General features: G+C 37.5%; 4 protein-coding genes and 2 long non-coding RNA genes across 6 annotated transcripts; 5 read left to right on the forward strand and 1 right to left on the reverse strand.

The window, feature by feature from the left end:
* The first annotated feature begins 16,118 nt into the window (after positions 1 to 16,118).
* LOC141629479 (uncharacterized) lies at positions 16,119 to 16,472 on the forward strand. Its single transcript, XM_074442471.1, has one exon. The coding sequence runs from the start codon at positions 16,119 to 16,121 to the stop codon at positions 16,470 to 16,472; it is 354 nt and encodes a 117-aa protein (XP_074298572.1).
* Positions 16,473 to 17,080: 608 nt separating this feature from the next.
* LOC141629480 (uncharacterized) lies at positions 17,081 to 21,463 on the reverse strand. Its single transcript, XM_074442472.1, has 4 exons — positions 21,301 to 21,463; positions 19,188 to 21,148; positions 18,959 to 19,101; positions 17,081 to 18,710 (listed from the first exon to the last, which is right to left on the reverse strand). The coding sequence occupies exons 1-4, from the start codon at positions 21,461 to 21,463 to the stop codon at positions 17,081 to 17,083; spliced, it is 3,897 nt and encodes a 1,298-aa protein (XP_074298573.1).
* Positions 21,464 to 23,480: 2,017 nt separating this feature from the next.
* Positions 23,481 to 24,064, forward strand: LOC141626217 (uncharacterized). The gene is made up of 3 exons (XR_012535840.1): positions 23,481 to 23,595; positions 23,823 to 23,887; positions 23,980 to 24,064. It is a non-coding gene; the product is annotated as an uncharacterized LOC141626217 (long non-coding RNA).
* Positions 24,065 to 39,170: 15,106 nt separating this feature from the next.
* LOC141634498 (uncharacterized) lies at positions 39,171 to 42,874 on the forward strand. The gene is made up of 4 exons (XM_074446647.1): positions 39,171 to 39,370; positions 39,601 to 39,665; positions 39,751 to 39,828; positions 40,647 to 42,874. Exon 4 carries the CDS (start codon positions 40,706 to 40,708, stop codon positions 41,792 to 41,794), a length of 1,089 nt encoding a protein of 362 aa, XP_074302748.1. The 5' UTR covers positions 39,171 to 39,370; positions 39,601 to 39,665; positions 39,751 to 39,828; positions 40,647 to 40,705; the 3' UTR covers positions 41,795 to 42,874.
* Positions 42,875 to 43,813: 939 nt separating this feature from the next.
* On the forward strand, positions 43,814 to 45,455 carry LOC141633590 (uncharacterized). The gene is made up of 2 exons (XR_012538384.1): positions 43,814 to 44,209; positions 45,260 to 45,455. It is a non-coding gene; the product is annotated as an uncharacterized LOC141633590 (long non-coding RNA).
* Positions 45,456 to 55,896: 10,441 nt separating this feature from the next.
* Positions 55,897 to 58,344, forward strand: LOC141629481 (protein FAR1-RELATED SEQUENCE 5-like). The gene is made up of 4 exons (XM_074442473.1): positions 55,897 to 56,634; positions 57,350 to 57,571; positions 57,680 to 57,702; positions 58,098 to 58,344. Exons 1-4 carry the CDS (start codon positions 55,897 to 55,899, stop codon positions 58,342 to 58,344), a joined length of 1,230 nt encoding a protein of 409 aa, XP_074298574.1.
* Positions 58,345 to 72,089: the final 13,745 nt, after the last annotated feature.

A 72,089-nucleotide genomic window follows, 5' to 3' on the forward strand; every position in this document is an offset into this window, starting at 1 on the left:
ATATATAATATAATATAAAATTTAATAATTAAATAAATGTCCCCTCAGATCTGGATAAAGAGTCAATCATCATAGAGGAACTACTTGGAGCAAAAAATACGGCAACTACTATCAACTGACAACCCGATATCGGGTTGTAACAATGACAGGCTACCCGGTATTTTCTACTACTACAAATACAACTTTATGGCCAGGTATCGTCATACAAAAAATTAGACCCAAATTCAATTACGCAAATTAATTGAAGTCCAATTTAGAATCAGACTGGATCCAAATCCAACTATGGGTAACAGATCCATCCCATAAAATATCTGGCATCACATGTGCATTACCAATAAACCCTAAATCAATCCTCACGTTTGTACAGTTGAACATAGGAAAACCACTCTCCTAAAACTGCCTCCAACTCTTCACCACTTTTTTTTTCAACCAACTTTTATATATTATTTTATATATTATAGATATTATTGTTATCATCGTTTCTTCTATCATCTGCCAAAACAACAAAACGTGAAAATTGTCAAAATAATAGGTAAAACCATGGAAACAATTATGGTAACAACAGTGAAAGCAATGGAAGCCATATGAAAAGACATATGAAGTCACAGTTCGTGTCCTCAGAAAATGGATTCGTGATTCGGATGAAAAAGATGTTACAAAAAGAAATTGTACGGAATGGAGTTCATTTGTATAGACGGTGAGGTAAATTTCTTTTGCAATTCCAATATTTTCGTTTCCACAATATAATATGACTATATTCTTTAAAGTTAACAAATTTATATCGTGTAGGGTGAGTTAATTCAAGCAACTGTAGCAAACACACTTGTGCAGATTTTCAAACCACTTATGCACGAAGGAATCATTTCGAAGTTTCTGACGGAAAAAAATCTAGCAAAAGATATAGCAACATTTCACAAATGCAGGATTGCAATGCAATTTACAACAAGAGTGAAAGAAGTTGATGGCCACGAAATACCATCTCAAGCATTTACATTCGTAAGCATCGAAGATATTATTCATGGGAATGTCGAAAATGAATACTACATAGGTGAACAAACTCACTACTTTTTTATTTATGCCATCAAAAAAATTAATCTAACAAGAATAACAAATGTTTATTTTCATGTGAAGATGTTATCGGAGTTTTAACTCAATTTCACGAGTTTGAAGAAATTAAGGGATACAAGAAAATGTGCATTGACCTAATGAACGAACAGTGAGTTTTTATACCATAATTCACCTTTTTAATCTTATAATCTTTAATTATTTAATCATTTCTCATTATTTAAATTACAAACAATTGAAAGGAAAATGAGACTAAAGCCAGCGGTTTGGGAACGATACTTTCCCGAGATAGCTAAGCTACAAGAACAATGCAAGTACTTAGAAGAGAAACCAGTTTTGGTCCTCAAATGTGTCCAAAGGAAGAAATGGCATGGTAACTATCAATTCACCCAATTTCCAAACAAAGAATCAGCATATATTTACATTTAAATTTATTTCCTTATGCCTTATAAATTTCTTATTTACAACAGGAAACGTGACGCTTTCAACAACAAGAGGGGCGACAAAATTTGAACTCAATCCAAACATTCCACAAGTAGAGGAGTTCAAAAACAGGTTTACTATTCTGTTTACAAAAAGCTTTACTTTTAAGTTTATTTCCATCCCGATATGTAATAGTTAGTCGTTACGGATCTAAGGTAGCAAATAAGGACCACTTAACAAAATAAATAAGCTATGTTTTATGCATGAAGGTACCAACGGGTATGCATTTGCAATTTTACTTGCCCATATTTGATTCCCAATCTTTCTTTCTCTGATTTTATGAGAGTTTTTAAATCCCTACAATTTAACTTACCCATTTTGACATAAAATTACTTTTCATATTTGTTTTGCGTTTTTATGTTAAATGTGTACTAGACTACGTTTTGAACAAGTTTTACTCCGTTATTATAATATTGTTTGTATGCTTGTTTTTATAAGTAGTGTGTGGTTTACGTTGAATTCAGAAAATATTAACATATAAAGAAGTTTATACTTATCTTAACAATCTTCAACCGAAGATATGAACTTTTTTTGGTTTAACAATTACGAATAATCTGTAAGAAAAAAACAAAGGACAATATTAAATTAAAAGAAGATCAATATTAAAATCTAAACAACAAAAAATGTGAGTTTCACGGATCGATTTAAGACCTGAATTTGCTGTCAGTTTCACGGGTGTAAGACCATATTTAATAACCACTTCAGATTTGGAAGCTAAACAACAAAAAAAATGACATAAAATTATTCAAACGACAAAAAATGACATAAAAAATGGTAGATTTATCGGTATCCTGAATTTCAGTTTATGACAAATCAATTTATGAACTGAATTTGCTGTTAGTTACACGAGTTTAAAACCATATTTAATGACCAGATCCGACTTGGCAAGGAGAACACTAATTAAGAGTACCACTGATTGGTTTCTGACTCGAGTTTGCACGAGTTGCATGGTTTTAAGACCAGATTTAATGACCAGTTCACATATGACAAGGAGACCACGAATTACAAGCAGTTTATATTTTTTCCAAGAGTTCAGAAACTGACAGTAGTCAACGTTACAGCAGTTAACATGATTTTTAAGATTAAAACTGACCACTACTAACAAAACTGACAGCAGTTAACAACATAAATATAAAACAGTCTGCCTATTTAAGTTTTGACTGAAAATGTTAAGTGGACAAAACTGATTGCAATTACAAAACAGCTACGGAGTATATAAATTGTAGCATTACAGCTAAACATAATTTATAGATGCTAAAACTTGAACTACAAAATTTTTATTTACCCAATTTTAATGTTCATTTTATATTCATGTTACTCACTGCCTAAAACAGAAATCATCACCAAACAAAATTAAGATAGAACAAGGTTTAATAGGATGGAAAACCATGCAAGTTCGAGTTCAATCAACAAATGTGCAAGGCAGACAAGAAGAAGCAGTAGTACAGGTAAGTTATTCTAGATTGTCGTTTAACATTGTCAATATTAATGAAAGACGAGATAAGGTAGTCATCTGTATTGAGAAGAACATACCAGCTTTGAAGAATGGATCCAATTCATTTGGTTTATATAAAAACCTGCACAACAACAATGTTTATTGTTAGAAAATACCAGCTTTAAAGAATTAATGAAATACTCTCGCTAAATGAGTATTTTTCTCAAAAAATTAATAAAATACTTGAATTAATAAGAACAATTTGGAAACTCACATGTTTAGAGATGAATACATATCCAATACATATCTGCTCAACTGTCGGACTCTCCACTCTATGATCCCTCATATAGCACAAGATCAACGGGCACCCCTTCCTCAGATAGGACTTCAAGGTCACTGCTGCAATCAAGTTAACTTTGGGTTTGACAACAAACCCACGATAAGTCATATTTGATTAAATCTTCTTATTTGATAACTTACTTGGGATACTTTGATGTGATGAGTTTGATCTACTCATCAAATAGGTAAGAATATGCGTGTGGTCTTTGTGAATTTATAAGATTTGTTGTGTTTCATAAATAATTTAAATGTAATATTTTTCTCTCTCTCTCTCTAAAAAAAACCCTCTCTAAAAACCTAGCCTCCATTATTATTCGGGGGCTTCCATCGATCATCCATCGATGGTAAGCCCCACAAAAGCTTTCTTAAACAACTAATATTATGCAGATCTATCTTATTTTCAATAATAGTCTCCCTTTTGGTGAGATCTGTTGTTCCGTCCCTTCTTTCGGGGTTTTTCCATTTTTTCGTGGGATTGTTATCAATATAATAAGTTTTAATCAACGGGGAGATTATCAGATTTGTTTCGTGGATGAATACATCAAGACGGCTACACTGTTTCCCTCCATCAAGAAGGATGCAAAGACATCGATTATTCATAGATTCAAGAAATTTATGATTTTGGAGCGGCAGCGCCATTACCAGTATTTAGATAGTTATTTTGAATGTATTTTTTACGTTAGCAATCTTGATTTTCCTTTGTCTATTTGTTATCTTCATTGTAACCTACGCCCAGTTGATTATTAATGACATGACAATTTCAAAAAAAAAAAAAAAATAATTTAAATGTTTTTTGAGATTTTTTTATCTCTCGTCAATTAAAAAAACATGCAGTATGATTTGGATGAAGATTTAGTTCGTTTTAATGGATTTATTTTTGCATGTTGATTATGATATACTTCAGTTCTGAAATATTGGATTATAACTTAAAAATTTAATTTATGAATAAGTTATTTTCTTATGATATTTCACAGCAAGCATAATAGTATACGAAAATTCTCCAAACATGTAATACCATTATAATTTACATAATTAATTATTATGTTCATGTTTGTTTTAAATTTTTTATTTTTTATTTTATTAACTTTGAAAGACTTCATAAATAACATGTAAATACACAAATTCGTGGCTATTAGATTACAAATTCGTTTTTTAATGTTCCTTGTATTATTTTACCATTCTAAAAATATTTGTACTCATTCCTTTTATATTTGTATGATTTTTTTATATTTTAATTATTTCTAAAATATTTATATACTTTTTTTTTCGAATTTTGGGTCAAACTGGTAAATATTTTTGAGTTTTTTTGTTTTTGTTTTCATATTGGGTACAATCATTATATATTGAAATTGATTTTCTCCATCTTCTAATTGTCCAAGACGCTGTTTGGTAAATGGCATATTGGCCAATTTTTAGCATATTCAAGGGTTTTAGAATGTTTGACCAATCAATATGCTACTAATTTTAGTGTTTGGTAAACAGCATATTGAAACAACATATTTGGGGTCAATATGTTGTTTTACAATGGTCCTGTTTGGTAAACAGCGGATTAATTTCAGCATAAGCAGATTGCAAAAGCAGATTATAAATAGCAGATTCTATCAGAAGGTTTGACTAGCATATTATAACTAGCTGAATTAATTTGAGTGTTTGGTAATTGACAGATTACGATTAGTAGATTGTTAGTTTTCTTTGTAAAATGGAGAAAAATTTCCTATTTTACAATATGCTAACCAATATGCTAGGGTAAGCAGCATATTGTAAAATAGCATATTGACCCCAAATATGCTGTTTCAATATGTTGTTTACCAAACACTAAAATTAACATATTTATTAGTCAAACATGCTAAAACCCTTAAATATGCTAAAAATTGGCCAATGTGCCGTTTACCAAACAACGCCAATATGCTGCTTACCCCAGCATATCGGTTAGCATATAGTAAAATAGGAAATTTTTCTCCATTTACAAAGAAAATTAACAATCTACGTACTAATCGTAATCTGCTAATTACCAAACACTCAAATTAATTCTGCTAATTATAATATGCTAGTCAAACCTTCTGATAAAATCTGCCATTTATAATCTGTTTATGCTGAAATTAATCCGTTGTTTACCAAACAGGACCCAAGTTTAAGAATCAGGTTAACTAAATAAATTTGAGGGAAGTTTGTGGTAGGGCCAACTTTAGAAATAATTATTTTCCCTAAAATCAGGGAACCAATCAGAAGCATTTAAATGCTTTGACTTTTATAGTAAAGGGATGTAAGAGGTTTCATATTAATCCGATAACATTATTATTAGACCATGTTTTTATGAGAATTAGAGAACTTTAAATAGTCGATTATCCTAAATTCTCTAGGATAAGTTCATGATAAAAGTATTTCTCTATTGATTTCATTTTTTTTACAATTTAGGACTTATTTGGAATGAGAGTAATAATTAAGGGAGTAATAGAGATAAAATGAACTAAAAGATGAAGGGAAGTGATGGGGTTGGAGATAAAAATGGATAGAAATGGGGAAATGTGTGATATTCCCTCCATTAAGGGAGTAATTGTTACCCACCTCGCTTTCCAAGTAATAATTACCTCCATATAGAGGTAATAATTCTTCTCTCACCTCCTCTTTCCACCATCCACAACCACCACAAAGCACCAATCTCCTCCAATTTCTTCTTATTTTAGCTCTTATTACCCTCTTAATGATTACTCCCATTTCAAGCAAGCCCTTATAGTAAATACTCCCTCCGTCACGGTCAATAGTTATCTACGGAGTATTTTATTTTGGTGTATCAGTAAATAGTTATCTATTTTCATTTTTGGCTTATTTTTGTGGGTCTCTCCAGGTATAAGTGGGAGATTAGTGATTAGTGTGTTGGTCTTGGAGTCAAAAGCAATAGATAATTATTATTGATTAGGAAGAAGTGAGTATTAAGTATTGGAAAATGAGATAGCGCCACCGGTTGGCACCAATCTCGGTACCACCGATGGCATTATTGTTAATTAGATGATGTTTTTGACATTTTGAAGATTTAGTCAAATCACTTCATAAACAGTAAAACACGAAGACTAGATAAATATTTAAATGACATAGATGAGTTCAAAGAAGTCTCGCTCGACAATACCAGCTGCCATGTTCGTTGTCTAAAACACGTTTTGCTTCCATATTTTAGCCACACTGATATAAATTCCAAAATACTCTTAGTTTCAACTGACATGCATATTTACAATTGAACATATCGTCGCAATCAGACCACTATACGAATTGAAATGGGTATTCTAAAGTTATTTAATACACATGATGGTGGTCGGCGAAATTGATTCACAGAAATTTATGTCTGAAGAATTGTTTACATAATGGTGGTAGGCGAACTCGATTTACAGAAATTCATAACAGAAGAATTGTTTACTTTTGGTTAGCAAGCAAAATTGAACCTCATTTGGCATCATGACCTTTGTATAAATTTTCCAAAGCACCTAATCTTTCTATTTAGTTGAAAAGGCTTCAATGGTTCATGACGGAAGGAAAACCCAAAACATACACAGATATACTCCATATCAGTTTCGTAGATGCTCGCTAATTTTGCAGTGGAGGTTAGAAATTTGACTTTTATGCCCTTCCCTATTTGCGGGCAAAATCTAAACAGACATTATTTATTTTAAGTAGGGTGGTACTGAGATTGTGTATCATCCGGTGGCGCCCTATCGATATCTCATTGTATTTATTTATTGATTTCATTTTTTTGATGCTAATTTTTGTTTAATTTGTTTTGATTCGTCAATATAATTAAATAAATATTTATCATGAATCAAATTGTATAGCTTTGGATCTTCAAGTTTTTAGCTATGTGAATGTTGCGATAAAAGGATATTCTTTTCAATAATGGGCTTATATTCTCCTTTGAAAACAAAACATGGTGTTTATGCCGCAGCACGTACAAGATCGAATCACTTGACTATGTATTGCTCTATATTTTGACTAATAATAAAAGCATCTCACTCGGATGCCAACATAATAGGTTTAGATGGTTGCACACTTGCACTGCACCGTATATTAGTTGGATTTGTTAAATGTAGGGTGGTCTAATTTAAAGTGTACTCATTATTTTAATAACATTTACGGAGTATTATTCTAAAGGTCAAATGGCTGTTAAAATTATTGAATAATGTTAGTAGTATGGTTTTAAAACTAGATAATCAATTTGGGACGAGATAAAATAATTTTACATGAATAAATTATTGGACATTGGATTAAAGGAGTCGTTGGTAAATGACCGAGTAGAGCTTTAAGCCTCAATCCATTGTCTCTTATACGTGAAATTAAATCGCCATTTCTTTGAGGAAGTGAAGTTTAATATTGCTTTCGGGAAGCCAACACTATTTCCGACGGTAAGTAGTAAGATCAAGGGCTAAAGAAACTTGCAAAAATCGATTCTCTCTAGGGTTTCCTATGAGGGCTCCTACTGGACGGAGTTCTTGAATCTTCCTTATTTTCGAGGCTTCTCCCTCACTTTCGTGTAGGGTTTTCGCTTCTTTTTCCGTTATTTAAGTCTCTATTTCGATATCTCTGCTAGGGTTTGTGTGATTGACAGTTATGGAGAATAGGGCACAAAAAAACAAAGTAATCGTTTGTGACAATGAGTATGTTTGGGACGTGGGTGAACAACAAGGGCAGGAGAAGGAGTTTTTCATTCTAATTGGGCGAATCTGGACAACGAAGGCCATTAATGTCAAAGCCGCCATCGACACAATGACACGACTATGGCAAACGAAAGGTACGATTGTTGCAAATGTTCTCGATGCTAAAGATAGGATTTTTATATTCAAATTTGAAAATGAGAAGGATAGAACCAAGATTATTGATGGACAGCCATGGCATTTCGAAAAATTTATCTGGTGTTTTAACGAACCAAATGGGGAAGGAAAGCTCTCAGAAACACCGCTTTACCATGTTCCTTTGTGGATAAGGGTGTATGACCTTCCTATTAAGGGCAGAACCAATGAGGCGAATCTTCGACACTTAGGGCAGCAGTTAGGGCAATATGTGGGTAGTGAGGAATCGTCTTTATCTGAAATTGATAGAGCGGTTAGATTGAGGATTGTGCATGATGTCCGGAAGCCCCTTAAGAAGCATGTGGGGGTACGAATGGCTAAGGGCAATATGGTGGAATTCAAGGTAAAATATGAGCGCCTCCCTATCTTTTGTTATGGGTGTGGGCAATTAGGGCATGGAGAAAAGGACTGCGAGGAGGGCCCGTATGAGAATGGAGAATTGCAGTTTGGTGAGGACGTTAGAGCTTCCCCGTGGAAGCCTGTGAAGACAGTGGCAGAAACTTCAAAGGGGAAAGGTAGATCTTTGGGCAAGGAGATGGAAGATGAATATCAAAAGAGGGAAGAGGAGGCAGTGCAAAATCTGATTGACAAGCTCCAAAAAATTGTTGTGAAAGGGAAGGAAAGGGGTAGGGATCTAAACCATATGTAGATACCCGTAACCGTCGATATTGGAATTTATAGAGAACCCGACAAACACCCGATGATGATAGGACACATGTATTCTTTAGTTGTCATTGTCATTATTTGGGCTCGTTTTACGATGTAGAATGAGCGTTGTCGATTTATATTTTATTAATTTAAATGATATTTAAATTAAATGTTTTTTTTAAAGTGAATTCATTTTATTGTTTTAATTTGAATTTATTTTCTTAAATTTATTTTATTGAAAATAAAATATATTTTTTGATTTGAAAAATCATTCTTTAGTTAATTGATTTGAAAAATCAATTTAAATCGTTTTATAAATCGTATTTGAAGAACTCGTTTTTTACGACGATTTTATACGCGATTTTGAGCTCGTTTTCAACTTGATTTGGGCACGATTTTCGAAGCAAACTCGAACCAATTCCTGACCCATAACCCAACCCATCACTGACCCTCATAACCAGGCCCTAATACCATGCAAACCCACGTCCATACCTCCTTATTTTCGAGCCCCAAACAGCAGCACAAACCAGTCCGTCACCCTTCAACCCGAGTCCACTAACAGCCCCAAACCCGCTCCAAACACCACTTAAACACGTGCTCATTAACCCTAATCCATACCCTAGTATCCTACCCATATTACCCTAGCTTAACCACCAAGAAACAGCCCTCCAAAACCCTACACGAGCTCACAATAGCTGCTGGACAGCAGCAGCGAAACAGAGCAGCCCGACTGCTTGTTGCTCTCTTTTACCCTACTTTAACTCCCTATAAATACCTCCCCTCTGCCATACTTTCATTCCTCTAAGTTCTCCATACATACTACCTTCACTTACAAGCTTTAAACTCCAGAAACAAACCCTAATTGCCTCCCAAAAACCCTCGACAAAACCGACTTACAAACTGAGAATCAGTTTGTGTGTCCTCTTTGAAACCGTTTGTTCAACCATCAAACCTCCATTAAAATTCGAGTTTCTTGTTCCAAATTAACCACACAACATCCATCTACATCTTAGACAAAGATTTATGAGTCAAATTGCACTTGAGAGTACACGAATCCCCTCGAAAAACAAAGTGTTATACACTCTGTTTTCGCGGCTTTTCCTGTCTGTCCAATTCTGTTTGTGCTCGTTTTTCGTGCCCAATAACTCAAAACGAGCAGGGATTTTTTTAAGATCTCTGTTCTCCTCTCTTTCTAGTTTTCAAAACATCTTTTAAATCTAATTTTCACCGTGAAACGAGTGAGAAATTGCAGTTTGAAAGTTGCTGTCCAGATTTGCAAAAAAACGTGTTATTGCTTTGTTCCTTCGTCGACGACGGCCTCTCGAGATAAAATCTATGATCGATTACGACCCAAGACGGTGTCAAAGATACATGTAGATTGAGGGTGCATCAAATCCTCCTCTTCTCCCTTTTATTTCGTTTTTTTATGTTTGTTTTTTTATTGTTTCGTTTTATTTTGTTTATCGTTTGTTATCGTTAACTATGAAACTAGTTTAGTCCGAGTATGAGTTAAAGTACCACCACGAACACCCGCGTTGACTTGATATGGGAAAGAAATCCGCTACATCAGTCGGTCGTATCCCCCGTCTCATTTACATATCCTCGTGTTCAAGGTAGGGCATTAATAAAACGAATTCTAACTTCGCTCTTCGCTTTTGACCCCTCTCTTGTTTCGTTTAATTCGACCTGCCCAAGGACCATTCACATGTTAGTTCGACCTCTGATTGTTAACATATGACTCATTTAGATGACATTAGATCAATTTAATAACCTAATTAGACACGTTAGATGGCTTCGACACAAGCATTAAAATCAACTAACAATTCTGTAACTTAATTGAATGCATCTCTCTCTTTCACATAATTTCTCGCTAGTATAAGAGTGCGTGATTAGCACCTTCTTATTAACACTCGACGAGTTAATTTAATTAGCGAACTTTACCTAATTTGACCCCTTTAGGCCGTGTAGAATACACATTCGCGTGACATCATCTCAATCGATCAACGTCGTTTCTAACTTGTTTTATAAATCGTTTCGCAATCATTTGATCTAACTAATGAACCTAACCTAGGAACTAGGGGGGACATGGCTTGGCCGTGAGGGTGGCCGTGCCTTTTGTCGTTCTTGCTTCGTTTTTTTAATATCATTTGTTCTTTGTTGTTTTTTAGCTTGTAATTTATAGTTTGTTCATCGACTTGTAATTTTCAAGTTTGTTTTACTTTTATCGAGTCAAAACTTCTTCAAAAACCTTAGTCTTATTTGGTTAGATAGTTGTGCTCCAATTCATGTAGGAGCGTAGTAAACCGCATGTTGTTTAAAGCGACATGGCCCGATTTATGCTAATGCATGCTTTGGTGTGTGGCCTAATGTCTAATTCGATGAGATTAAGCGAAAGCACGCATTACGAGGAGTGACCCAAGGCCGTGAGTCATGTAAGCCGTGGGCCACCCCCCTTGTGCACGTTTTCCTAGGCCAAATTGGCCGTGTAATGTGTCGTGTATGGTTTTGTGTATAGCAATTGTATTTAGATCGAGTTGTATCTCTAATTTCTCGTTGTGTCGGCATGAAATGCCCGGGTTATAATAGGGTAGATCCCAACGGCTCCCCCCATTCCCCCTAAGCCTTGTTTGCTTTGTTTATATGTTGTTAGATCAATCAACCCACATGCTAAATTACAACTTTGACAAAGTTAGTTTAGTTGCATCTAAATCGACATAGAAACTTCACATGTTAGGGTTTTAAAAACGATGTTTGCATATCATATATCGTAGTAGCTACGACCTTGTTTGAAATCCGACACTTGACTTAGTAGAGGCCGTTATTGACAGGCGGGGTTAGGTGTCCTTATGGGCTTCCTAACACGTACCCTCACCCCTTACTCAAGATCTATGGTTTGTGGATCCGTCTAAATACCATTGGATTACGAGAGTCATTCAAATCGAGTGATATAGGGTACAAGTCTTTATCTTTAATCACTCGTAGTCGACTGGCTTTATGCTTTTCGATGAAAGGTGTAAAGTTGACTTGAACGGTTCCAAGTTCCCATAAAACTTGGTGGCGACTCTAGTTTGTCTTAATTCGATTCGAAAGAACCTCGAGTCGATTATGCCTAGTGTGGATCCCGCGGACGCAGTTCCCGCGGGCGTTGTCCACACCATAAGGAGGATGATAGAAGGGGAGAGCAGCTGGAGGTGCAAGGGGACAGTGGGTCGGTTATGCGTAAGGATAGTGGGATTGAGGGGCAGGAGTATGAGGTATATCAAAATAAGGAGAGGGGAGAGGACCGTGAAGTGGTGGACATGGAGGCTGATGGGGGAGGAGAACGAGGCTCTATGGCTGGAAGGAGTGGACATGAGGCTACGGGACTGGAGAAGCGTGGAGGATCTTGGGTTCGATTAATGCGTGAGAAAGACAAGGGTGAGAAGGGGGATACCACATGCAAGCTAGGCAAAAGAGAACGTGTGGAGGGGGAAAAGGGAGGAGTTGTGAGTGAAAAGAAGTTAAAATCGATCATGGGTGTCAGCTCACCTGAGGTGGAGGCTGAGACAACTCAGCCCCGCCGGGCATTATGAGTCTTTTGAGCCTAAACTGTGGGGGCTTGGGCAACCCCGATGCAGTAGGCGGATTACGAAACCTCCTAAGGAGGTAAGCCCCTGCTATAGTCTTCCTTTGCGAGACGAGACTTAGCAGTAAGGAGTTTAGGAGAGTTAGGGCGTGTTTTAATGAGTAAGAGGGGATTGAGGTGGATAGTGCGGGAAGATCGGGGGGTCTTGCATTTATGTGGAAAAAATAGGTAGGGTGTACTTTGAGGTCTGCATCGATGCATCATATCGATGTAGAGGTTAGCTGGAATAGTAAGACGTGGAGATTTACTGGTTTTTATGGGTGGCCTGTCGTGAGTGATAGGCACTTATCGTGGCAATTATTGAGAATGTTGAAAGAGGAGTATGATGGACCGTGGATTTGTATGGGGGACTTCAACGAGATCTTATATGCGACGGAGATGAAGGGTGGTGCCCGAGCACAATGACAAATGAATAACTTCCGGGAAGCAGTTAATGATTGTGGGTTACGGGATGTGGTCTTTGAAGGCTATGAGTTTACGTTTGATAATGGGCAAGCTAATGAGGCAAACAGGCAATGTAGACTTGATAGAGCTATGGGGAATGAGGGGTGATTTGAGCTGTTCCCCTATGCACGAGTTGAACATTTGGTTAGGGAATGGTCAGACCATTCCCCTATCAAATAATGGCTGTAAAGAAGAAGGGACGGGAGGGATGGGAAGAAGTTGTTTCGATTTGAGCAAGTATGGATTGAAGAAGAGGAGTGCGAGGATACCATTCGGTTAGCATGGGGGAGGGGTGATGGTGAGATTATGGATAGATTGAGACGGTGTGGGGAGGAGTTGATTGCTTGGAAAGGCGTGAGTATTATTAAGGTGATGCGTGATATTAAAAAGAAAAGACGTAGGCTTGTTATTCTCAATGAAGGTGCGAGGACACCTGCTTTGCTGAAGGAAAGAAATGAGCATGTCAAGGAGATTTCGAAGCTGCTTAAACAAGAAGAAATATTTTGGAAGCAGCGATCGAGGGCTATTTGGTTAGAGGAAGGAGACAAAAACACAAAATATTTTCACCTGAAAGCGACACAACGCAAGCAGAAGAATGCTATTCTGAAATTGATCGATGATGGAGGAGTATGTCGTATGGGGACGGAGAACATTGAAGCAGTGGCGTGTGATTATTTTGAAAATTTATTTCAAACAGATGAGCCAAGTAATTTTGAGGAGGTCCTTGAAGGGGTGGCTGGGAGAGTTACGGAGTCTATGAATAATATTCTACGAGCTGACTACACCGAGGAGGAAGTAATTCGGGCACTGGAACAGATGCACCCGGATAAAGCGCCGGGGCCAAATGGAATGAATGACTTATTTTATCAGACATATTGGCACATTGTTGGACCGGCTGTGCTTAAGAAGGTGCTCGGAATTCTGAGAGGTGGTCAATTCCCGCCAGGTATGAATAAAACTTTTATTGTTCTTATCCCTAAGGTGAAGAGTCCTGATAAGATGAGCGAGTTCCGTCCCATTAGCCTTTGTAATGTTGTGTATAAGCTTGTGTCGAAAGTCCTCGCTAATAGGTTGAAGCTTTTTCTTGGGGAAATAGTGTCGGAGAACCAAAGTGCGTTTACCCCGGGGAGATTAATTACGGATAATACTCTTATAGCCTTTGAAACTTTCCATCATATGAAGGATACACGCCGGGGTGAGGGACACATGGCTCTTAAACTCGACATGGCCAAAGCTTACGATAGGGTTGAATGGGGTTTTTTAGAGCGGGTCTTGCAGCGGATGGGATTTGAGGCTCAGTGGACTAATAGAGTGATGATGTGTGTTCAGACGGTCTCTTTTGCTGTACTTGTTAATGGTAAACCTACGAGGGAATTTCGACCGCGACGAGGCCTACGCCAAGGGGATCCGTTATCACCATACCTATTCATTTTGTGTGCCGAGGTACTTTCGAGTCTAATGAGAAGGGTAGTTGAAAACAGGACTATACACGGCATTAAAATTGCGAATGAAGCACCAATGATCTCTCATCTTCTATTCGCTGATGACAGCTTATTCTTTTTTAAAGCCAATTTGGACGAGGTGCGGGTTGTGAAAGGGATTTTGACGACTTATGAGATGGCAACAGGTGAATTTTGATAAAACGACGGCGTCTTTTAGTCGAGGGACGGGGAGGTTGAGGAAGGAACAGGTGGCTAGTGAATTAGGTGTGCGCGTGGTTGATAATCCGGGTAAGTATTTGGGATTGCCCACGGTGCTAAGTCATTCTAAGCAAGCCCTTATGAGTCTATTACGAGATAAACTTAGCAAGAAATTACAGGGGTGGCGAGGGATGTTACTTTCGAAGGCCGGTAGAGAAGTGTTGATAAAGGCAGTTGCCCAATCAATCTCTACCTACGCAATGAGTGTCTTCAAACTCCCGAGTGCTTTTTGTGAGGAATTGCGATTGTTGGTCTCAAGGTTTTGGTGGGGCTCGGAGGATGGGAAGCGCAAGATTCCATGGGTTGCTTGGCAAAAGCTCTGTAGGTCGAAACACCTTGGTGGCTTGGGATTTAGAGACTTTCATAAATTCAACACGGCAATGCTCGGAAAACAAGCATGGAGACTTTTAACGGAAACTGACTCACTTCTTGCTCGTCTGCTAAGGGCGAAATACTATCGAGGAAAGTCATTCATGAAGGCGGGTTTAGGACATAATCCGAGCTACACTTGGAAAGGAATATGGGAAGCCAAGGAGGTGCTGAAGAAGGGGGCCTTGCGTCGGATAGGAAATGGGATGGGTACTAAAATATGGGGTGATCCTTGGATCCGAAGCTCAAACTCGGGATATGTGCTATCGCCTAGAGTGAATGGGGAAGAGGATTTGATGGTCTCTGACCTTATTGCAGCTGATGGGAAGTCATGGAATATGCATAAGGTACGCTCACTTTTCTTGCCCTTTGAACAAGACGAGATCCTTCATATGAAATTATGCGGAGGAAACAAGGACGATATTTGGTGCTGGAGACTGGAAAAGGACGGTATCTACACCGTAAGGTCTGCATATCGAGCTCTTATGAATGATGGGAATGCTGACCAAGGGCCGTCTGACTATGCCCGGAGTAAATTGTTATGGAAAGGGATTTGGAGTGCGAATGTGCTTCCTCGAATTAAAATTTTCTTTTGGCAACTATGCAATGAAGCAATTCCTACAAATGAAAATGTCGCAAAACGAATCCAAGGCCATAACGCTATTTGTCCGGTCTGTTTGGCTGAGGTGGAGACTTGTCTCCATCTCGTCAAGGGTTGTGGTTGGGTGGGAGGGATTTGGGATGGGCTAGGTTTGGAGCCAAAGAAGGAAGTTGGGCATGAGAGGGTGAGGGAGTGGGTGGAGGATTTGCGGAGGGAGATGGGGGCAGAGGAGCGAGGGAAGTTAATGACGAGATGTTGGGCGATATGGGAAGCTAGAAATAACTTGGTGTTTGAGCAAAGGGCGTTGAATTTGGGTAATACGAGAAGAAGGGTGGAGGAATTGTTAATGGAGTTGGAGATAGGGATGTCGAGGAGGAGTAATGGGCCTGTGGGGAATGGCAGGAAAGGGTGTAATAAGGAGAGTGTGGAGGGTAATATATTAGGAAGGGAGCTGAGTGACGGCAGATTGGAGGAAGAAGGGGTACGCATAATGTGTGATGCAGGGGTAAAGGAGGGATGAGGCGTGGGTTTGGGCGTGGTGTGCTGGAACCAGGAGGACGCAGTACAGTGGGCAGTGATGGTACGGAGACGAGGCATGGCGGAGGCAGACGAGGTAGAAGCAGAAGCAATCCTTGAGGGCGTAAAGGAAGCAGCTATGAGAGGAGTAAGACGAGTTGTTGTGGAAAGTGACTGCAAATCCGTCATTGATATCTTGAAGGATGGAACGAAGGGACGGAGCTTTCTACATTTACTTGTTGATGAGATACGACAATTTTGTGGCAACTTTGATTTTATTGTTTGGCGTTATGTAAACCGTAAGAACACCAGAGTAGCTCATGATTTAGCTCATTTGTCAAATCATGTAATCGGTAGGAAAGTGTGGGAAGGTCGACTTCCGTGTAGGTCTGAGTTTTCATATATGCAAATTTAATCCCTCTTTGGGGTTTTCAAAAAAAAAAGGGCTAAAGAAGGCCAAACACTTCTTGTAGAATATCTAATCTAAGTCAATCGAGATAACAAACACAAACAATCCTAACCAAAACAGTTTTGGTTACTATTGACATTTTCAAAAGGTAGGAAATAAACCAAATCTGGATAACAAAAACAACTAGGATATCTTCCCCAAATTATACTACTTCACTGCTATTATAAATAACGTACGTGTTACATAATTATTTGTCACTATTAATTGCTGAAGCATCAATTAATTAAACTCGCCCGTTACCTCTACCACCGCCATCGGTTACATCTCGTTGCCCACCGGTAAGGTTCCTTAACATCATTTTTTTTTATCTTTTATGTTTTACTATTTGAAAAATGTTATTCCGGCCATTTGACTTTAATTATAACTTTGACCAAGAGTTGTCGTCTTGATAAGTCAACAAATTTGACAAAGCACTTTTACCTCTATATAAAATGGTCAAAGTTTAACATTTTGATCAAAGTTGATAACAAATAGCTCTAAATTTAAGTTTGATAAAACTGATCCAATTCAATTCTTTTTTTTTTTTTTTTTTGGCAAGTTGAAAACAAGGATTTTCACATATTCATGGCCTCACAGGCGAGACCATGAGCAGCCTTATTCAGACTCCTAGGGCGAAAGCTAACGCATAAACAATGAAAATCTACACATAACGCTAAGATATCTTTCAGTACTCCTTTAACCTGGCGATGAGCTTCTTGAAGACCTGCAATTTGCGCAACCAATTGTAGGCAGTCAGATGATAAATCCAAATGCAGCAAACCACGATCCCGAGCCCAGGCCAACACTCTTCTAACCCCCAGGGCTTCCGCCTGAAGTGCTGATTCCGCCCTTAATTTAGTCATCCCTTCAAAAAAGGACTCGCCCTCCACTCCAGTATAGGCCACCCACCAAATTCCGGCTTCACCTGATTTCTTCCAGCCTGCATCCACCTTAACCCTCGTGACCTCACAGTTCCTTGCCTCACCTATAAGACGGTAAGGATAGCCCTCTCGAATCCTCTTAAGCTCCGCCACAGTTTGGTCCCTAACATCCCCACCCTTTCCCATCGATCCTTTTTCCTTCAACTCACTAATGTTCATCACCTCGCTCACTGTTTGAGACCAGACTTTGTAGTAGCCTCCCGGATGAAAAACATCTCCTCTAAACATGATATTATTCCGGGCAGCCCAAATATTCCATAGAATAGCTAAAAATTGAATCACACACTTTTCCCCATCCGCCAGTTTGTTAAGGTAAGTGATCCAATTAATGATCCACCCATCTAACTCCATATTCCCCAAACAACTTGGGGTAATTCCCAGGGCCGACCCAACCCAGATCCTTTTTACCATTTCACAGTCTCGAAAGAGATGTGTCAAAGTTTTCAGAGTAGGATTCTGCCCATTACACAGACAACATGAATGGTTTTCCTGCAAATTCCGCCTGAGGAGCTCTCTTCCTATTGGTAAAGTCTTTGAAAGGATTTTCCAAAGCAAAAACTTCCACTTTCGAGGTCCGGGGAGACGCCATAACCTGGATTTACAAAATAGCTGTCCCTTAGTACTTAACCGTTCTTTATCCTTAGTTGTCCCTTTAGCATCCATAAAGCTCTTAAACACCACTCCATACCCACTCTTCACAGTATACTCCCCACTTCCAGTGTGTATCCAATACATCTCATCCTCTTTCCTTGAGGCACACCAAGGAATAGCAAGAATTTTGCTCGCGTCTTCTGCTTCAAAAATTTGCCTTATTTTCTCCTCCTTCCAATCCCCATTGCCGTAGTATAAATCCCTAATTCTCAAATCTTTCAAATGAGCAAACTCAGGCCCCAAAATCCTGTTATTTGGCTCCGGAGTCTCACCATTTACCCATCTAGTACTCCACACATTCAAGTTTGACACGAAGCTAGGTTTCCAGCCTATATTATTTAAAATGAGATTAAGTCCATACCTGATGCTTCGCACACTCCATGACCCATAGCTCCGTGTCTTGATCACGGCTTCCCCTATAAGTCCACCGTTCCCCAGCACCAAATCCCTAAAGCTTTTGCAGAATAAAGAATCTTGCTCCCCTAAGATTCGCCATGCGTGTTTCGCGAGCAGAGCTTGGTTTAAACACTCAATATTTCGTATCCCCAGACCCCCACTGCTTTTTGGTTGGCTAAAAAAGTTCTTACTACACCAATGAGTGACCTTCCCCGATCTGCATCCGGCCCACCAAAAATGTGACAAAAGAGAATTAATTTTCTTTGCCACACTTATCGGTATTTTGAATACCGATAGAAAGAAATTAGACAAGTTCGATAGAACAGATGAGATCAAGGTCAATCTTCCCGCTGGTGATAGGAAAATTCCGTTCCAAGATGACAAACTCGTTTTGTGACATTTTCAACCAATCCTTTAAAAACATCCTTCTTTGCACCATGTAGATCAGTTGGAATCCCAAGATACTTTCCAATTCCTTTATTATTTCTAATTTTCAAAATCGGGAGGCATTTTGTAGCCCTTCCCAATGTAGTGCTTGGGCTGAAGAGTACCCCAGACTTTTGTTCGTTTAAAACCTGTCCTGAAGCTTTACAATAGTTTCTTAAGATCTGAACCAAATTTAGCACAGAATCACCTTTATCTTGCAGAAAAAGACAGAGTCATCCGCAAAGAAAAGGTGCGTCAGGGGCTCAACCTTCTTACATATGTTAATACCCCGTATAGAGCCAGATAGTTGAGCCTGCACCATATTACTAGACAAGACCTCCATACATAAAATGAAGAGATAAGGTGACAAAGGATCCCCTTGACGTAACCCACACCTAGGTTGGAATTGTTGAAGCGGAGCACCATTAAAAAGAATCTCATACGAAACCGTACTCACGCAATTCATAATTAGGTTTATGATTTTGTTAGGGAAGCCAAAGCATTTGAGAACAGCCCTTAGGAAATCCCATCTTACTCTATCATAAGCTTTACTCATGTCTGCTTTGAAAACCAATCTCCCATATTTACCTCTCTTATGTGAATTCACTCTGTGAACAGCCTCATTTGCCAGCAAAATATTATCACTGTTTAATCTCCCTTGAATAAAAGCATTCTGAAAATCACTCACAAGATAAGTCATGATTTTTGCTAATCTGTTAGTCACACACTTAGTAATTACCCTCATAAACACATTGCAGAGACTAATCGGTCTATAATCCTTAACCCCTTCCGGATTCTCACATTTGGGAATAAGAGCAATAAAAGTCCTATTCATTTCCCTCAAAACCATGCCTGAGTTCAAGATTGATAGGGCTGCCTTAACAAAATCATTTTTGATTAGACCCCAACACTTTTGATAAAAGACAGCCGGTATCCCATCAGGGCCAGGAGATTTTAAAGCCCCCATTTGGAAAACAGCACATCTTACCTCTTTAGCAGTAAAAGGTCGGTTTAAGAAATCAGCATCATCTGCAGTAACACTCCTTGTGATAAAATTTAAGACAGTAGAGAAATCAGGCGATTGATTATTTGCTTCATCATGGACCCGGCTACCAATTGAAGCCGCATAAAGCTCATTGAAGGACCTCTGAAAGAACTCCTTAACTCTCAATAAATCATAAATCCAATCCCTATTCTCTCCTTTGATTCCCAGAATGTAATTACGCCCAGCCCGACCCGTGACCCAATTGAAAAAGAACTTCGTACATCCGTCACCATCAGTCAGCCATCTAACTTTCGCTCGTTGTTTCCAGTATAAGGCAGCAGCTTTCGCGAATTCTCGAACCTCCTCATTAACTATGGTATACTCCTCGTCATTCCCTTCGGTAATTGCCTTCTCCATCCCCAGCTCTAACCTTTTATCAAAATCCTCCCATTTTTCATTCCATCCCTTTCTTTTATCTAAGCTCCATTTTTTAACCATCTGTCTAGTGTGCTTTAATTTCCCTAGGAAAGTAAAGGCAGGAGACCCCCTTACTGATATCTTCCAAGCATTTTCAATAACTTCTACGCACTCCTTATACTCTAATGCCCATGCCTCCAATTTATACGGTTTCATATTCAAATTGCGCGTAAGATCAAGGTTCAACTCAATTGGGGCATGGTCTGAGATTTGAATTGGATAGTGTTTAATCCCCGTATTCGGATAAAAAGTAAACCAGTCTTTTGAAGCCAAAGCCTTATCAATCCTCTCATACACCCTCTTGTTCCCTTTCCTATTATTACACCATGTAAATTTCGGTCCCTTAAAAGGAATGTCCATAAGATCATTACTAATCTTCCAATTATTAAAAAAATGCATTCCTTGAATTGGGTTTTGACTTGAACTTAACTTATCGCTACTATTTTCGACTTGATTGAAATCTCCAACGATGAGAAAAGGGTAATCAAGCCTTTCCAACCATTCTTCCAACTCACTTAAAACCGGATCCCTTAGGTGAGCATTCTGTTCTCCATAGAAGAGAACAAGGTACCATAACTTTCCATTATATTTCTCGACAAACAAAATCATGAAGTTCTTACATTTCATCACAAGGCTCATTTTTGCCTCCCTATGCCAACCTACCCAAAGACCTCCAGATTTCCCCACGGCATCAACCCCTTCCATCATAACAAAACCTAACGACCTAAAAGATTGGCCAACATTACAAGCCTTACATTTAGTTTCAACTAAAAAAAGAAAATCATAATACTTATTATTTAGGAGCGCTCTTAGCTTAGGAATTGTAGGGGAGAGCACGTCATTAAGGCCCCTACAATTCCATATGAGACCAATCATGGGGATTGAGGAGGTTGTGATGGCCCAAACTCCGCAAAGCCACTTGTATCATTCACAGAAGAAGAGTCACTAGACTCCACCATTTCCACATCAGCCACTGACATATGAAAACCACAGCTTCTTTGCTTCACCTCCTTACCACGGATTCCATCTCCATAACATCCTCTCTTTGCCAGGTTCCTTAGATAGTCTTTTGCTTTTTCCATACTTTGCAATTCTTCACTTAGAACCCCAATATCCCAACTTGAGTACAACATTTTCTTTTCCTTGCTTGACCAATTTCTTCTTTGTACTGGATACTCATATCAGAGATATGATAGGCATCTGCTAGTCCCATAAAACCATCAGAAAAACCTGAAATCTCAATAGCTGCAATTAGTTTTGATTTTGCACCCACTGGAGGTACGTCAAACTGCCTCTGACTCTGCACAATTGGTTCAACAGTAACTCTTGCTTCATCAGTCCTCTCCACAGATTTGAACAAATCCTCTAATGGTCTCAGGGAAGAAGTTCCAGCAGTGAGCTCCAAATCCTTCCTTATAATAGCAGCAGGTGTGGTTGTCAAAGGAACATTTCCAACCAGAGTTGGCTCTATCCTGGAATCCTCCCCTATCTCAAAACCAGTGCCCACAGCAAGCCTTAAATCTGTATTAACACCACCATAAACCCCAGCATTAGCCTCCCCACTACCCCCATACACCTCAGCATTAACCTCCCTTTCCTCTTCTGAGGACACCAAGTCAATGGCTTGGCTGTGCCTAAAATCAGATGAATCCTCTGATTCTGGTCCAAGAACCGCCAAATTTATTTGCCAATTGGTAGGATAAGGATCTGGCTCCTCATCAGAAGACTCTGAATCACTGATGACAATCACTTCGTTCTGGTTATCAGCTCCACCTCCTAGCTGCCCCTCTTCTTCAACCCCATTACCAGGTATGATCTGGACAGGAGGTCCATCCTGTCTTATCTGCACAGCAGACCCATCAGGATAGTGATATATAAGTGGTAGACCTCTTGGTGGTGGTGCAAAGGTCTGGTTGTACCCTCTGTACTCATCATCAACCATAGCCCACTCAGGATTGCCTTCCACTCTGTTTTGAATAGCTTCCTGTAGCCTCTGATTACGATCCAATTCAATTCAACCTATAAATAAAGACTATAATCTAGTAAATTCCCTACAATCACAATCCACTACAAACCGGCGGATTTAAGGAGGGTTAACATGGGTGTTCCTTCCCGTTAGGGTGCCGAACAGCAACAATATTTTGGAATTATAGTTAGAAATTTTCAAGTTTCAAAATAAGCCTTTTATTAATAACAACCTCTCCAAAGGCTGTTAATCTTTTGAAAAACGATTTTACTGAAACAAGACCCATAAGGCCAGCCATAATTGCCAAAATTCCATTTTACAGTATATTTATGTTACCAGCATAATACCGTCTTATGCAAATATACATGTTTCCGGGTAGACCAAATGGGTTTACTTAGTTTTAATTAAAAAACGTGGGCTTCATATGTTTCTATATGTACATAGCTCTGTTTGGTAAAACTAACTGCTAACTGAAACCTGAAAAGGTAACTGATAAGGTAGCTGATTATTTAAAAATATGTTTGGCAAACTAACTGAAAAGTTAACTGATTTTGATGAAATGACGTAAAAAGATATGATAATTATTTAATAGTATAGATTTAAGGGGTAAAAACGGAAAATCAAATCAAATCGGGTACCTGAAATCTCAAATGCTACTCTAGGGCTCTGTTTGGTAAAACTAGCTGAAAAGGTAGCTGAAACCTGAAAAGGTACCTGAAAACTGAAAAGTTAACTGAAACCCAAAAAGGTAGCTGATAAGGTAGCTGAAAATTAAGAACCGATAAGGTAACTGATTATATGAAAAAAGTGTTTGGCAAATTAACTGAAAATGTAGCTTATTTGGATGAAATGACAAAATTATAAATTGAAGGGGCAAAAAGGGAATATAAATTAGAATCAGGTACCTGAAATCCCAAATGCTACTCTAGGTAACATTTCATTTCAGGTAGCTTTTTTTGGACAAATAAACTATTTGCCAAACACTTGCAAAAATATAAGCTAACTGAAATTTTGGTCAAATAAGCTACTTTGACCAAATATGATACCTAAAATGCTCTACCAAACAGAGTTTATGTAACATTTCATTTCAGGTACCTTATATAAGGGTGACATTAACAAATCATCAGGTTTCCTCCTCTTGATTCTCTCCATTTCCTCGTCAAAAACAAATTAAGAAACCATCATCACCATCACATACACATCAATTCCTTAATATCTTATCCCTCATCTTCCTCTCTTCTACCCAAGGTACCCTAATTTTAATCACCAAACAACCCTAATTCGATTCTTTACAATTTTATTAGGTTTTTCATCTTATTATTACTTTGTTTTTCTTGAATTACATGACGCCTTTTACATTATTGTTTTCAGATTAAATTTGTTAATTAATTATTGTAATTACTATTAGTGGAGTATTAATTAACATTATTATTTAATCATTTTTATTAATTAACATGTTAACTAATTTTTGTCAGGGAGGTGAAGGATCGGATCTTGTGCACTTTCTTCCTCCGGTAAACCGTAAACGACACCGTTTCAGGTTCGTTTCTTCTGTTTCACTCCGTTCACTATCGATGACTTCGTTTTCATTTTCCGGCGACTGATTTTTTATTGTTGTGATTTTTTTTGCAGGCGCAAATGTGAATAAACGGAGTGAAAAGTGTAAAAAAGATTTTACAGTAGAGTGAATAAGTTGAGTTGAAGATATACCTTAGGTGAGAAGATTTTCATTTTTATTCACTATACTTTATCGAAGATTTGAGCGTATATTTGTATTGTTGGAATGTAACCCCAACATTATTGATAAACTAGTAATATATAGAGTCTTTATTCATTTAGGGGGTGTTTGGTTGGGGGTGTTGAAATGGAATGGAATGGATTTGAGTGATTCTAATGTTTGGTTGGAGTATTTTGGAATGGAGTTGGAATCCTGATGGATTCTAATTCCACCCCAACCCCTTGAAATCCCATACCCACCTTCTCACTCAGGTTTCTAACTTCATTCTCCCTCCATACAATTTTAGAGTGAACCAAACAATAAATAATAGGTATGGGGTTCTAAATTCATCTCCTCATGGTATCTCATTCCATTCCAATCCATTCCGACCTTTTGAACCAAATGGGCCCTTAGAGTTATACTCCCTCCATACCAGACTAAAAGTAACACTTACTATAAACGGACGTATCACACCAAAGGTAACATTCCTTATTTGGCCCACAACATTACCAAATTATCCTTATACTCATTTGATATTTACACAAAATGTCATTACATACCCCACCTATTTTTTCCCTCTTTACCCTTACTTTTTCCACTTTTTCTTAAATACTCCAATTTTCCTTACGTTACCTTTGGTGTGGTACGGAGGGAGTATATGTTATATGTAACTAGTATTTACATTTTAAATGTTAGAAGTTATTAATAGCTCTTAATGTTACTAGATAAGTTAGGACTTAAACCTATATGTAAAGGTTAATAGTCATGCTTAGAGTAGGCAATGGGCCGTGCAAGGCCGGCCCACGTGCCGGCCCGTCGTGCCTTCCTCAAAAATTGGCCCGGCCGAGGCACGGATATTGGGCTCCTCGGGCCATGCTGTGCCAAGCCCACTGATCCAAACCTACGCCGCGGCCCGCTCAAGGCACAACCATTTTCATGCTCGGGCCGTGCCTGGCCCATGGGCTTTTCGTGCCTTGTCCGTGGGCCGGCCCATGTGCTTTATTATTTTTTTTTATTAAAAAAAAAACGTTATATAATTGATATATTTTTAGTGCTTTTTGTTTAATAAATGATGATTAATGGTTTAAATATATATTTTATTAAATATTAATGTACTTTTTGTTTAATAAATGATGATTAATGGTTTAAATATATATTTTATTAAATATTAATATACTTATTGTTTAATGAATAATGATCAATAGGCCATTCTTCGTGTCGGGCCGTGCCAAGCCCGTCGTGCCTGGTGCGTGCCGGGCTCCACCGTGCCTGAGCCGTGCCGTGCCTAGGCACGGATTTTTGAAGAAAATCGCGTCGGAGCCCGTCTAAAGCCCATTCGTGCCGTGCCCGTGCTTACTCGATTTTCTCGCTGGGCCGGGCCGTGCCGTGTCGTGGGCCGTGCCGCCCACCGACCCGCGGCCCTTTATGCCAACTCTAGTCATGCTGGATAAAGTGTGAGTGTATGCTTAATATCCGAGTTAAACATAGTTGGAAATCTTAGCTAGCAGCTAAGTGTTGGAGGATTGATTGTATTATTGTTAGGGCTCGTTTGGTTGCCCACCTAATTCATGGGAATTCTAAAATCCCATGAATTGTGGTTTTGGGAGATTGTTTAGTTCCCCCATATTTTATAAAATGGAGGAGTTTCAAACTCCATAGAAGTTTCCAACTCCTACATGGGAATTGAACTACCTACCCCTCATGGTCATTGGAAACTCCTAGGAAATAAACTCCAGTATGAGAAACCAAACATATTATTGCAATTCATGTGAATTTCGATGTAGGAGTTTAAATCACGTGCATTGCAGATTAACACCAAATGAGGCCTTAGTGTTTGAATAATAATACAAGTTAGGTTGTGGGTTAATCATGTTGGGGTACAGAGTACGGAAGCGAATAAATTCAACAAAAGATTTAAGAGAAATAATAAAAAGACAATAAAAATAACACCAAGATTTTTAGGTGGAAAAACCCTCTTTAAATAGAGGTAAAAAACCACCGGCGAGAGAGCCAAATATTTCACTATAATGATTTATGGGAATACAAGTATTTCCTCGATGGCCTATAGAAAATGACCAAATAAATTACTCTCGGAGGGTTAAATGATATTGAACACCCACAAAGATATAATATAGAGAGTAGGAATAAAGAGGAATAATAATGAGAAGTATTATGTTGTGGTTTTGTTGTGTGATTATTTTGCGGAGCAAAAGCCACTATTTATAGTGCTTGTAGGAGTAAATGAGAAAATGCGTTTGCCTTGCAATTTCTCCATATTACTTGTATTAACATTACTCCATCATCCGTTGAATGCATTTCCCATAACTTCACCATATGTTGCATGAACACACATTACTCCACCATAAGTTATTGTATGTTTCTCATAAACTCACATATTTCAATTTATTGAAATGATAAATGTGAGGCATAACTTCAACAATCTCCACCTTGACTCACATTTCCCCTTGAAATAATCTCTCTCGCCAATGAAGCCTTGTTAAGTGTGAATAATACCAGCTAAGTCCAAGCAATGGTCAAACTTAGCGGTTGTGAGTGGTTTGGTTAACATATCTGCAGGATTCTCAGTTGTATGAACCTTTTCAACGGTTAAATTTCCTGCATCAACAATATCTCGGATAAAATGGTGCTTGATATCAATGTGCTTGGTTTTTGAGTGACGCTTGCTATTTCTGGCCAAGTAGACTGCACTTTGACTATCACAAAATACTAAAAGAATATCTTGTTTTAAACCAAGCTCGCTCACCAAGCCTCGGAGCCAGATCGCCTCTTTCATACCTTCAGTCGCAGCAATATATTCTGCTTCAGTTGTTGATAAAGCCGCAATGACTTGTAATGAAGAATACCAACTAATAGCAGAGCCACAAAGAGTAAATAAATAGGTTGAGAGTGACCTTCTTCGATCTAAATCACCACCGTAGTCAGCATCAACATAACCAACTACACCTCCGGGGATCAGCTCTTTGCTTATCAAATACCAAACCAATATCAGAAGAACCCTTCAGATAACGAAGAATCCATTTAACGGCTTCCCAATGTTCTTTGCCTGGATTGTGCATAAATCTGCTAACCACACTAACAGCATAAGCCATATTAGGCCGAGTACACACCATGGCATACATAAGACTCCCAACGACATTTGAATATGGGACATGTGACATTCGTCTTTTGTCATGATCCGTCTGTGGACACTGTTCAGATGACAATTTAAAATGAGCGGTAAGAGGAGTATTGACAAGTTTACTGTCTTGCATATTGAACTCGTCGAGCATTTTCAAAATGTATCTCTTCTGTGATAGTATTAATTTCCCTGCTCGACGATCCCTGTTAATCTCCATGCCAAGAATTTTCTTTGCCGGACCCAAGTCCTTCATATCAAATTCACTTCTCAACAGAGCCTTTAGCGTGCTAGCAAGTGACTTATCTTTTGCAGCAATTAACATGTCGTCGACATAAAGCAATAAGTATATAAACGACCCGTCGGATGTCTTCTGAAAATAAACACAATTATCATAACTACTCCTTGAGTAGCCATGTCCAACCATAAAAGAATCAAACCTTCTATACCATTGTCTTGGAGACTGCTTCAAACCATAAAGAGATCTTTTTAGACGACATACATAGTCCTCTTTTCCTGGAACTATGAAACCATATGGTTGATGGATGTAAATTTCTTCATCGAGATTACCGTGAAGAAATGCAGTTTTCACATCTAACTGCTCTAACTCCAAATCATGCAAAGCAACTAGAGCAAGTAATACACGAACTGAGGTGTGACGAACAACAGGAGAAAATACCTCATTGAAATCAATGCCTTCCTGTTGATTAAATCTGCGTACAACGAATCTTGCTTTATATCTTGCACTTTCAACACCAGGGATGCCTTATTTTCTCTTAAATATCCACTTACAACTAATAGCTATCTTGCCCTCAGGTAACTTCACCAGATCCCAAGTTTCATTCTTGTGAAGACTCTCAATTTCTTCTTGCATCGCTGCAACCCATTTTGAAGAATCTGCACCGGAAATAGCCTCCGAATAATTTCTAGGCTCATTGCAGTCATTCATCTCTTCTGCAGCGGCCAAAGCATAAGCAATATTAGCGCTTTGGTCTGTATATTTTGGATTCAATTTTCTTGATCTCTGTTCAGGAAGATTTTGAGCCATGGACCATGGTTCTGGTAAACCTCGTCTTTGTGGTTGACGTGGTTGTTGTGGACTTCTTTGGTCAATGATCTCGGTTTGCTCATTGGAATTTGGCGGAGTAGAGGAAGTAGGAACATCCTCCTCTGACTTTAAGATTTTGACATCAAACTTCACCTTCTCTCTTGTATTCTCTTGATTATCTGTACCAGGATAAAAAGAAACAACTTCTTTTCTAGAAGATAACATAGCATTTTCATTAAAAGTTACATTTATGCTATGAAAGGTTTTTCGAGACTCGGGGTCATATAAACGATAACCTTTAACCCCTAAGCCATAACCCAAGAAAATGCACTTTTTAGCACGAGGCTCCAATTTTCCCTCGTTCACATGAGAATATGTAGGGCAACCAAATATTCTAAGATTAGAATAATCAACAGGGTTACCTGACCAAACTTCTTCTGGAATGTTGCAATCAAGAGATCTATTTGGGGAGCGATTTATCAAGTAACATGCTGTAGACGCCGCTTCAGCCCCAAAGTCCTTTCCCAAGCCAGAATGAGAGAGCATACAACGAACTCTCTCCATAATAGTTCTGTTCATACGTTCTGCAACTCCATTTTGTTGTGGAGTCCCTGGAATGGTACGATGTCTGGCAACACCTTCCTTCTTACAAAAAACATTGAATTCATTCAAACAGAACTCAAGACCATTGTCAGTTCTTAATCTTTTTACTTTCTTTCCAGTCTGGTTTTCGATCAAAGTTTTCCACTCTTTGAATGTGGGAAACGCCTCATTCTTGTATTTGAGAAAATATGTAACACCCCCATATTCAGAGGAGCTTTAACTAGGCCTTCCTTAGCATATAAGGGCGTTACCATCTCGGTTGCCCGACGTAAGTAATCATTAAAAGTCGATAAAATTACATTTATAGTTATATTACAAGCGTTACAACCAACTTAACAAAATAAATATACAACTCGTAAGCTACACACTATCCCTATCAAAACTCGTGAGGACTCATCAAGCCAGAACTCCAGCTATCAATGCTATCAACACCTGCTAAGACTGACTGCTCACCATAAGGGATCACGGCAGACACATAAAACAACAAGACAACCACACAAGGTCAGTACTGAGATAAGACATGACAAAACCAACATCATCTATCAACACAACACAGCACAATCGGTCACACACACAATCACACCCACTCCAATCAACCTCCGTCACCGACATCCCTTTGGACCGGACCACCCGCCATGGGGGACCGCAACCGTACCCACCAAATCCCCGCTCATCAAACCAAGCGATAACCCTGTCCCATTAATGTGCATATCCCCTCCCGTGGCGGGTTCCACGGAGGGCGAAACTAGGGTGTGAAGCCACTCCCGCAAGTGACTCCACTCGGTAGGACGCACCTCGAGAACCGAGACAACCAATCACGATACCTCCAATACAACGACAACCAACAAACCGTAAACACCAACCGATTACCGCATATACACTGCCACGCAAACACAACTACAACACAACAACCACGACATAACAATCGACACACTAGACCATCCACAGAAACTGAGTAGGCGAACCTACCTTTAAGCAACTGCAACCATTTCATGTCCACACATGCAAAACCCAGCAATCAAGCAACACCTATACACACAATACAACCATCTATCACCACCAAGCAAACCCTAACTGAAAACACAAGGCACATATGATGATGACGACATACCTACAAGAGGAAAACTGGCAAAGGACAGCTACCCGACTCAAGTTATGCACTCCTAAGGCACAAGGACCTTCAAAGGCTTCCATGGAGGTTATATGGTGAAGGGAAGGAAAGGAGGCGACCTAAGGATCTGAAGAAATGAGGCGGAAAATGATTTGCGGATTTAACAAAACATGATTATAAACCCTCGCTGAAAACCCGTTACTCGATCGAGTGGCCCCTACTCGATCGAGTATCTAAGCTACTCGATCGAGTAGCCTCTACTCTATCGAGTACCACCCCTAACTCAAAGCACAGGATGACTTTGGTACGCACTCCTAAGGACTATTACCGCTCCCAAGATCAGTCAACGCTGGTCAACGGGTCCCTAAAAGGGCGGGTATTACAGTCTTCCCCCCTTAAAAAGAACTTCGTCCCCGAAGTTCAACTCACCTATCTCAAAGCACAAGACACGGGAACACAACGACATCAATACTCTTTCGACACATGTCACTACTCCCCGGAAATATCATCCCCCATGTCATCATCATCAACTGTCTAACGCTCCATATAGATCGACCTCGACAAACTACTACTTGAAATACCAACCTCACAGCACGAAGCGGCACAACTAACGATTACCCAACACATTACGAGATTACAATTTCATTAACAACAACCATCAACATGAAATAAATCACATTAACACCACTATGTTATCCAACGATACGATTCTATTCCAACACATGACATCATAACTTGTCCCTTTATGACCGTCTTTTAAAGCACACTATCGATTTTACTTCAACACACAAATTGCCCAACGAACAAATGCAAACAATTATAACTTCATACAAGAAATGTAACCAAAGTAATAGAAAACCTTATAAACAAACAACAAAATAATTGCAATATCGGCCTTTTTATTTTGTGACATTACTCTTCCCCTCTAAAAAGGAACTTCGTCCCTGAAGTTCAACACCAAATCACTACACATGTTATGTACTCCCTACGTCTTGACACATATATCTAACCCATAGCATTCATTATGGACATTACTCATTAATCAGACAACCCTTAAACCATAAAACACACGCAAGCATATTCGAATAACTAGCCGCCGTCAATAATGCATGTATATATCAATTGTACATTTAGATAGGACATACACCATTCCGGTGAATTATAAATAACAGACATTACGGATGTAAAATGAATGCAATAGGAAGCAATTACTACTTCACTATTTGTTACAAATACGCATCTAAAATCCAAACACGACCTCCAACATATGAAATTAACGGTTTCAATATGTTACTAATCATCAATAACCATGTTAAACACCAAACATGTAATTATAGAACCATTAAACAATTTTAATTTTACGAAAAGTTCTTGTAACAGTGCTACTCGATCGAGTATATAAAGTACTCGATCGAGTGTCTTGGCTACTCGATCGAGTAGCCCTGAGATCAGAATACCTCATTTCTGTCACACCTGCAGCTACTCGACCGAGTATGGGGTACTCTGTCGAGTACCTACAGGTCAAAATCTTAAAAATTCCTGTCATAACATCGTATATATACATAAAACGTCACTGAAACACGAGTCGGAATGACAACCGACCCCCAAAATCCTGCAAATAAGGTCAAACTAGCAAATCCGGCCTTATGGCCATCCATACAAACCAAAATAAAAAGTTCTAACTAACAACGACTACTATCGTCCAACACCATCAACCATAAACAAGGATAAAGGATAGCAGTATCACTCCTCCTGCTGCTGCGCATCCATCATCTCATCTCCACCACCCTCTCCTCCCGACGACCCAATACCCGCATCAACCCCTGCTCCAGCTCCAGGACTCACATACCATGGGGTCAAGCCACCATAAGCAAAGGACTGAGGTGTCCCCCCAGGCTGACTGATCCACCCCGTAAGAGTGGAAAACCCCACTATAGTCCCCAACTCCGCTCCGCCACACTAGATGCGGTCCCTCGGTCCCAATCCCCTGAGTGTACGCCATCTCATGCATGTTCCGGAGTGTCAAAGTAGATGACACTCTCTCTGCCAAGTAGCTCGATCGCGTCTCCGGGGTGTCGAGGTAGGGGTAACAAGGAAAAGGGTGTTGCTGCGGTGGTGCTGCCGGCCATGGTCTAGTCTCAGTTGTCCTCTCCCTCACCCGACGAGGTCCTCTCCCCAACCTGGGTCTCTCCTCCACCACTGCCACATTCTCCCCCTTCTTCGGCTCGGGCATCACCTGAAGGATCGTGTCATCGATGAGGTATGTTTGCAACTGCCGGGGCATATCATCATCCTCCTCCTCCTCATCGGAGTCAACAGCTACCACCACCGGGTCTAACGGCTCTGTCGGTGGGAGGTGCTTAGGAGCCGGGATCCTCATCCAGCTCATACCCCACACCCTCCAAGCTAGGCCACCATCGGCTAAAGTTCTCAAACATTTCAGGTCGAGGTAGTAGTCTCTGTCCATCGTAGGCACCGGTGTAGATAGAGGCACGTACTCCGAAGAAGCCTCAAAGAAGGCTAGATTTTCAGCTAGCCGAGTGGCGATAGCGCCACAACTCAGGTACCGGGTGGTAGAAGTAGCCATCAAAGCAAGGCTAGCACACACCATGGCGGGAGCATTAAAGACCACCTTCTCGGTCCGCTCCGGGTTCAGATAAGACATCAAAAGCAACAGTTCATGATTGTTCAGCTTACTCATATCCGGCCTCTCATAAAGAAGGTTTGACAAAGAACGAAGGAAGATCCTTAAGGTAACATGTTGAACATCATTAATCAACATGTTGTTATAGGCGAGAGCTGGCTTTCCGGAAAGACAAGGCATGAGGCAACAAACACCACACTCGGAAGGAATTTCACTGATGGAATCCTTGGGAGGCTTGGCCAACCCAAGGTGAGAAGCAAAAAGGTCCATGGTCAACATGAAGCTCGTGTTCATCAAACGGAACTCAACCGTTTGTGCAGCTGGCTCGTAATTAAACGAGCTCATAAACTCTAAGGTTAGAAAAGGGTAAGAATGCTTCCTCAGCCGATACAACCCCATAAACCCCAAGGTTTCAAAGATGTGACGGACATCCGTCTCAATTCCCAAGTCCTCAAGAAGTGTGGTATCCACACAACGGGTAGGCCTCATTTTGCGTTTCTGCAACGCCACAAATCTCTCCCTTTGTTTAAATTCCACAAACACCACCGAAGGGTACTCCGGTACAGCGGGTACTACGGGTCCACTACCTTCCCCAACCTCGGGCTGTGAAGCCCTCCCCCTCTTAGTCTTACGGGTCCCTATGTTTAGTCTCGGCATCTGTTTCAGCATACGATTTATACACACTTGCATAGGCACGTAAAGCATATAATTCACACAATTGAATCTTGAGTAATCAGCTAGGTACACACTTTCTCCAACAAATCCCAATTGATACATAAATTCAGTTTACAGTAACTCAGACGAAACATAATCTACTCGGTCAATTCGGATATCATGGCATGGCTCAAATGTTACTCTCTATATATAGACCTGATAATCATGTGAAATATTCATATATGTTCATAGAAAGGTAACTTAAAACACGTCATTATCAACCTTCAACATTAGAAGCAAACAACTCATTTAGACTAGTCAAACGGTCTCTACAGCTGTGACGATTTTGACACATTCTTCAACAATTAACATCACCATTACCATATTAAAAGTTTAACTCTTGCATATGCATTCATATCCAACACAAATTCTCAATTATAGAAAACGAATTTCAACTTGGGCACTTTTAAGACGGAGTTTTAAGGAAAGTTTTAAGGTGAAAATTACCAAAATCCAACTTTCAACATGGTATATACAACATATAGTACTCAATTTCACCATCCAACATGTAGAAAACAACCAAAATCAATTTTGATTTTTGCAAACCCTAGAAAATTCATCCCCAATTTGGTAATTTCTATTCTATTTTTGGAGCAATTAATCATCAACAATCATGAAAGGGAAGCATATGAATCACATTACAACAATTAAAAGCAATGATTCGTCCGTATGAATCAAAATTTCAGTTAATTCTACCATTCTAATAATTTCAAAGTGATAAAACATGTAAATAGGGAAGAAATTCATACCTTGATTAGATAGGAAAGTAGGAGGACAAAATTAAACAAAGTAAACAACCCAAACTAATCACCACCAACACAAGAGTAGGAGAGTTTTAAGAGATTTAGGGCTTAGGGTTCGAATAGAAGAAGAAAGAATAAGAAGAATGAGAAGAACTAAGGGTTTTAAGAAACCCGCAAGAACCTATGCATTGTATCCTACTCGATCGAGTGCCTAGGGTACTCGATCGAGTGTCGTCTAATCGATCGAGTAGGTGCTATTTCGTCGAGTATCTGCAGAAAATTTCCACATCCCGACGTCATAGCTTCCTAACTAGATCGAGTGAGGTCTACTCGGTCTAGTAAGCCCTCGCACTCGGTCAAGTAAGGTTGAGTACTCGGTCAAAAATACGAAGTAAATTGAAGATTCCTGCAAAAACAATATCGCGTGTCGATTCCAAACTATATATGTTCGGAATTCATCACTAGTTATCATACTCACTCATGTATTACCATTACTACTCAAGCATACCATACCGTCTTATCAGATAAGATTTATATCATGTTACGCCACAACAAATTCACACAACACGGTTTACCTGTTACCGAGTCATTCATATACACAATTACGTCTTTGTATCATATCTAAACTCGTCTTACCACATGGCTATCAGCTTATTCTCATGTTAATGTAAAACATATAATTAACGATAATTATTCTTCCATATGTCATTCAAATGTATTACTATCATGTTCCAATTTCAATCATAAGCAAATTATTCTACACAAATTGATCATTACACGCAGAAACTTTCAACCATTAAACATTGCACAAAAGCATCATTACCTACTACTTTAACTATCATCACTATAGCTACCGTAGGACTTATAAACTCATATAGGATCACCATTACCAACAACCTTATGCAAACACCAACATGATCACTTTTCATATTACAGCATACATTTCCACACTTTTCACGCATTTGTATTAAATAAAACCCTTTTACGTTTCTCATAAACATCGCATAAGCTCACTAATTCTACCAAAACTTCACCACACACAATCCAAATGCAACTATCATGCCCATACCAACTTTAACAAAGACTCAACCACGGATAGTTCTGACGCAGTCAACATACACATTACATACATGCACACGGACTCCACATTCCCATACCCGGTGGATCGGCTTAAGTACAATGAGGCCAAGATTTTGAAATGAGGGCGCCTACTCACCCAAAACCTAGCATCAGCTGGGGCTCTCATCATACATACACCAGGTTCATTTTATTAGACTCACTACGTTCATTATTTTCATTGGTTACAGGTTCCAAAATCGTCGCTCTGATACCACTTTGTAACACCCCCATATTCAGAGGAGCCTTAACTAGGCCTTCCTTAGCATATAAGGGCGTTACCATCTCGGTTGCCCGAGGTAAGTAATCATCAAAATTCGATAAAAGAACATTTATAGTTACATTACAAGCGTTACAACCAACTTAACAAAATAAAGATACAACTCGTGAGCTACACACTATCCCTATCAAAACTCGTGAGGACTCATCCAGCCTGAACTCCAGCTATCAATGCTATCAACACCTAATAAGACTGACTGCTCACCATAAGGGATCACGGCAGACACATAAAACAACAAGACAACCACACAAGGTCAGTACTGAGATAAGACATGACAAAACCAACATCATCTATCAACACAACACAGCACAATCGGTCACACACACAATCACACCCACTCCAATCAACCTCCGTCACCGACTGTCCACTGGACCAGCCCTGCCAGTGGGGAACCGCAACCGTACCCACCAAATCCCCGCTCATCAAACCGAGCGATAACCCTGTCCCATTAATTTGCACATCCCCTCCCGTGGCGGGTTCCACGGAGGGCGAAACTAGGGCGTGAAGCCACTCCCGCAACTGACTCCACTCAGCCGAGGACGCACCTCGAGAACCAGAGACAACCAATCACAGACAGCTGCAATACAACGACAACCAACAAACTGTAAACACTAACCGATTACCGCATATACACTGCCACGCAAACACAACTACAACACAACAACCACGACACAACAATCGACACACTAGACCATCCACAGAAACTGAGTAGGCGAACCTACCTTTAAGTAACTGCAACCATTCCATGTCCACACATGCAAAACCCAGCAATCAAGCAACACCTATACACACAATACAACCATCGATCACCACCAAGCAAACCCTAACTGAGAACACAAGGCACGGATGATGATGACGACATACCTACAAGAGGAAAACTGGCAAAGGACTGCTACCCGACTCAAGTTATGCACTCCTAAGGCACAAGGACCTTCAAAGGCTTCCATGGAGGTTATATGGTGAAGGGAAGGGAAGGAGGCGACCTAAGGATCTGAAGAAATGAGGCGGAAAATAATTTGCGGATTTAACAAAACACGATTATAAACCCTCGCTGAAAACCCGTTACTCGATCGAGTGGCCCCTACTCGATCGAGTATCTAAGCTACTCGATCGAGTAGCCTCTACTCTATCGAGTACCACCCCTAACTCAAAGCACATGATGACTTTGGTACGCACTCCTAAGGACTATTACCGCTCCCAAGGTCAGTCAACGCTGGTCAACGGGTTCCTAAAAGGGCGGGTATTACAAAATAAACCAAGAGTTTTCTGGAAAAATCGTCAATAATGGTCATCATATAATGACAACCTCCTTTTGAAGGAACTTTTGAAGGACCCCAAAGATCAGAATGGATATACCCTTGGTTCTATGAATACCCTTTGAAAAGCTAACTTTTTTCTGCTTGCCAAAAATACAATGTTCGCATAAATCAACCTTACCGGTACAATGCTTTCCGAGTAGTCCTTTCTTGTTAAGGACATGCATTCCCTTTTCACTCATGTGGCCCAATCTCATATGCCACAATTTGGTGTCATCATTTGGATGAGACAACTGGCTGCCAGAAACACCGTAATAGTAGAACCCTGGAGCACATACAAGCTACCAGATCGATTTGCCTTCAATAATACAAGAGCGCCTTTGGACACTTTTAAAACTCCACCTTCAGCTGAATACTTGCACCTAAGTGATTCTAGGGTGCCTAAGGAAATAAGATTTCGCTTCAAGTCAGGGACGTGTCTGACATTAGTCAAGGTTCTAGCAACACCATCATGTGTTTTAATTTTTACTGTACCTTCACCAACAACTTTGCATTGTGCATCGTTGCCCATCAAAACAAGACCACCATTAATTGATTGATAAGTAGTAAACCAATCTTTATTAGGAGTCATGTGGAAAGTACAGACGGAGTCAAGTATCCACTCATTTCTAGACCTTTGTTCTATATCAGCAGCAACTAAAATATCCCCATCAGACTCAAACTCAACAACACTAGCTTCAGCATGGTGTTCGGGTTGTTTACCTTTACCCTTATCATCTCTTTCTTGCTTCTTTTTCAGATTAGTACATTCTAAAATTTCGTGTCCTTTCTTCTTACAATATCGGCAGAATTTAGAGTTTTTACCTCTTGATTTTGACCTGGCCTTACTCTTAATACTACTACCTCTTTCAAATGTTCTCCCTTTAACAACCAAACCTTCACCCGATTGTTCAGAATTAATTTCAGTATCAAATTTTTCTTTTGATAGGAGGTGAGACTTGACATCTTCAAAGGATAATGTAATATTATTACCAAACATAATTTCTTTAAAGTGTTTAAATGAGGGTGGTAATGAGACAATGAGTAGGACAGCTTTATCTTCATCATCGATTTTAACATCAAGGTTCTCCAAATCTATTATGATAGAATTAAACTCATCTAAGTGTGTTTTTACGGGAGTACCTTCTGACATGCGGAGCGTGAATAAACGTTCCTTGAGTCGAAGCTTATTTGCTAGACTCTTGGTCATCTATAGAGATTCCAATTTAGTCCACATGCTGGCAGCAAATGTCTCTTTAATGACCTCACGTAAAACTTCACGTGATAAACAAAGTTGAATCACGGACAACGCCTTCTCATCCATTTCATCCCATTGTTCATCTGTCATAGTGGATGGTTTCTTCGACTTACCATTTAAAGCCTTCTTTAAACCATTTTGTATAAGAACAGCTCGCATTTGAACTCTCCAAATGGCGAAACTAATTTTACCATCAAATTTCTCTATGTCAAATTTTGTCGACATTATGGAAAAATCTCAATTGAAAATAATATGGCTCTGATGCCAATTTGTTGGGGTACAGAGTACGGAAGCGAATAAATTCAACCAAAGATTTAAGAGAAATAATAAAAAGACAATAAAAATAACACCAAGATTTTTAGGTGGAAAAACCCTCTTTAAATAGAGGTAAAAAACCACCGGCGAGAGAGCCAAATATTTCACTATAATGATTTATGGGAGTACAAGTATTTCCTCGATGGCCTATAGAAAATGACCAAATAAATTACTCTCGGAGGGTTAAATGATATTGAACACCCACAATGATATAATATAGAGAGTAGGAATAAAGAGGAATAATAATGAGAAGTATTATGTTGTGGTTTTGTTGTGTGATTATTTTGCGGAGAAAAAGCCACTATTTATAGTGCTTGTAGGAGTAAATGAGAAAATGTGTTTGTCTTGCAATTTCTCCATGTTACTTGTATTAACATTACTCCATCATCCGTTGAATGCATTTCCCATAATTTCACCATATGTTGCATGAACACACATTACTCCACCATAAGTTATTGTATGTTTCTCATAAACTCACATATTTCAGTTTATTGAAATGATAAATGTGAGGCATAACTTCAACAAATCCCATAACAAAAATATTGTGTCTTTGCATTTTATATTTGGGTTATTTCATGAGAATAATCCAATCTATACCTCGTCTTCTAATATTAATCCAAATTTCAATTTAACTCAAAATAAACCATACTATAGCCTTTCGTGGCTCATATTGCACTTAGGTCATTTTATTAAGAGTATAATTGCCAAAATTCCGTTTTACAATATATTCGTGTTACTTACGGTCTTGTACAAATATACATGTTTCCGGATAGGCGAAGTGGATTAAAAAACGTGGGTTTCTAAGCTTGTTTCTATATCCATATACATACACAATAAAACAAAACCAAAATAGAATAGAAACACTTTTCTCAAAAAAAAAAATAGAATAGAAACAAAAAGGTGACATTTCACAAATCATCAGGTTTTCTCCTCTTGATTCTCTCCATTTCCTCGTCAAAAACAAATTAAGAAACCATAATCACCATCACATACACATCAATTCCTCAATATCTTATCCCTCATCTTCCTCTCTTCTAACCAAGGTATATACCCTAATTTTAATCACCAAATAAACCTAATTAGATTTCTTTACATTTTATTAGGTTTTTAATCTTATCATTACTTTGTGTTTCTTGAATTACATGATGCGTTTTACGTTATTGTTTTCAGATTAATTTTGTTCATTAATTACTATAATTACTATAAGTAGAGTAATAATTAACATGATTATTTAGTCATTTTTATTAATTTCAAGAATATTTATTATTGTTAGGGAGGTGAAGGATCGGATCTTCTGCACTTTCTTCCTCCAGTAAACCGTAAACGACACCGTTTCAGGTTCGTTTCTCTACGTTCACTATCAACGACGTCGTTTTCATTTTTCGGCGACTGATTTTTTGTTATTATGATTTTTTTTTTGCAGGCGCGAATGTGAATAAACGGAGTGAAAAGTGTAAAAAAAGATTTTACAGTTGAGTGAATAAGTTGAAGATAAACCTAGGTGAGACGATTTTAATTTTTATTCAGTTTATTTGTTGAAGATTTGGGCGTATATTTGTATATTATATGAAGTGATTTCATATGATTTATGAAATAATTTGTAAAAATCGTATAATACATGACTTTTCTTCAAAGTAGAGTTAAACAATTTGATACACGACATTTGAATGTGAGATTTAGGTTTTCGTTATGTAAAGTGAATTATTGAGTATAATATTGTGATTATCGTTTAATATTTGATCTTATAAATCGGATTATGAACTAATATAGTTTGATTAGCGTATAATATATGATATGCCGATGATTCAACGACAACTACGACGATTGTTCTTGTCTTTTTCTTGGTATGTACATGAAAATGAGAGTATTTCTGGTGAGAATGTGAGATGAATACAGTTCACCTTCCTCTCTTTTGATTTCATTTATTTGTGTATATTACTGCCTAGCTGTTCATTCATTCATACTGAAATTAAATCTCTTCGTTTATTTATTACTCCGTAGTAGTTAGTTTAATACGGTAATCATTGTGTGAGACGGTACCGTGTTATTCCATAATCTGTGAATTTAAGGCTACTAATGCTAAGCGTCGTAGTTAGTAGAATTCAATTCAATAATATATCTTAGATTTAGAAAAATTAATGATATGAATATGCTGTTGGATTCCCTATGTACATGAAACTTCCTCTACATAATTATTTTATTCATCTTCTGCAATTGATGTGAGTTTCTAGATTTGATTCATTTACTTAGTTACGTCAATTCATTTGATTTTATACCTCCTAAATGCCAAATTTTGATCCGTATCCTTTTCTTTGGCAGCTTGTGTAATCGAAAAAGTCGTTGATACTAGACGAGAATTAAAAAATAAGGTTTTGAAAATGTCGTCGTCAAATTCACCGTGTGCAGCATGTAAGTTCTTACGGCGCAAGTGCACGCAGGAATGTGTGTTTGCCCCGTATTTCCCGCCAGATCAACCGCAAAGGTTTGCTAATGTGCACAAGGTGTTTGGGGCCAGTAATGTGGCGAAGCTGCTGAACGAGTTGGCGGCAGCGCAGAGGGAGGATGCGGTGAACTCGTTAGCGTATGAGGCGGAAGCAAGGTTGCGGGATCCCGTGTATGGATGTGTGGGTCTGATTTCGTTATTGCAGCAAAGGCTAAAACAGGTGCAGAGTGACCTCATCACGGCTAAGAAGGAGCTGGCTACTTATATTGGACCGTCTGCGCTTATGGCTGCTGCGCCGATGTTTCCACCAGGGGGGTATAACGCGGCTGCGGCTGCTGCTGTTGCGAATGCTAATGTGATGGGGGGTTATAATATGGGGAACATGATGGTAGGACCGTCTCACCAGAATGCGCAGCAGTTGATGGAAGCGCAGCAGATGGCTGTGGCAATGAAAGAGGAGCAAGAGATGATGAGGAACTGGGAGCAGCAGCAACAGTTTATGAGGTTTAACAGCGGTGGCAGTGGCGGGTTTTGTGGAACGTATGAGGTGGGAAGTGGAGCGGTGGTTACAGCAGCTGCTAATGTTGATAGTCCTGGTGGTGGGTTTAATCAGATGGGGTCGCCTTCATTGGCATTAGGTGGTGGCAGTGGTGGTGGTGCATTTGATCAGAATGCGGCCGTGGCGTACGCTCATCTGCAACAGCCGCCGCATGCAGATGTCGATGAGCCACTCGGTCAACTGTTACTGCTTCAGCAACCAGAATCGCAACAAACAGGAGAGATTGCTCAGGCTATTCCTTTACATTCACTTCATGAACAAGAACAACCACCACAACCACCTGGTCAACATCTCATGCTTCATCATCATCATCATCATATTCACCATGAACAACATGATCATGATCATCAACATCATGACCATCATCGGCAACATGATCATCATCCCCACCATCATCATCATCAAAGGTCTGGGAGTGAGGAAAAAAGGGGTACTGGTACTACTAATGTGGGTCCATCATGTTGACAAGACAATGAGAATATATAGACATTTGCCCAGTTTTGCAGTTGATTAAAAAAGCTTCTCATCTCATGGTTTAATTGTCCTTGACTTGAGGTAAACAAAAAAGAATACCCATTTCTTGTTTTCTTTTTTACTTTAATTTTTTTGCCTGTATAAATGTTTGTAGTAAGCTTTTCTTGTTTTTGGGATGATATAATACAACAAATTATATACTTCCATAAAAGTGGTGATTACAAGAAAGGTGCAGATATAAAGGTATCTTTTGCTGTTTAGATGAAAGGAAATGGTTGTGTTGCAAAAATGTTCATGGAGTTTACTATTTTTTGGCAGAATGCAAAAGGGTTGCTTTTTGGGGTGTCTAGTGTAATCAGTACTGTTTGTCTTTTATTTGTTTCAGCACAAATTCTTGTTTGTGACGGCACATATCCGTTATCATTTTACCTCACATAGTACCCACTTTTTCTCTCTCTGCAACACTATTCATGTGGTCCCCTTTCTCCACTAACCCATTTTATTACCATTTTAACTCACAAAATATCCGCCACAAATGATAACCCGTCACAAGGGAGACCAATTGTTGTTTCAGAGAAATGTCACATTCATACAATTAATATGAGGAGATAAGAATGAGATAGATGCAAGATTTGTTAATTGTATGAATCTTCCTTTTCAGTATAATTTCAGGATGAGTCCACTACATTATTCTCATTTATTAGCTTGTTGGATTGGATTATATTCACCATTTTTTATCATCATTTGTGACGGATATCTTGTGACGGGTCAAATAAAAGTCACAAGGGAGGATAAAGACAAGTCATTTGTGATTCTTTATGCATTTTACTTTTTGTCTTATCTACCCATGTGGGTGATACCAGGGCCGTCCCTGACATTTTCGGGGCCCGGTGCAGAGTTTTAAAAATAGGCTCCTAAAAATATTTATATCATCTCAAATATACTCCCTCCTATTCACTATATTCTTCCCCTTTCCTTTTTGCACAAAAAATAAGAAAGTTAATTTGAACCACAGAAAACACTCTATCCCATATGCAATTGAATTTGGACCACACAAATCAACCCAAAAAATGAAATAGGGAAGAAAACCCGAATAATCCGAAAAGGGAAATAGGGAAAAATATAGTGAATAGGAGGGAGTAACATAAATAAACCTGTAAAAGAAAAAATTGTTTTAAACAAAAGTTTTTTGGCGAAACAAGAAATCATTTGTTTTTCTATATATAAACATATACTACACCAAATAACAAGAAGTAATGTTGATAAGATGGTTCTACACTATTATTTTCATAAATTCATTTTGGGATAAGAAAAAAAAAACTTAAAAATTAAAAATAGCAGCCACTGTGGTTCGAACCCAGGATCTATAAGTAAGAAACCAATGTTGCTACCACTGCGACCAACTACAATATCTGATATAATCTCGCGCTACACTATACATATTAATAAACAGAATGTCAGATTTGGGGCCTTTCAAAATCGGGGGCCCTGTTCCGCCGCACGGGTTGAACACCCTTTAAGTCGGCCCTGGGTGATACTTGACTCGTCACAAGCTTGTAACGGATATATCATTCACAAGTAAGACCTATTGATGTACCAGATGTTAGAGTGTCACCATTATCTATCTACAATGCTGTACTTTGAAGTCAACTTTGATCACAATAGTACCAGGTGTTGTCGACTCTATGCTGTTAATTTAGTCCTCACTTCATTCAAATCCAAATACGAAATACCCCATAAATTAAAATTATTTTCACAGGAAAAGAAATTGACGCGGGTATTTGGATATGAAGAAACGGAATAATACCGGTGTATTGCCCCACATTAATAAAAGGCATGAGCATGAGATTAGTTTAGACGTCAACGGGTTGTTCAGGGATAAAATTTGGGTTGCTTACTTGCTTATGAGTCATGATAAGTCTACTTCACTTGTTTTCATATGGCCTGGAATCCTTGATGCGGGATTAAACGCATTGCTTAGTTCATGTATTAGTTGCATATTTTACTGTTGTCATGTCGATAAACTATTCAAAAGAAAAAACTCCCCTCTTCTCTCTAAAATATCTCCCCTCTTCTCTCAAAAAAAAAGAAAAAACTAAAACCTAACCTGATCTTGATCCGCCGCCTCCACCTCCCACACGCTACCCCCTTTTCGTCCCCTACCAGATTGCCGGAGATTGGTCGATCTCAAGGCCCTTCTCCGGCGATCCTTCACAGCTCGTCCCATGTTTGACCCGTCTTTTTGACCTCACCCTTTTGTGTTTCTCCCTTTTAGCGGATCTCTGTGGTCCGACTGTTTCGGTGGTTACCGCTTCAACCACGGGGTCCTGGTCCCTCCGATTCCTCGTCTTGTCACCGAATCTCTTGCATGCAACCCAAAGGCGATCCCGTTTTCCCCCACCCCTGGTATGTCTCTTGTGTGTTCGGCTCTCAATCGGTTCCTAAGATGTTTAATCGGTCAGTCGGATTCTCGTTTAGTTTCTTGACGTGTTTTAGGGTTATCTTCTTGTTTGGCTTCGATCGGATCTTTGTTTTCTGTCGGATTTTGTTTTCCGACGTGTTTGATTTCGATCGGTTTTGGGTGGTTGGTGTGGGGCTGTTTCTTGTTGTCTTTGTCGATGTCGGGTCGGTTTGGGACCGACTGGTGATCCCCCCATTCCCCCCACCTATCGGTCTTTTGTCCTGAGTGTCTCTTGTGTCCGTGTCGCTTGGTTGGTCTCTTGCATGTAAGGCGGTGGTCCTGGAAGGATTCGTTTGGTGAAATAGGTGTCCTTTGTTGGTTCCTTAACGCTTGCTGGTCTGTTGCGTTTTTCGGATTATGTTTGTGAATCCGTTGCGATCTTAGGTTGGTGTGAGGTCTTAGTGATGGTTCTTCCTGTTCGAGTTATGCCTGGTAGGGGATGAGTTGTGACTTTGGCTGTGTTGTTGGTTGGGAAGGATGCGGTGATTTTCGCCTCTAGTTGATGCTTAGTTTTTGTTTACCTTGCTTATTGTTCTTCCAAATAAAAATGTTTTCATGTTTTATCTTCCTAGCTGTTGTGGTCTCTCTGTGCTCTCAGAGTGCCATTTTTAGTAACTGGTTAATAACGACGTTAGTAACCCTACAACCGGTGTGTGTTGTACAACCGGTGTGTGTTGTGTCCATCTCCTGCCGTCCTATTGAGATGGTTTTGGTTTAGGGGCTGATTAAGTGGCTTTTCCTGTTGCTCCCTATCTTACTCACTTTTCTTGGCTACGAGTTTCTTGCCCGTAGGGACTGTTTCTAAAGTGTAGGAGTTTTATCTCCTCTGGAGCTAGGCTTTCCTGGTCTACATTCCGCCTTTTCTTTCCACGTCCTTGTGGCGTAAGTACACCTTGGTCTTTCTCGATAGGTCAAGGGTCTCGTTGGTTTCTAGATAATCTGTATCACATCCAAGGGGATGAATCTCCGAGACACATTTTTGTGCCTTGTTGCAGGTATTTCTCCGAAGCTCAGTTCATTAAGATGAGTAAAGAGTTGTTTGATCTTTTGGCCACATGTGATCTTCGCTTCAAGTATGTCATGGATGTTGAAGTTGATTCACGTTTCCAGTCATCCGTCCGCCATCAGCACTCTTATGATACCCGATGCCGTTACTTTTACGTTGTTGTTTTAGTTTATCGTTTAGTAAAATAAGTGCATTTGACAATAAGTCAAATGCCATCTGTATAAAAACTCTTTTTTACAGTTGCCAAAAAAAAAAAATGCCGATAAACTATTCGTATGTTGTCACATTTCTATTTTTGTGTGGTGTCGTTGTCGGACCAAAGAATTAGCACTCGTTTATTTCATTTGCAAAATGTGACGTATTTCATGTCATTACAAATCGGTGCCGAAAAGATTGAATCCAATCCTTCTCTTGTATCCACCTAATCTGTTTGTTTTCTTGTTTCATTTTCTTTAACTTGCATACATTCTCTTAATATGCATTAGTTATTTGCAAATTGCATGTCAAATGCGTAAAACCACCCCATATGTAATACGGACAAATGCTATAATAGCAATTTCATGGTACATTATTTGTCGTTTGTGTTGGTGGAGCTCAAGGTTTTTGTCTACATAAATAATCTAGATTTTCTTAAGAAGCTTGTATTGTTCTCAAATAATATTGGTATTGGTCGAGGAATGTGTAAACTAGCAACAAAGGTAAAAAAAAAAGGTTACTTTTATAATTTACTAGCGTGATGCCCGTGCGTTGCACAAATTCTAAAATAATTGACTAAATGTAAAATGTGCAAGGACGTTTTAGCCTTTATTGTATAAATGAAACTGCCGATCAATATTAATGCAAATCATATTTGCTCTAACAGTAATTATTACTTAGATAGTAGTTATTTCTAAACTAATCGACATTTATTAGATAACATATTTTTCCTTTAGATGGAAGTTTTGAGAGGTTTAATTCATCAAACAAAAAATGACAATATTTGTATTTTAATTCATTTAATATTGCATGTGTTACGTATAACATGTACATGTTCTCTCTCTTTTGATCTTTGTATCTAAAGTATGATAAACGACTATTATAGATGCAACACATCCTTAAGCCTCTTTTGATCTGTTGCCAACACTCTTAAAACCTGTCCTCAAACACCTGTTAACTCAGTCTATTAGGCCCCTCAGAATTATTCTCATGGCACAAAATAGATGTAGCCGCCTCTTTTTGTGCTACTACTATTTTGGTGTGTATTACTTGGATTGCCCGAGATCATTTAGAGCATGGTTAAACGATGGACTTCAAGTGTACCGCTTTTTACCCCTAGTGTACTCCTTGCCATTGAGATTGACCTTCTTTCTGGGCAATCGTGTGGGTTGTTAAAACTTGAAATAATTATGAAAAGGTAGTGTAAACTTGAAAGTATATATGTTAAAAATTTCCTTAAAAATGTCGTTTGATAATATTTTTAAGATATTTTTATAATTGATCAAACCGAATAAAAAAATCTTATTGGCTTTACAATTTGAACACATAAACGCATGTTAACATATAAAGAAACGTAGTTAAGAAAACATTTATCAACAAACGGGGAGAGAAAAATCCATCCGAGTGGTCATGAAAGCCCAATTTGAATCGAAACCTAATGAAATTTTGTTAAATTAGAAGAAATCAATTCACAGTAATAAAAAGGCAATACAACTTGGGGTAAATAACTCATTTGGTTTTTGCATAAGGTTGGGTAATAAAATAATAATTATACATATTAATGTGGGGTATGTGAAAAGATGTTAAAGATGATGATTAACCTATATTTGTCTTACTTCTATTTATCTATTTTCATACTATATGATTATTTTGAGAGATCCCATCAAAAGCATTATATTCTCTATCTATTTATGTTCTTTTGACTTATTTCATGTTTTTATTGCGTAGAAGAGTCGAACATGAACTAATATGAGATATATGATATGGCCTACGTTATTATTTTCCTAAACTATACAACCGATACGATACAGAGTATATTGTGTAACTATTTGTGCAAATCTTTCTATTAAATAATATTGTTTGAACCGAATTTTTCGATTGGATATGTTTTCTTCTATATATATTACGTATCGCTACGTTATATTTGTATGAATTTGATTTTAGAGTTGAAATTTTTTCTATTTCCATTTGCGACACCGATCTTTCGCCAAATATGTTTTATGTGCTAGCACTACTTTCAATTGTTTTTTTTATCTACATATTAATCATTTTATTAACATAAAATTGTTTTAGATAATCCATATATTTCGAGAACATTATGAGAGTGTTAAAATTTATTTATTTCTTGTTTTACTTTCTACTCAATAATTCTTTTTCTACTTCCTACTAATTAAAATCCACCAATATGTTCAAACTTTTGATTTATTAATAACATTGATAATTCACTAAGTCATTATAAGATCGGTCAAATTTTGACTTGACCTAACTCAGCCCATTTTACAAGCACGTAAATATAGATTCGTGACTCGATTGACCCGAACTCAAAGCAACCCCTTAATTTCTGGTGAAGACCCAACCTTATCGAGCGACCCGGTGGGTCAAAAATAAATTTGGTTGAATGTGAATATAACTATATAAGCTTTATGTATACTTTAATGTATGTGAAATGTAAAATAATAATTAAAAAATACATAAATTTTAATAATTTAAATTACTATCATGATTAAAATAATTCTTGATATACAACTTTCAAATCGAGTAATATTTAGTAATAAATAATTCAAAATGTCTATTATAACTTTTAGAATACTAATCTAGGTAATGTAATTATCAAATTTCTAAAATGTTTAAAATAACCCAACCTGAATGTTTATTGTTAGAACTGACTACTATCCTTAAATAATGTGATAATAACCTATCCGAATATGATCCGAGCCTGAAATAACCCGACACAATGGCGGAGCTAGGAATTTACCTTAGCGAGGACGAAAAATCTCAGATTGGGGGGGGGGGGGGGTGTAATGGTTTAAGGGAAACTCGAAAAAAAGTTAGAAAATTTGAACTAAAGCTTTGAAATTTCTGACCGCTCATACCCCCGCTAGCCCCCTAACTCCACCACTTACACGATCTGACCTCAATCATTTTTTTTACATTTGAGTAAAATATTACTCATAGAAATAAAAAGGATAAATAAATGATGGGACGTGAGGAATGTCAAACTTTATTTTTCTAAGCTAACTTATCGTGTACCTTTGAGGCAAACCTCCTAAGAAAAACCGTTGTTTAATAAAGAGTATATTACTCCATGTGTAGTAGAGGTTGGATATCCCAAGAAATTTATGCAAATTTTGATGATAGATTGATAAAGGCAAATACACAATTATAGCAAAATTTGAACCAAGGGTCGGGAAATTATTATGATGGAATAAAATAGGCATGATTTCTTTAATAATGATAAAATACACAATGAATGGATCGTGTAATGATCAATTTCAGCCTGTCATAGGAAGTAATCAGGTCGTTTAACAAAATTTCTAGAATGATAGATTTGCTATGGAATTTATTTGCATTCTCGAGAGTAATTATTACTAAACAAAATTAAGTCACTCGGATTGATTATAAAGACTTGAGACTACTATTAATTTATTAGACATAATATTTAAAATATGATGTTTAGCTAATTGCAGTATTAAACTCTATTTCTATATTATTCTTATGTTATTTTTTATTAAACACTATTTCTATATTATTCTTTGTGTTAATTTTTAAATTTATTTTAAGTGTTTTAAAAAAGTTCGAGCTGAAAGACATATTATGTTGTGAATTATCATATTGAATAATCCGTATAAAACTAGTGATTATGAATATATCTAAGTTTTTTTTCTCTAGTATATCGTATTTTTCATATATATAATTAAATATGAATATTAATAAATAATCTTATGATTCCAATAAAAAAGTTGGAAAAAGTAATTTTAAAATAATAAGTGTACTAATATTAAAAAATAATTTTCTAATTCTGATAGAAAAATTGTAAATGATTAATGATTTCCTAATTCTAATATAAAAATTATAAGTAATTAATTTTAAATTTTATTTTTCTAATTCTAATAGGAAAATTGTAAATGATTAACTATTTCCTAATTCTAATAGAAAAATTGTAAATTATTAATTTTAAAATTTATTTAAGTTTTTCTATTTCCATTAGCGACACCGATCTTTCGCCAAATATGTTTTATGTGCTAGAACTCATTTCAATTGTTTTTTATCTACATATTAATCATTTTATTAACATAAACTTGTTTTCGATAATCCATATATTTCGAGAACATTATGAGAGTGCTAAAATTTATTTATTTCTTGTTTTACTTTCTACTCAATAATTCTTTTTCTACTTCCTACTAATTAAAATCCACCAATATGTTCAAACTTTTGATTTATTAATAACATTGATAATTCACTAAGTCATTATAAAATCGGTCAAATTTTGACTTGACCTAACCCAACCCATTTTACAAGCACGTAAATGTAGATTCGTGACTCGATTGACCCGAACTCAAAGCAACCCCTTAATTTAGGGTGAAGACCCAACCTTATCGAGCGACCCGGTGGGTCAAAAATAAATTTGGTTGAATGTGACTATAACTATATAAGCTTAATGTATACTTTAATGTATGTGAAATGTAAAATAATAATTAAAAAATATATAAATTTTAATACTTTAAATTACTATCATGATTAAAATAATTCTTGATATACAACTTTCAAATCGAGTAATATTTAGTAATAAAATAATTCAAAATGTCTATTATAACTTTTAGAATAATAATCTAGGTAATGTAATTATCAAATTTATAAAATGTTTAAAATAATCCAACCAGAATGTTTATTGTTAGAACTGACTACTATCCTTAAATAATGTGATAATAACCTATCCGAATATGATCCGAGCCTGAAATAACCTGACCCGGTGGCGGAGCTAGGAATTAACCTTAGCGAGGACAAAAAATCTCAGATGGGGGGGGGGGGTAATGGTTTAAGGGAAACTGGAAAAAAGTTGAAATTTTTTAACTAAAGCTTTGAAATTTCTGACCGCTCTTACCCCCGCTAACCCCCTAACTCCACCACTTACACGATCTGACCTATTTTGAACTAAATTCTTGAAAACCTGAATTGTCCCAACCCGAACCTGACCCGGTTGACTCGTTTGCCAGGTCTATATTCGTCCTAGTGATTTCTTTTTATTTGAGTAAAATATTACTCAAAAGGATAAATAAATGATGGGACGTGAGGAATGTCGAACTTTATTTTTCTAAGCTAACTTATCGTGTACCTTTGAGGCAAACATCCTAAGAAAAACCGTTGTTTAATACGGAGTATAATACTCCATGTGTAGTAGAGGTTGGATATCCCAAGAAATTTATGCAAATTTTGATGATAGATTGATATAGGCAAATACACAATTATAGCAAAATTTGAACCAAGGGTCGGGAAATTATTATGATGGAATAAAATAGGCATGATTTCTGTAATAATGGTAAAATACGCAATGAATGGATCATGTAATGATCAATTTAAGCATGTCATAGGAAGCATTAGGTCGTTTAACAAAATTTCTAGAATGATAGATTTGCTATGGAATTCATTTGCATTCTCGAGAGTAATTAGTACTAAATAAAATTAAGTCACTCGGATTGATTATAAAGACTTGAGACTACTATTAATTTATTAGACATAATATTTAAAATATGATGTTTAGCTAATTGCAGTATTAAACTATATTATTCTTATGTTATTTTTTTATTAAACACTATTTCTATATTATTCTTTGTGTTAATTTTTAATTTTATTTTAAGTGTTTTAAAAAAGTTCGAGCTGAAAGACATATTATGTTGTGAATTATCATATTGAATAATCTGTATAAAACTGGTGATTATGAATATATCTAAGTTTTTTTTCTCTAGTATATCGAATTTTTCATATATATAAATAAATATGAATATTAATAAATAATCTTATGATTCCAATAAAAAAGTTGGAAAAAGTAATTTTAAAATAATAAGTGTACTAATATTAAAAAATAATTTTCTAATTCTGATAGGAAAATTGTAAATGATTAATGATTTCCTAATTCTAATATAAAATTGTAAGTAATTAATTTTAAATTTTATTTTTCTAATTCTAATAGGAAAATTGTAAATGATTAACTATTTCCTAATTCTAATAGAAAAATTGTAAATTATTAATTTTAAAATTTATTTAAGTTTTTCTATTTCCATTAGCGACACCGATCTTTCGCCAAATATGTTTTATGTGCTAGAACTCATTTCAATTGTTTTTTATCTACATATTAATCATTTTATTAACATAAACTTGTTTTCGATAATCCCTATATTTCGAGAACTTTATGAGATTGTTAAAATTTATTTATTTCTTATTTTACTTTCTACTCAATAATTTCTTTTTCTACTTCTTACTAATTAAAATCCACTAATATGTTCAAACTTACGATTTATTAATAACTTTGATGATTCACTAAGTCATTATAAGATCGGTCAAATTTTGACTTGACCTAACCGAACCCATTTTCCAAGCACGTAAATATTGACTCGTGGCTCGATTGACCCAAACTCAAAGCAACGCGTTAATTTAGGGTAAAGACCCAGCCTTATCGAGAGACCCGGTGGGTCAAAAATAAATTTGGTTGAATGTGACTATAACTATATAAGCCTAATGTATACTTTAATGTATGTGAAATGTAAAATAATAATTAAAAAATATATAAATTTTAATACTTTAAATTACTATCATGATTAAAATAATTCTTGATAAACAACTTTCAAACTGATTAATATTTAGTAATAAAATAATTATTAAGATAACTTAGTTTTTATTATTAGGTCAATATAATGGTGACGAATGAATATTGTTGAAACATTAAATATAATTTAATTTCTTTAAAATAATTTGATTTCCATTTTGGAAATGAGAGAAAAAATGGGGGTTATAAAATTTTTCCAACCTGTATTCTAGCGATGACATAAACATTCAAAATATGAGTATAAATCAACCAATGATAGAATGTTACTTACGAACAGAACATTAAAGAATTTATGTACTCCAAATTTTTTGCAGAATTAGAATAATACTTCTTGTAATTATCAAAATGTCTATAATAACTTGTAGAATAATACTCTAGGTAATGTAATTATCAAATTTCTAAAATGTTTAAAATAACCCAACTCGAATGTTTATTGTTAGAACTGACTACTATCCTTAAATAATGTGATAATAACTTATCCGAATATGACCCGAGCCTGAAATAACCCAACCCAGTTGGGGAGCCAGGAATTAACCCTAATGTGGGGGGGGTAATGATTTAAGGAAACTCGAAAAAAGTTGGAAAATTTTAACTAAAGCTGTGAAATTTTTGACCCCTTACTCCACCACTTACGTGACCCGACCCATTTTGAACCAAATTCTTGAAACCTGAATTGTCCCAACCCGAACCTGACCCGGTTGGCTCGTTTGACATGTCTATATCTGTCCCAATCATTTTTTTGCATTTGAGTAAAATATTACTCATAGAAATTAAAAGGATAAATAAATGATGGGATGTGAGGAATGTCAAACTTTATTTTTCTAAGCTAACTTATCGTGTACCTTTGAAGCAAACATCCTAAGAAAAACTGTTGTTTAATACGGAGTATATTACTCCGTGTGTAGTAGAGGTTGGATATCCCAAGAAATTTATGCAAATTTTGATGATAGATGTATATAGACAAATACACAATTATAGCAAAATTTGAACCGAGGGTCGGGAAATTATTATCATAGAATAAAATAGGCATGATTGCTCTGATAATGATAAAATACGCAATGAATGGATCGTGTAATGATCAATTTCAGCTTGTCATAAGAAGCAATAAGGTCGTTTAACAAAATTTCTAGAATGATAGATTTGCTATGGAATTCATTTGCATTCTCGAGAGTAATTAGTACTAAATAAAATTAAGTCACTCGCATTGATTCTAAAGACTTAAGACTACTATTAAGTTATTTGATATAATATTTAAAATATGATGTTTAGCTAATTGCAGTATTAAACTCTATTTCTATATTATTCTTATGTTAATTTTTATTAAACACTTTTTCTATATTATTCTTTGTGTTAATTTTTTATTTTTATTTTTTTCTATAGTATATATATATATATATATATATATATATATATATATATATATATATATATATATATATATATATATATATATATATATATATATATATATATATATATATAGGGTTGAGATCCTATGAGAACCTCCTTCCCATGAGAACCTCGGGTTCAGAACCTTTGTATCAAAGATTCAGAACTTTTATGCCAAAGGTTCAGAACTTTTATACCTCGGGTTCAAAGCTTTCCTACGAAAGGTTCAGCAATTTTACAAGTGAACAAAACAAACATCTATTGCATTTTATTTGACACGAAAGAAAAAGAGCACGAAATAACTTAAAACAAAAATAAATTGAATGATTAAGACCTTAATGATAAAATAAAAACAAACTATCCTCGAGATTGCTACTTTATTGAGATTGCTACTTCCTCGAGATTGCTACAAAAAGAGTACCCCGGCTAACTACTTTGGCAGGGTCGGTGATACTATCCTCGAGATTGCTACTTCCTTTGCTTGTATTCGATTTAGTTTTGTTCGTAGGGATGGTAATAGTGTGACTCATGGGATGGCTCATCTTTTGCCGGTTGATTACTCGACACGGTTTTGGGTGGGTGCGATTCCTGAGCATATTGTTCCTCTTGTAGAATTGGACACTGCTCTTTCGTTTTAGTAATATTACTATCCTTTTCCTTCAAAAAAAAAAAACTAACTAAATTATTTACTAGTTAATGATAAGAGGAAAAGGAGACAAATTAGAGAGAGTATCGATAAAATGGCAGAGCACATGCATGAAATCATATTAGCATAGGCAACTATAGAATATGAGTACTGAAGAAGGTGGGAGTGAATAACAAAGCAGACAAAAATACCCAACTTAAAATAACAAGTGTGCGCGTCAGTTGTGTGCCGTTAGATTGTTTGATCTGATGGTAGAGAATGGTTCTCATGATAAGAGAGTTCTCATAGGATCCTAAATATATATATATATATATATATATATATATATATATATATATATATATATATATATATATATATATATATATATATATATATAGAAATTGCATCAAGTGAGTCTAGGTATCTTAGGTGAGTCTAGCATTTTAATCTCATCCATTAGATCTACTCCTAATCAACTACCGAGACTAAATCTCGAAATTATAACAAACCTATAAAAGCTAAGAATTCAAACCTCCCCCTCATAATTCGCCACTTTCTCTCTCCTCCGTCTCTTTCCCTCGCTTACTCTATCTCTCTCTAAGTCAAAATAATCCTCTGAATCAAGCAAACAAACCCTAGGTTCCTGTTTTTTACTCGCTTTTATCAATTCATTCACAAATCAATCAAATTAAATGCCTTTTTTCCAGGTTCTCGTTGCTACAATGGATGCAGATTCTACCGACATTAACATGCAAACAGGTAATTTCCGTAATCCTTTTGTTTTCAGTTTTCCTTTTCGCGATTTTATTTGGATTCTATGTCGCTTATCATTCGCTATTGTAATTTCATTATTCCGTTGCTTTTCAGTTTTTTAGGTTAATCGATTTTATGTTTGATTCAATTTTAATGACATCCGTTCACTTCTACTTCAATTTTACGGTGTCCTTTCCTTTGATTATTCTCGTATTTGCTTTTCTCTTAAATATTAGGTGAAATATCCTTGTATTTGTTGTTTTTCCTATCGAATTTTCATATTTATGTTCTCCTCTCGCTTCGCTTACAATCGCAGTTGCTTTATTGTCACATTCCGTCAATTTTAATTATATTTGTCTTTATTCTGTTGCTTTTCAGTTTTTTAGGTTAATCGATTTTATGTTTGCTTCAATTTTAATGAAATCCGTTCACTTCTACTCCAATTTACGGTCTCCTTTCCTTTGATTATACTCGTAGTTGCTTTTGTCTTAAATATTAGTTCAAATATCCTTGTATTTGTTGATTTTCTTGTTCAATTTCGGTCAAATTTCATTATATTTGATCTCTTTTCCTGTCTTGTATATTCCTGTTCCCCCTGTCTCGTATATTCCTGTTCAACCAATGCTTACAGTGCTCGACCTTGTTACAATATCAATGTTATCAAACACAATCACATATATTCATTTTCCATTTTCCTTTTTGTATTGCTGGACTCAAGTATCACATTACTCAACCCCATTCTACGCCAATTGTCCAAGAGCAACCCAATCCTCAACCAAATAACCAGCTTGTTCTGTCTCACACGCCTAATGGAGGTGAGCGCTGGATGCGTGTGGTTGAGCACAAGTTTAGACCTACCATTGGTGTAGTTTTCGCCTCCCTTGAGGCTGGAATCAAGTTCTACGAGGTTTATGCTCGGGCATGTGGATTTACCCCTCGGAAGCACAAGATGCGAAACACTACGAGGTGGTGTTGCACACCAAAAATTCGTAGTCCGAATCATCAAGGGTTCAGGGAATCTAAACCGAAATAGCGTCCCAGAACCAAGGATGATGAGAATATGGGTGATGGTTCGTCCACAGCTAGTACAGTTACACGACGAGTTAAAATCACAAGAATTGGATGCCGAGCGTACGTCAGATTTGCCCTTCTACATGGCCTTGATGGCCCAGCTATGATTGACGAGTTTTCTGAAGTCCACAATCATCGTCTCACCTCTGTCTGTAACAAAGATCTCGATAAGATTTCACGATCCCTTGATATGTTCCAGAAGACGCTTATCTTGAACAACTCCAAGTTGAATATTGGCGCTGGATTGACCTTTAGACAGGTTAAGGAACTTGTCAATGGGTATGAAAATATCGGTGCTACATTGATAGATTTTAAGAACTTTCAAAGAGATATCAAGTGCTACATTGGGTTAAGAGATCCTGACCTTTTCATCGATCGACTCGAGAAACTCAAAGCGACCCAACCCCAGTTCTACTTCGCCTATGATGTTGATTCGCAAAATCGTCTAACAAAGTTCTTTTGGGCTGATGCTACATGTATTAGAAACTACTCATTCTTTGGGGATGCTGTAAGCTTCGACCCTACTTACGGAACCAACAAGTATGATATGGTTTTTACACCATTTACAGGTGTTAATCACCACAGAAAGTCGGTGTTGTTTGCCGGTTGTCTCCTGTTACACGAGGATGACATCTCCTTCCAATGGACCTTTCAGCATTTCTTGACTGCCATGGGACAAAAAGAGCCGAAGTTCATGATCACGGATCAATGCCCTGGCATAAAGAAGGTAATAGTGTGACAATGTTATTCAGAATAATGACTTACTTAAAATTATTGTACCACAACTTTCTGACTCCAACTACCACTGTTCCATCTCTTCCTCTTTTACAAGGTTATTCAATAACAATTTTATCAGAACTAAATTACTAACATATAATTTACTCACTTGCTCTTTCCCTATCACCGATCAATATCACGTTCGACTTGCTTTGTTTCATTATGACTGCATACAACAGGCTTTCCTTCATTTTCAAGACAGCTAGGCATCGTTATTGTATGTGGCATATTACACAAAAGATCACGGACAAAGTTGGTTCAAAGACTCCCCGAGACACAGACTTCCTTGCTTGCTTCAACGCTGTTGTTTGGGACCCGATATGGAGCCGTCGAGTTCGAAGAGAAGTGGCGTAAGGTCATTTTATATTTCGAGCTGGAAGATAATGATTGGTTGACTACAATGTTCGACGACAGACACCATTGGATTCATGCCTACCATCGTGACCTTGCCTTGGGCTGCATATTAAGAACAACACAAATGATCGAAAAGTACAAATTCGTTTTTCAAGCGCTATGAGAATCACTTTGGTACACTGGTCGAATTTTGGATGAGGTAAACAACTCTTTTTCATTCCTTACGATGCAGGAACAGTGTATGTTACAAAGACATTGTTTCATTGTTACATAAATAATTTGTTGCCGAATCCTTGTTGCATTAAAACCAGGTTCCAAATCGCTATGGACCAGCCGCTATACATACACGAAGGTGCGATGATTATAACAGCGACCACTCATTCCCCGAGCTTAAGACAGAATTACCTATAGAAAAGCATGGCGCTATTATATACACACATGCTGTGTTCAAGGTGTTTCAAGAAGAAGTAATGGTTGCCGATTCATGTGGTGTTGATGACTTTGAGAAGGAGGAGCATGTGCGCATAATTCATGTAATCGATCTTTGAGACAGACGAATTTTCAAGGTGAGGTTGGACCTTAGAAGCACGGATATGCGGATGCGAGTGTAAACTGTTCAAAAGAATTGGATTACTCTGCAGGCATATTGTGTGGGTGTACAAGGGCAAAGGAATTAGGCGAATACCAAGCAAGTACATTGTAGATCGTTGGCTAAATAACACACACTCAGCCGAATGTGTTTGATTCGAAAACATTATTACAAAGGATTTTGACTTGTTACGATGGTTGTTTTACAAGAACATTGTAACCATAATTTCTTATAGTAACATTGTCACCATGATAAACAACTAACTGTTTTACTTCCAGGCTTGATTCGAATGGGAATGTCATTGAGGATTCATATATGGCTACATCTCGATAAATGAGTCATTTGTGCAACGTATGGTCGAGTTCCGTCGGATAGTTGGTGTTCTCAAAACTTTACCTGCCGAACACACGGAAGAGTTAGCATCCCTCCTAGTTGAGTTCCTAAGTTATGTATTGAACCGCTTACAAAAGACCAAGAGATGGAGATTCTGTTGGGCTGCACTCGTCGTCAAGTCACTATCCACCCTCCGAACAAGCACGCAACAAGAGCAGCGGAAAAAGATTGAAGTCAGCTAAACAACAGGCCATTGAAAAAGCAGCCAAGCCAAAGAGGCTATGTGCATACTGCAAAGAAAGAGTTACCCACGACAGGAGAACATGCCCTCTTCGCATAGCTGATGAAGCTGTTGAGAAAGCAGCTAAAAAGAAAAAAGTTTGATACTGTTATGATGTTACAGTGACATTGTGACAATTAGTAGGATTTTGTGTTGCTGTGACAATAATATGTCACAGTAAAAATAAAAAGTAGAATTGTGTGTTGCTGTGACAATAACATGTCACAGTAAAAAGTCATTCGATTTTCCTACATCATAGTTAACATTTTATACAAAGACTTACGACATTTTATACAAAGAATAAATATTGTTTTAGGACCATTTTCCGTCCCGTTTTAGGAGCATATTTCCTAAGTTTTACAGTAACAGTGTTATACAATTTGTTTTGTAAATATGCCCTTTGTTTAAGGATTTCACGGTGTCGCCTAATCTAACCCTAAACCCTTTTCCGTCCCGTTTTAGGAGCGTTTTTCCCCAAATTTAAATCACATCCACGACAGGGTATCACCCGTCCTTCCCTAGAGTTTAGTTTTGGTTTTTTTGCACCACGATTTTTTAAGGAAAAGGGTTTAGGGTTTAGTTTTGGTTTTTACTGTAACAGTGTTGTACTACGACCAACCTTTGTTTAAGGAAAAGGGTTAAGGGTTGGATTAGGCGGCTCCGCGAAGCGGTGCCGCCTAATCCAAACATAAACTCTTTTCCGTCCCGTTTTAGGAGCGTTTTTCCCCAAATTTAAATCATGTCGTACGTTTTAGGAGCGTTTTTCCCCAAATTTAGTTTTGATTTTACTGTAACAGTGTTGTACTACGACCAACCTTTGTTTAAGGAAAAGTGTTTAGGGTTGGATTAGGCGGCTCCGCGAAGCGGTGCTGCCTAATCCAACCCTAAACCCTTTTCCGTCCCGTTTTAGTAGCGTATTTCCCCAAATTTAAATCCTGTTGTACGTTTTAGGAGCGTTTTTCCCCAAATTTAAATCCCGTCCACGACAGGGTATCACCCGTCCTTCCCTAGGGTTTAGTTTTGGTTTTTTTGCAGCACGATTTTTTAAGGAAAAAGGTTTAGGGTTGGATTAGGCGGCGGTGCCGCCTAATCCAACCCTAAACCCTTTTCCGTCCCGTTTTAGGAGCGTTTTTCCCCAAATTTAAATCCCGTCCACGATAGGGTATCACCCGTCCTTCTCTAGGGTTTAGTTTTGGTTTTTTTGCACCACAATTTTTTAAGGCAAAGGGTTTAGGGTTGGATTAGGCGGCTCCGCGAAGCGGTGCCGCCTAATCCAACCCTAAACCCTTTTCCATCCCGTTTTAGGAGAGTTTTTCTCCAAATTCAAATCCCGTCCACGACAGGGTATCACCCGTCCTTCCCTATTGTTTAGTTTTAGTTTTACTGTAACAGTGTTGTACTACGAACAACCTTTGTTTAAGGAAAAAGGGTTAAGGGTTGGATTAGGCGGCTCCGCGAAGCGGTGCCGCCTAATCCAACCCTAAACCCTTTTCCGTCACGTTTTAGGAGCGTTTTTCCCCAAATTTAAATCCCGTCCACGACAGGGTATCACCCGTCCTTCCCTAGGGTTTAGTTTTGGGTTTTTGCACCACGATTTTTTAACGAAAAGGGTTTAGGGTTGGATTAGGCGGCTCCGCGAAGCGGTGCCGCCTAATCCAACCCTAAACCCTTTTCCGTCTCATTTTAGGAGCGTTTTTCCCCAAATTTAAATCCTGTCGTACGTTTTAGGAGCGTTTTTCCCCAAATTTAAATCCCGTCCACGACAGGGTATCACCCGTCCTTCCCTAGTGTTTAGTTTTGGTTTTATCAGAATAATGTGTTGTACTACGAACAACCTTTGTTTAAGGAAAAGGGTTCGGGGTTGGATTAGGCGGCCCGCGAGGCGAGCCGCCTTATCCAACCCTAAACCCTTTTCCGTCCCGTTTAGGAGCGTTTTTCCCAAATTTAAATCCCGTCCATGACAGGGTATCACCCGTCCTTCCCTAGTGTTTAGTTTTGGTTTTATCAGAATGTGTTGTACTACGAACAACCTTTGTTTAAGGAAAAGGGTTTAGGGTTGGATTAGGCGGCTCCGCGAAGCGGTGCCGCCTAATCCAACCCTAAACCCTTTTCCGTCCCGTTTTAGGAGTGTTTTTCCCCAAATTTAAATCCTGTCGTACGTTTTCGGAGTGTTTTTTCCCAAATTTAAATCCCGTCCACGACAGGGTATCTCCCGTCCTTCCCTAGGGTTTAGTTTTGTTTTACTGTAACAGTGTTGTACTACGAACAACCTTTGTTTAAGGAAAAGGGTTTAGGGTTGGATTAGGCGGCTCCGCGAAGCGGTGCCGCCTAATCCAACCCTAAACCCTTTTCCGTCCCGTTTTAGGAGTGTTTTTTGACAATTTTAAACATAGTTACATAATCGTTGTTCAATTTAATATACCACAATTCTAATAGTAAATTGGACAATTAACCGAATTAAGATGTCATTCATTAAAAACAAGTGTTACAAACACTGATTAAAAACGAAATACTTCCAAACAAGAATGAGTTAACTTAAATATAAGTCGTCATCAAAGAAGCATAAAACCAGTAATGATAAAGGAAATATTAAATCTTTTACTCCCTTCTTAGTCGTTTGTTCACAGGAGGAGAATGAACGCTGCTTTCGCCCTCTAGCAACTCCTTTTTCAGATTATTCCTGTAACCTTCCATCTCTTCAATAGCTTTGACAACAAGAGGCCATTTCATGTTAATCGAAGGGTTGACTTTAGCATATGACTCCCTAAGAGATGTAACACCAAGAAGAAATTGACGGTCTAAATCAGTTTCAGTGTATTTTTTCACCTTATTTTCTTCTAGCTGTTTCCCAATACACTTGTTTTCCGCCATCAGAAACTCGAGATGAGCTTCAGCATTGTTCAAGTCATTTTCAAGTACTTGTACTCGTTCTAGCATTTCTATTACCTTACTATCAGATGATATAACCTACTCAAGTAATGAATCTCTATGCCTTGTCATTTCTTCCAGTTCAAACTTGGTGTCTTCTAGTTTCCTTTGAATTCGTTCCATTTTTCTCTTGCTGAAACAAAAAAAAAAAAACCTATTAAAACAGAAAAATAAACTGTTTTCCCTAAATTAGAGAAAACAAAATCTATTTATAAACAAACATAAACTGTTTTCCCTAAATTAGAGCAAGGTAGTCATATAATAAATCAAATTTTAGCAACAGTTGTAATATTAAACCATCCATAATCTTTATAGATATTTAATATTACAAAAGATTAAAAAAAATTAGACATGAAAAACCTTTGAATTTGTCTTGGCTTATTTTTTTGTTTAGAAAATGAAGTGTAAATATTGAATGAAAATGAGATTATTTATAGATAATTGAAAAAAACAAAACAAGTTTTAAAATAAAAAAAAAAATATCTGCCTTGAAAAATGTCACTTTGAACAAAGTGAAAAACTGTTTTAGAAAGATAACTGTTGTAGATTTTAGAATTCAAAGCGTCAAAAACGTGTGTTACAGTAACATAATTGTGTTTTTTTTAAAATGAGATTATTTATAGATAATTGAGAAAAACAAAACAGTTATTTTTAAAATAAAAAAATTAACTGCTTTAAAACCCACTTTTATTAACTGCTTTGAAAACTGTTTTTAAATGATGATTAATGTTAACCACGTGCCTGTTTCCCATAATTAAGTCCAGTTATAAATGCTGCACAGAGTGGAGAATTCAAAGCGTCAAAATCTTTTATTACAATTTTCATTTATTACTATCACAGTGTTACAGTAACATTATTTTCATTTTGTCTCGACTTTTTTTGTTAAAAAAAAAAACACTAACATTTTAAAAACTATTTTCAAAATTAAATGCTTTAAAAAACAGTTAATTTTTGAATTCGAAAAGACAAAATAAGACATGAAATTTATCGAACCCATGTTTCGTTTTCCTATGAAGTGCGATTATAATAAATTTTGCAAGAGTGAAGAATTCAAAACGTCAAATTATGTTTTCTTTTTTCACTTTTGCAAGTGTCACACTGTTACAGTAACATTGTTAATGAATTCTGCATATAATTAGTTATTATTCTGATAAATAAACTTATTAGTAATATATTCCAAAATATTCCAAAATATGTTCCACTGTCTATGACAGCCACTATTACGTTGTTAAAGTAACATTGTTTAAGAGTACATCACTTGATTTTCACTTTAAAACGAAGTACAGGCATTTCGGTGTTGAGTGGCTTCGGTTCATTCTCAATCGGTGGTTGTTTGTCTGACAATTCATCTTCCGTTTCCTTCCCTTTGAGCATTCTAGCGGCTTCCCTCCTTGCAGCTATATCAGGCCAGATTGTTTTCTTTGATTTTTTGAAGATTTCAATAGCGTCCAACAATTCAAATTTGTATTTTGTTGATGTCGACCATGAGCAAACATGCAAAGAATTTGGGAAGCACATGCCCGCCGATAAAATGTGTTGTTGAGCAAAGAAGACTTGTTTGCATATCCCAAAAATTGGAGACTACTGGCATCATAGTGATACAAGTGACTCTTCAAATACTTAAGCCAATTTCGCCATTTAAAATTCACATTTACCACAGGAAGAGCATTTCCATTACCCTCACGTCGCCCTTTGTGTCCAGGTAGTCACTCATGCAACCTACCTGTCGAAATGTAACATTAATTTCCTTTTACTATCAATTAAGAAATCCGAGTAATCAACAATGTTACAAAAGATAGGTGTAACAAGAATATCAAACAACATAAAAATGTTACAAAGATAGGTATTCTTTGTAACATCAAATCGAAATCAAATAAACATACAATTTGACAACTCGGGGACTTATCATTGTCGTTGCGATGTCGTAAGTGAATGAAGACTCCCGAGTTAGCATACGATTGATCGTCGATTATACTAATCTCTTTGTTGAGGAAATTAATACACACACAGAAGTAGTGATAGCCATCCAAACAAGGTATAAAAATAAGTTCGGCATCAAGTCTGTAATTTGCCTTGCTCGCGTTGATGAAATTATCGCAAATTTCAAACAACTCGTTCTTTAAATCGATCGTTCACTATCCTCTTGCATCACAAACCAGAGAGCATCTTTGTAGTTTTAAAAAAAAAAAAAAAATGTAAGGGTTAGATTTCTCTTGTAAAAGAATCATATGTTATTGAACGTAAGCGGACATTTAACACCGATGCAACTTACCATGTGACCTAGTCCTAAGTAAAGTATGGTTGGCCCTCCCCGCCCTTGTGCCTCTTTTACTATTCTCGACATAATTCAAGAGTAGAGACCAGAGATTCAAACACCATCCAATTTGTGTGACTCCTAGGACGTAGTGAGAGTATATCGGCTCTTGTCAACCTCCCGTTGTCTCCAAATGCGGCCAGGATCTCACCATTCTGAAACCATAAGAGTCGATTACTCAAGAGTTTTCGCAGAAAGATGTAACATAAACAAAGTGTTTAAAAACACTTTTACGAAAACAAAGGTAACAAAGAACACTTTTACAAGAATAACAAGTATTTTACCTTTTGTGGAAGTCGATATCATCCATAAACGCATAATCAAGAACGTGCCTTCTCGCATTAGTTGTACTAGACAACGCTTTACGATTTGCTCTCATAAATTCAGAGACTAGGAATATATCACCGTCAATTTCACCGTGACCTAGAGAACATCCCATAGCATCATCTTTATGAAATTTAAATATTATCTCCTCATCTTCACCAATTGCTCTAGGAGAACGCTTGTAAGCAACCGACTTCACCCTCGGCTATTTGGGCTCTTCCTCCTTTTGTTTTTCCTGTGGCTTCTTTGTTTTTTCCTCTTCCTTTTTTTCCTTCTTCTCTTCCACCTTCTTTTTGCAAAGACTTTTCCTTCACTTGCCTTTTCATTCCTGAATTTAGATATCCTCCCTTACACCTCTTTTCGTACTTGATTCAAGTCGCTAAGAACAAGTATTGCACATATTTCAGCACGGTACAACATTCTTTTCTGTTCATCCCCTAGCTCAGAGTCAAAAACATTCCCCGTGTAGAAAGCCATGTGCATCATCATGAAAACCCCACAATCCACATTTTTTGCAATGCTATGCCATTTAAATTTCACATTCTGCAGTAGAAAACTTTCCACTTTGGAGCCTTTTGCAATTTGCATTTCTGACAACATTTTCCCCATGATATTTGCCTCGCACAAAAAGTAATATCATTCGTATCTATGTTATCAGAATAATGATTTTCAAATTTTTTAATGGAAATTTAAAAGTATAACATTGTTACTGTAAGTAGAGAAACTTACCGCACTTCTTGCCATTTTTGCTTTTCGGGATCTGGCATATAAGGGTTTGTTGTCTAGGTAGTCAACGGTTTGCGACATGAAATTTATGCAAGCACAGAAAAAGTGGTCCTCCAGAATGAGTGGAATGAATATCTGCAATTAAGCAGATATATATCATTGCTAAATAGAACTTCTATACACTCTACTTATATAAGAATAAAAAAAAATTAACAAAAGTAATGTGCTTTACCATATCACAAATTGAAATTCAAGGACTCGGGTTGTATTTGATCCACTGTCTGAAGGACAGCAAAACTTCACCTTCTAAATGTCTGTTTTGAACGGGTTTTCCAACAGACATAGTTGTTAATGCGTCCTACAAAAATAAATATAAATACAAAGTCAATAAATATTATAGAAACACAAAATCAATAAGAATAAAAATTTATTTATTACAAGAATATACATTTGACCCAAGCCCATGAAGATCCTCAATGGTGTATCACTTGCTACCTTTACAAGATGAGGTCATTGAGCAACATTGACCAACATTCAATCACCATTATATAAATAAGCTCACCAGGAGCCAATGAAATTAAATCTTCCCTTGGAATGAAGTGATACTTCCCATACGAGACAAGCCTTTCCCTGTTGGACAATGAGATGTAATAGTCAGAACACCTTTTAATAGAGTAACAGTTTAACAGTAACAACTATTCGGTTGAAACAGTATTCACTTGCAAAGTAAAACGTTTTGTTTATCACAGTGCAAGAGTAAATAAAGTACTCGCGTATCTGAGAGGTTCTTGTCATCGTTGATAAAACAATAGTCAATTGTTTCTTTCCTAACTTCAAGAATAAGCGCCATTATCTCCTTGTGTTTTATCATAGTCTTGGACACAAGTGTTAGATCCGGAGCTGGTAGGCCACATTCGATTGTGCAGCCGTAGCGAGGATCCATCACGCGCATCCAGTCTTCAGTTGTTTCGACATGTAACAAATAGTGGTCGCCAATATCTTCGTTGTAATCGTCATACAGGATCTCATCACTGCAATCATCGACAATATCAACTTCATCATCGTCGTCATCTTGTGCTACATGACTGCACTGAGTAGTTATTGGTTCTTCGTCGCCAACTGTCTCATCATCAGCCTCACTGGGTTTTTCTCCTTCCTCGCCTTTTTCATCATTCCCATCGGCGTCTTCATTACCAGTTGCTTCATCCTCCTTACTGTTATCTTCGTTTTTATCGCCAAAGATCGTCTTCATCTTTATCATCATCGTTCTCTTCATCTGGTTTTTCATTCCCATCATCCTCTTCTTCATCTTTATCGTCATCTTCCTTTTCATTTCCCTCACTGGTTGGTTAGTCATCAACCTGGCCTGATGTATCATCATCGGCCTCTTCCTTGTTATCTGTGGCACAAGTAATTGAATTGAATATAAATTACTAATGTTTTTCGGACCAACAATGCCTTATAGTTATACTAACAGTGTTACTATAAATTTGCTACTTCAATTACCTTCAGAAGATCCTTCTTCAGCTGCCTCAGTCGTTGGGTTCTCTTTAGCTTGGCCCGATGCATCATCTTCGGCCTCTTCCTTGTCATTTGTGTAGCAGATAATTGAATATATATATCACTGTAAACTTCTGATAAAACTACGACACGGTAACAACGTTACTATAATGTTACAAAGAATGCAATGCTAAAAGATGTTACATCGGCCTAATACAACGAGTGCAAATAGATTTCTCTATTACCTTCGGAGATCCTTCTTCACCGCCTCATTGGTCAGGTTGTCTTGAGCTTGCCGATTCATCAACTTCCACCTCTTCCTCGTCATCCGTGTCACGAGTAATTTGATTCAATATATATTAACAATTTTTCTTTGAACCAAAAAAGGCACAATAGATACATCAAATTTACATTAAAATTACGTCACAAAGAACATTGTTACAGATTACATCCTCTCGACACAACGAGTTTAAATAGATTCCTCAATTACCTTCAGGAGATGCCTCTTCACCTGTCTCACTAGTTGGGTTATCTTTAGGCTGGCCTGATGCATCACCTTCGGCCTCTTCCTTGTCATCTGTGTAGCAGATAATGAAAATATATTACTAAATTGTTTGTTAAAAAAGCACCCAAGAATGTAAAGCCTATAACAAAGATTACACTATTACCTTCACCGGATCCATATTCGCTCGCTAGTTGTTTTGTCACCCTGCCCTGATGCATCATATTCATCAGCATCATCGTTTTCATCTAAAAGGAAAGTAATTGAATATTAGTAATTATTTGTAAAATGAAAACTCTATAACATCGATGATGTAACAGTGTTAGTGCAAGTGATTAGATTATTGTAGTAGTGTTACTATATTACCTTCATCAGATGCATCTTTCTCATCCTCGCCACTCCCCTCTATGTCGTCTTCATTTTCTTCGTCTTTATCATCCTCCTCCTCTTCATCTTCGTCATCCTCTTGACCTTTGCCAGATTCATCCTCTTCATCTGCATCATCGTCTTCATCTGCATCATCCTGTTCCTCTGCATCATCCTCTTCATCTGCATCAGAAGTAAGTAATTGAAAATTATATTACTAACTATTAATATATATAACATATTACAGTAACAGTGTTATTGTAAAACTATAACTAAAAGTAATAAAAGTAACACTGTTACTCGATATATTACCTTCACCAGATTGGCTTTCAACATCCTCTACATCCTATTCTTTGTCCTCTTTGTCTTCTTCCTCTTCATCCTCCTTTTCCTTTTCATCCTGTTCATCGTCTTCCTCCTCATCGGCACTTTCTTCATCGTTATCTATGTCCGTGCCACCCTCTTGAAGCCTCTTGTTTTTAAAACGACACTCAACATCGCCGCCATCGTCATCCCCGTCCTCATCATCATCCTCCCCATCATCAGTCCCGTCATCATCGTTGCCATCATCAGTCCCGTCCTCATCATCACTTTCCACTCGACCCTCCATCTCATCTTGCCTGTCCTCGTCATGAACCTCCTCATCCTCTTCATCATCTTTTTCATGATGTTGCTCACTTAAACTGCTCAATACCTCCTTTACCAGGGATTCTGACTTAACTGTCGTAGGACTTTTCTCTGTTGGAAATGGTTCCAACTTCCTACTGACTTTGGACCTTGTATATACCGGGAAGTCATTCGCTCTCCTCTTCAACGATTCAGCCTTTCGCACAACATCTTCGGCATATTTAAGGCATTCAGGCTTTAGTGGTGATTTCTGTTTCTGCTTCGATTCGAAAACCTTGAGCCGCTGAGCAAATCTCTCGTGAACAAGGTTAGAATCCCTTCTATACATCAGCAACATCAGGTCGGTCTCCTAAGTCAATAAACCAGACAGAAAGAAACAAATTAGATACCAGATTTGGGAGTTGTAACAATTGCACACAATTAAATTTATAAAAACAACTCACATCAAAAGCTTTTTCCTTCAACTCGGCATCTGTTTCAATGTCAGGAAGCTTCTCCATCAAGATGTACTCCCTTCCCTCAGTACTCTTAAGAAAAACTGCCTCGTCATCCTGACCCTCATCAGATTCGGCCCATCCTATTTACAGAAACATATTAGTAATTAGTAATTAATATCAATAATTAACAATATAGTAAGGTAACAGTAATGTTATTACATTAAAGTCATTACAGTAACGATATTACAGTGACCATATTACAGTGACCATATTACAGTGACGATATTACACTGACAGTGCCACATTACCTTCAGCTGGGGATCCCTTGCCAAGACAAATAGGATAGACAGTTTCTAACATCTCCTCAGCTCCTAGACAGCCAATCTTTCCTTCGTCTTTGACTCTTTTTGAAAGACTTTCATTTGTCCAATGCTGTATCAGAGGTAAGTCAGTTGGTTGTACCTCGCTATGGAACTCAAACCGGTGAATGTAGGCCAACAGTAGCACCACAATACACCCACAAAGACACTTAACCGTTCCTGTCTTCAACCCCTTGACACCCTCAGCTACCTTCTCAAAGACATACTTTGACAAATTAAAACCTTTTATTTTTTCAACATCGTCCACAGCCTTCAACAGCCTGAAATCAACAGAATAATTTGGATTCGGCGCTAAAAAAGTGGAGAGCGCATAAAGAATGAACACCTGCTTGAACTCGTCACCGCAGGCGCCCTTGCTATTCTTAAACCAACTAGTCACCAAATCTAGCTTGATGTTCTGTGCTGTAGAGATGTTGAACTTCCTTCTCCATTTGTTTTTAACTCGGTGTCCTCGGCTGGGATCCGCGACCGATCGCGTCAGCACCACATTATTACCCTTCACCTAAAGAAAAATAGGTCATGAACATCATACTTTGTGACAAAGACAAACTCCTCTCGTTTCATATATGAACCTTGAAACTGTCGTAATCAAAAGCCTCAACAAGCAAGTCTGTTAGCCCGGAAGGGACTACTGATATATTCATCTTCAATAGTTTTCCAAAACCAATTTCTTTAATGGCTTTCTTTTTCTTTACGGAAAACTTGCTTATAACATCGACCAACGACTGGGCCCTGCACTTAGTTGGGTATTTATCCGGCCTGTAATAAGGAAGTGTAAATTAGCACCACTGCTTAAACAGTGTGACACTATTTTATGCCAACAAACCAAGAAAGAAGAAAGCAACAAAACAAGGATACAATAAAGGTGTTCTTGTAACAACGAAACTTTAAACAACTCAACACGACGAACAAATAAATCAGTAGAAAGGAGAACGGTAACACACATTAATTGCTCATTTATTACAAATTATCAACCCTAATTTTGAAGCGAAAAACTAGAACGCAAAAAATCAATTACTCACTTCGAGCAAAACAGTTAGGCTAAATTTATTACGAATTAGTATAATCGACACAAACAACAACAATAACAACAAGAACAACAACAACCTAATTTTTTAATGGAAAATTAATTTCCTTCTAAGATCAATTAACAAACAAGTATAATCGACAATGTTACAAAGACATCATTACGAGTAGCATCAAAAAGATAAAAATGTTACAGTATAGGTGTTACTGTAACACTGAAACTGAAACTGAAACTTTAAACATACAAGTTTTGGCCACTAGAAAGACACATACTTTTTTAAGACCTCTTCTTTTTCAGCCTTCACCACCGTCTTGGCTGGTCTCTTCTCCGTTTTAGCCCTCTTCGACATTTTGGAGCTAACGCTCGAGTCATCCGAAACCTCATAATCTCTATCACTTTCTTCTTCAGATGACATGGGCTTATCTCTAGGTCTCTTTTTTGTTACTCTTACTGGTTTCTTTGTTTCTGCCACCTTTTTTGGCACTGCGTTTGTCGGTTTCTTTTTTACAGACACCTTCACGCTCTCTTTCTTGCTTACTACCTTTTCTGGTGTTGGCTCTTTTGCCGCTGAAACTTTCTTTTTTGCTACAACCTTCTCCGCCGTCTTTTGTTTGGGCACCTTCTTTGCCACCTCTTCTGTCACCAACTCTGCAGATTTGGCCATTCTTTGCCTTCGGGTCCCGACCCTTTGTTCTGATAAATTTTTTGGGCACCTCTTCTTTTGTCTCCTTTGCAACCGATTTTGATTTCTTAGTCGCTGCCTTTGACGTTGGCACAGTTACTGCCTTTTGAGGAGGTGCACTTGTTGCTCCTTCTACAACATTGGCACATCATGCGACGACTTTTCTGCTGCCTTCTTCTTCGGCACATTGGTTTCTTTTTTACTTTGCTGGATCGGAACCTTCGCAGCCTGCTCCTTTGGTACTCGCCGTGGCTTAAGCACCTTTTCGCAGGGCACCTTACTTTCCTTCACCGACACCTTTTTTGAAGGAGCGGGTGTTGCACGGCGTAGACTCTCTATAGGCACCTTCGTCGCCTTTTCAATTTGTAGGATTTGACAGCCTTTTCTGGTCCGTGCATCTTCTTAGCCGGCTTTGACACGTTCTCTGTCGCACCTTTTTCTCTGTGTCTTCTCTGATGCGGCCACTTTAGCCTTCTTAGTGGGAGCTGATTTCTCAGGTACCTCTTCTTTCCTGACATTGTTATTTTCAAAAATTAAAATCAGAAGTTTACAATAACAATATAACAGACAACTATTAAATTGAAAAGGAATGATGGTAGTCAAGTCGTTGAAGAAATGACAAATGGAATACGAATAATGGCGGTCGAATAATTTTTTAAAGATCAATTGATTCTTTTTACCGTAACAATGAGACAATATATCTTAAACCCAAATAGTAGTGACTTGCGGTCGAGCAAAGATTTTTAGACACATACTCGGATGCATGAGATGCTTCGACTTCCTTCGTGTGTTGGTTTTGATGGCTTCGTGTCGGCACCTTTTTGCTAGGTGTCTTCTCGATCTTGCTACTTTTGTCTTCTTAAATCGCAATGATTTCTCGGGCACCTCCGCTTTTCTCGACATTGTTTTTCCAAAAATCAAAATCGAATAAGATTAAAAGTAAATCAATTACGACTACTACTTTGATAGGTAATGATGTTTGCTCTTTAAAAGGATAGGGGATAGTATACGTTATTCTTTATCGATTGTTACTGATAACATTGTTAATGTATATCTGTTGAGAAATATTATAAACTTCAGGAAAAGGGACATTTCATGCAAATCACTAACAACTCAACACAATGAAGAGTCATAGGGACATACTGATCCGCATGAGATGTTTCAACGTTTTTCGGTGCTGACATTTTGGAAGGCTTCTGTGTCAGTGCTCTTTTGCTCGCTGTCTTTTCCGAAGCTTCCACTTTAGCCTTCTTACTGACGGCATATTTCTCAGTTACTACGTCTACTTTCCTGACATTGTTTATAAAAAAACCAAAACAGAATAACATTAAAACTAAAACAATAACAGCTATTAAACCGAAGCAGAATGATGGTGGGTGAGTTTGACAAAGAATGTGGAATGGAACAAGAATGATAGTATCCTCAGAGAATGAGACAGTGTTACAGTATTATCAAACAATTGTTTTGATATAAAACTAGAGTAACACTGTTACAAAAACAATTGCTGCTCTTGAAAAGGATAGGGGATACACTTTTACTCTGATAGTGTTACAGTAACATTGTTAATGTAGATCTGTTGAGAAATATTATTAATTTCAGGAAAAGGGACATTTCATGCAAATCAGCTCAATACGACGAAGAGTTATAGGGACATACCGATCGCATGAGATGCTTCGACGTTTTTATGTGCCGACGGTTTGGAAGGCTTCGTGTCGCACTTTTTTGCTCATTGTCTTTTCCGATGCTTCCACTTTGGCTTTCTTATCGACGACGATTTTTTCGTACTACCTCTTTCCCGAGATTGTTTATCAAAAATCAAAACAGAATAACATTAAAACTAAAATAATTACAACTATTAAACCAAGAGGAATGATGGTGGACGAGTCTGAGAAAGAATGTGGAATGGAATAAGAATGATAGTATCCTCATGAGAATGAGACAAGTTACGAAGATTGTCAAACAATTGTTTTGACATAAAACTAGAGTAACAACAACATTCTGAAGCAATTCTTTTCTTGAAAAGGATAGGGGATACA

Source organism: Silene latifolia, chromosome Y, assembly GCF_048544455.1.
Source record: "Silene latifolia isolate original U9 population chromosome Y, ASM4854445v1, whole genome shotgun sequence".
Lineage (NCBI taxonomy): Eukaryota > Viridiplantae > Streptophyta > Magnoliopsida > Caryophyllales > Caryophyllaceae > Silene > Silene latifolia.

What these genes read in the sequence shown, in the direction of transcription:
- LOC141629479 (XM_074442471.1), top strand. Translation starts at nt 16,119, where the DNA reads ATGGTACGGAGACGAGGCATGGCGGAGGCAGACGAGGTAGAAGCAGAA.
- LOC141629480 (XM_074442472.1), bottom strand. Translation starts at nt 21,463, where the DNA reads ATGGAAAAAGCAAAAGACTATCTAAGGAACCTGGCAAAGAGAGGATGT. An exon ending in GTATTAACATATGTAAGAAG is followed by an intron (nt 19,102 to 19,187) that starts GTTGAGCCCCTG and finishes AATTTGGTTCAG; the next exon opens with ATCTTAAGAAACTATTGTAA. An exon ending in AATAATAAAGGAATTGGAAA is followed by an intron (nt 18,711 to 18,958) that starts GTATCTTGGGAT and finishes GGCCGGATGCAG; the next exon opens with ATCGGGGAAGGTCACTCATT.
- LOC141634498 (XM_074446647.1), top strand. Translation starts at nt 40,706, where the DNA reads ATGTCGTCGTCAAATTCACCGTGTGCAGCATGTAAGTTCTTACGGCGC.
- LOC141629481 (XM_074442473.1), top strand. Translation starts at nt 55,897, where the DNA reads ATGGGTGATGGTTCGTCCACAGCTAGTACAGTTACACGACGAGTTAAA. An exon ending in AATGCCCTGGCATAAAGAAG is followed by an intron (nt 56,635 to 57,349) that starts GTAATAGTGTGA and finishes CATTAAAACCAG; the next exon opens with GTTCCAAATCGCTATGGACC. An exon ending in TATTGTGTGGGTGTACAAGG is followed by an intron (nt 57,703 to 58,097) that starts GCAAAGGAATTA and finishes CGCTTACAAAAG; the next exon opens with ACCAAGAGATGGAGATTCTG.